At 37.3% G+C, this 72,089-nt stretch overlaps 3 protein-coding genes and 1 pseudogene across 3 annotated transcripts in view; 2 read left to right on the forward strand and 2 right to left on the reverse strand.

Annotated features, from left to right (window-relative positions):
- The first annotated feature begins 1,156 nt into the window (after positions 1–1,156).
- On the forward strand, positions 1,157–3,403 carry LOC139740032 (uncharacterized; annotated as a pseudogene).
- A 7,386-nt stretch (positions 3,404–10,789) lies between these two features.
- Positions 10,790–23,943, reverse strand: LOC139740036 (surfeit locus protein 1-like). The gene is made up of 8 exons (XM_071650628.1): positions 23,748–23,943; positions 20,920–21,182; positions 19,909–20,091; positions 19,414–19,486; positions 18,395–18,442; positions 16,880–16,994; positions 16,301–16,382; positions 10,790–10,865 (listed from the first exon to the last, which is right to left on the reverse strand). The coding sequence occupies exons 1-8, from the start codon at positions 23,811–23,813 to the stop codon at positions 10,790–10,792; spliced, it is 906 nt and encodes a 301-aa protein (XP_071506729.1). The 5' UTR covers positions 23,814–23,943.
- Positions 23,944–24,242: 299 nt separating this feature from the next.
- LOC139740037 (DNA polymerase epsilon subunit 3-like) lies at positions 24,243–32,383 on the forward strand. The gene is made up of 5 exons (XM_071650629.1): positions 24,243–24,338; positions 28,323–28,407; positions 29,354–29,439; positions 30,135–30,253; positions 31,835–32,383. Exons 2-5 carry the CDS (start codon positions 28,342–28,344, stop codon positions 32,146–32,148), a joined length of 585 nt encoding a protein of 194 aa, XP_071506730.1. The 5' UTR covers positions 24,243–24,338; positions 28,323–28,341; the 3' UTR covers positions 32,149–32,383.
- A 17,829-nt stretch (positions 32,384–50,212) lies between these two features.
- Positions 50,213–72,089, reverse strand: part of LOC139740029 (GTPase-activating Rap/Ran-GAP domain-like protein 3) — a 199,387-nt gene continuing 177,510 nt past the window's right edge. The window contains exons 11-27 of the mRNA XM_071650623.1: positions 71,841–71,955; positions 71,275–71,320; positions 70,749–70,855; positions 65,608–65,723; positions 64,929–65,039; positions 63,868–63,942; positions 63,042–63,105; positions 62,002–62,049; positions 61,142–61,240; positions 60,205–60,318; positions 59,471–59,634; positions 58,492–58,644; positions 56,590–56,656; positions 55,905–55,985; positions 55,023–55,141; positions 53,105–53,210; positions 50,213–52,160 (exon numbers count right to left, since the gene is read on the reverse strand). Of these exons, the coding sequence (XP_071506724.1) occupies positions 51,202–52,160; positions 53,105–53,210; positions 55,023–55,141; positions 55,905–55,985; positions 56,590–56,656; positions 58,492–58,644; positions 59,471–59,634; positions 60,205–60,318; positions 61,142–61,240; positions 62,002–62,049; positions 63,042–63,105; positions 63,868–63,942; positions 64,929–65,039; positions 65,608–65,723; positions 70,749–70,855; positions 71,275–71,320; positions 71,841–71,955 (2,544 nt within the window). The 3' untranslated portion in view covers positions 50,213–51,201. The remainder of the gene's footprint in view (positions 52,161–53,104; positions 53,211–55,022; positions 55,142–55,904; positions 55,986–56,589; positions 56,657–58,491; positions 58,645–59,470; positions 59,635–60,204; positions 60,319–61,141; positions 61,241–62,001; positions 62,050–63,041; positions 63,106–63,867; positions 63,943–64,928; positions 65,040–65,607; positions 65,724–70,748; positions 70,856–71,274; positions 71,321–71,840; positions 71,956–72,089) is intronic.

Below are 72,089 nucleotides of genomic sequence, written 5' to 3' on the forward strand. Positions count from 1 at the left end.
TGCCTCTCTCCATGTGAGAGAATATGCTGGAAATGAAAATACATATTTTTTGTTATTTCCAACAAAAGACACTACAATGGTTTCAAATATGGAAGTGAAGTGTACCTACAAAGATCAGAGATTTATCTACATTATTATTTTTTATTTCTTTCTTTTTTAGTTGCAAAGAACTTTGGTGCACAGGAAGCAAAAGTTCTGTTGAAAGGCAGTAAGTCAGAGCATTGTTGTAATGGCTCTGAGAGGATATAAGTTCATGCCAAGTTATGATCTCATCTTGTGCTTATACTGTGGTGACTGAAGTAGATGCTCGATACACAAGAGGCGACATTACCTAAATGGAATTTGCAAAAGTTGAATATTGCCTAATTAGGAATCTTTTCCGAAGGACAAAAGTATTGTCTTCCTTCAAGATACTGTAATTATGCAGCAAAATTAACTGTATAGTAACGGGTAACATACACTGGTTGTTCAATCATACAAAATGTATATGTCAGTACGGTGAATATTGTGTGTTATCGTGGTTCTTGACAGTCCTCTACTGTCAACCTGTGTTCTGCAGCCATATTGCTTGCAGAAAAGTGTATATTACTTTCCTAACATCAGATATTGGCTGTTTTTTATGCCATTGTGCTTCAACCACAACCCAAGATGTTATGGGATGGTCTTGTTTTTACATCATAAGTGATTGCTGTTTTGATATTGAGATAGAAGTTATGTGTTTGGGGGAAATGCACAATAAATTGTCAAAATACTTGAAAAAATTTGATTTTTGATTTTAAGTCCAATTGATTCTTTGATATTAAAAAAAAAAGAATATCTGAAATTGTACAGTTGTATCTCAACAATAAATGCCTCAAAATCAAGTTCAAATGGCATATCTACATAGGTATTTAATGACCTTGCATGCTATTTTCTAGCAAATAATTCATCATTTTTCAACATACCACAAAATCACCATTTTTTGAAAAAAAAAATAATGAAAGGAGGTATCATTTTGAAGGGCACAGTGAGCTCTACAAAATGAGCCCATGATCTTAAATGTGGCATGCTGCCCTCTAGTGTCAGAGCCTGAGACAGAAGAGAGGTCTCACATGGTTCTTGCCCTACTCAGCCTTTGTATTCTACAGCATCAGTACACGCAGTTTTCCTTAGCAAAATGGCCCGAAAACGACAGGGTTATGTGAAAAAAGGAAAGGATTTCATGGAGTGCCCTCCTGTGAGGTCAAAAAATGCAGGCTTGAGGAGGAGAAAGAAGAAGGAGCTCCAACAGCCTCCGAAAGGAATGGAGGCCAACAAGCCAGCACTGCCACATACAAGTGCCCGTAGTCCCACCCATAGCAATTCACGTCGTGAATTGGAGGGGTTTTACCTCATAAGTGGCCAGCAACTGAAGGATGCTCTTCAGGCAGCACATGTTTGCAATGGAGGTGAGATCTTTGTGAAATGACACTTTTATACAAGTAATGATGCATATTCTTATTCATATTTACAGTAGATTTGAGATGAATGCTTGTTTTATTTAATCTGGCTTTTCTATAAAGCGATATGTGACAGATGTACATGTGTAGATTCTAACTGTAAGTAAGTTCAACTTGAATTTGAAAGCATACAAGAATGATATGCTCAAATCTGTCTGAATTACGGGAGGCAGGTAATAATTATGAGTGTTTTTGACTTAGAATGAGAGTGTTATAGTGTTGAATTCCACCTGTGAGTGTCCTGGTGTCAAGTAGTATTTCACAGATGAATATGGTGAAGTAGGATTGTGTGACCACGAAATATGTCGTGAGTTAACATGTTGGTATACCACCATATTATGGGTAGTGTACGTTGTAAATTCTAAGTTAGTGTATTAGAAAAAAGATTATTAATGTTATTTACTGGTCAATAGAAGGAAGAACTGATATTTCTGTCACATAGTTCAGTGTTCCCTTGCATAAATTGATCAGGCATAATTTGAATTGTATAGAGGGTAACAAAATATTCTCTTATTTTCAGGACACCTCAATCCACTCGAGGATGCCAGCCAGCATGATGGCCTGAACTGCTCCCTCATCCTACAATGCTCTGTTTGTGGTGAGGAGCACCGATTCTGCTCTTCACACAATGCATGTGAGGGAGCAGGAAAGTCTGCTGAAATCAAGAAGAGGGCAACGCTGGCTGGCATGGAAGTGGGACTGGCAAGGGCTGGTCTGGAGGACATGATGGCTCTGCTGGGCACACCACCACCTGTCACCTGTAGGAGCTACACGCGACATGTGACCTCTTTGTCAACATCCATTCATGAGTTTTGTTAGAAGTGTTGTGAATTATAATTTTGGCAGTAATTGATATTAAAATTGATATCATGTACCCAATTAAACTCTGAAATAGTATAATTCATATTATCAGTATTGATTGGTTAACTTATTGACTCAAAGGGATAAAATATATTTTTCTCATTTTTTCATAATTTGTCACATTTTTCTCTTGTCATATGAAAACATCAATCTGTATGATAAATTGTATTTTGTTTTCATTTTCCCTATCACAGACCTGCGAGGACCAAATGTCCGAGGCTGCCCAGCGCCTGAGGGAGAAAGCTAGGGAGAGCAACCCTGGGCTGAGAGACGATGATGTGGCGGATGTGGCAGTGTCATATGATGGAACACGGCACAGAAGTGGGCACTTATCGAATCACGGGGTAGGGGCAGTAATTTCATTAGATACTGGGGAGGTAATAGATAGGGAAGTTCTGTCAAAGGTTTGTCAGGAGTGTGAAGTTAGGAAGGGGTGGGATAAGATGAAAAATTAGTACAAAACATGGTGGGCTGGGCATGAGGATAGGTGTTTGCGTAATCATAAGGGGAGTAGTGGTAAAATGGAAGTAGATGCGGCAGTAATAATGTGGAAAAGGTCAGTTAGTAAGTATAAGATAAGTTATAGGTATATGCTGTGTGGTGGGGACAGCAGTTCATTCAATGCTGTTAGGGATACATATGTATTGGGGAGGGTCATGAGGTTCATATTAGATAGACTGTGTAGGGCATGTAGGTAAGAGAATGTACAAGGCATTGGACACTGTAAGGAAACAGAACAAAGGCAAATTAGCAGATGGGAAGGGGGTAGGGTGCGCAGAGGGTAGGCTAGAAGGGATATCAGACAGGGGATCAATTGGTAGGCTATGTAAATTATATAGGAGTACAATACGCAAACATGCAGATAAGGGGGCTTTAGATAATAAGGAGGCTAGGGATAGGGCAGTAGCGAAGATGCGAAGGGCAATATTGGCCATCTTGTATCATTCAATCAAACTGCCTGATCCTGATGAACGTCATATTGTCCCAATGGCGAGAACACATGGTGTGAGTACAAGAAAACAGGCAAAGAGAAGGACAATGAGAATCACTTACACCCTGTATGAAGTGCAAGCCAAACAAGATTAATTCGTATTTGCAGTTGCCATACAAAAAAAAAAAATAGTTTATTTTCCTGTGTGTATATGTATGTATGGTTTGATAGAAAGTTTTTTTTTTTAATTCAATTGTTTCAATTTTTCCCTTCGTCTTTCATGTAATTACACTTGTACTACCCTTGTCTTTCAGGGACCGGCAGGCACTGCCACATCCCCACTCCCAGCAGCTATGTATTCATAGCAGGAAGGCCAGCCACCCATACAGACAATAACACTGATGGCTGGGTCTTCCAGCCCTTATTGTAGTTTCAGTGATTAATTATATCATATTCAGGGATGCCAGTGGCAAATTGCTCTTGGGCCGGAATTTTTTTTTTGTGAACGAAATTGATGTGCACAAAGCGCACATCACGAGCGCGAAGTCCCTTCGGCCGGGGTCCAGGGCCCGATCAAGGGCCCTGGAAGCTCTGGGGTTCTTAGATGCTCTCTGGTGCAATCTGAGCATTTCTGAGGGCTCTTCTTCCCTCAAATCTAATCCAGAGAAATGAATTTGTAGCAAAAATAAAGAAGTCCTCGTGCCGTAAACTCCGTAGTTTTGCTTCGTTCAGCTGACTCGATCGACTCACCATACTCTCTCGGCGCTGTAGGCAAATGTAGCTATAGCGAGAGCGCAGCATGATCCATGCACCGCACATATAGTACATCGCCTAGAAACACCACAGGTTGTTCGATCGCGATCGCACGTGCTGGTATAACGCTTTCCAGACAATAATGTGGTCGTATTCTAGAAAAAAAAGGAATTTGTAGCAAAAAAAAAGAAGTCCTAGTGCCGTAAAATCCGTAGTTTTGCTTCGTTCAGCTGACTCAATCGACTCACCACACCGTCTCAGCGCTGTAGCTATAGCGAGAGCGCAGTATGATTCATGCACCGCGACCGCACATAGTACATCGCATAGAAACACCACACACTGTTTGATCGCTATCATCGCACGTGTTGCATGTCCCAGCTAGCAGCAGCAACATCGCGCTAGTTTTGCATGACAGTCATTTTGTGATATTCTCATGCCCAAGTATATGCGAAACATACTACGGAAATCGTGAAAGTGAATGTCCCGTAAGTTTAGATGATCATATTTTTTCGTTTTTCTTTCTTTCTTTCTTTCTTTCTTTCTTTCTTTCTTTCTTTCTTTCTTTCTTTCTTTCTTTCTCGAGTTTTCCGGCTTTCCCACACAGACGGAAATAATACCACGAAGCCGGAAATTGGACACCAAAATATGAAAAAGCCGGAATTCCGGCTATTGCCGGAAAACTGGCATCCCTGCATATTAATGAATGAAATTCCAATTGAAAATTTGTCATTTGACATTGAAAATATTCAAATATATCTATCACAATCAGAAAATGCATTTCTGTCCTTTTTTGTGTTATCCAGGTGTTGGCATGTGTGTGCCTGCATTGGTGAAGTAATGCAAATTGCACAGCTGTTTATTTCCTTTGTTTTAACAAGGAGGTACTAGGCAAAGCTTTGCCTAGTACCTCCTTGGTTTTAACAAAAGTGTGATTTTATGTGAGGTGATGTATTTCAGTGAAAGATTTTGTGAGAATGAAAGCATAGATTAAGCCCAAACTTGGAGTAATGGTTTGTTGATGTGTAAGCTGTTGTTTGAATAGAAAATGATATCTCCTGGTTGTCTCTTTTATAGATCATGACTCTTTATAGAAACATGTGTACTGTCTATGGGCAATGCATGGCACTGTACATTGTCAATGGACAAGCTCTCGTTGTGTGCTGAGCATCTACCACAGTTGACTGAAATCAAACTACTAACTGTCATAGTGTTTTGGTAAGTGGCTTGATCATTCATTTCTATTGATATAGAAGAATAAAATAAACATGGGTGACAAGAAATGATCAATGAGAAGGAAAAGGAGAAAAACACAAGCTGTTGCAAGACATGGTCAGGCATGTCAGGGGACTCCTCAGTCCCACACATTACAAAATCAGAATGTGAGTCAGAAAGGTGAAAATGACAAAGGAACGCCAAAATCAAAAGAAAGTAGGCCTAAAAGCCCTGATAGTCCGTGTTCAGCTAGCAAAAGAAAAATGGAAGAAACACGAACTCATGCAACTGGAGACTTTAGTGCAGGATACAGGCTGATTGATGTGAAGATCTTGACCGAGAACATTCAACGTTCATGAGTTTGCAAGAAATGTCATGGAAGTATGACACTCAAAGATGACTTCAGTAGACAATTTGGATTTGCAAATACATTGATACTATCATGTTCAAAGTGTGATTTTGTGCATGAATTCCAGTCATCTTCAAAGATTATTAGTGGCAGAAGTGGTCGGCCAGCATATGAAGTCAATTGAAGAGCAGTTATGGCCTTGCGGGAAATTGGTTTCGGGATGCCTGATCTTACCAAATTTTCTATGATTATGAACATGCCAGATCCTATTGGAAATACTGCTTTCAAAGGCCATGTAACTGCTTTGCTTTCTGCCTATGAAGAGGCTGCAACAGCTAGTATGAATGCTGTTGGGAGAAACATCAGGGAAGAGGCAAAAGCTGACAAGGGGAGGATGGCTGAACGCGCTGTCTCTGTGGATGGAACATGGTAGAAGAGACTTGGACATAATTCCTTGAATGGTGTGGTTTCAGCCATTGATGTGAAGTCTGGGAAGGTGATAGACTATGAAATCATGACAAGCAAGTGTAGAGAATGCCAGCATTGGGCTAAGAAGGACAAGAGTTCCCAAGAATATGCTATCTGGCATGCAGTGCATATTCAAAGGGGGGATTGCCAGTCTAACCACGCCAGTTCTGCCCCTAGTATGGAGCCTTATGGGGCACTCAGGATCTTCAAGCGATCAGAAGAAAACAGGCATGTGTAATACACAACATATGTTGGGGATGGTGATACCAAATCCTTTTCTTTGGTAAAAGAAAGCAAGCCATATCACAGGAAGATCATTCAAAAGAAAGAATGTGTGGGCCATGTCCAGAAGATCAGAGGTGTGGGAGTCATTTACGCAAAGAAGGTATCATCATGGGCTAGTAAGAAGTTCCCAGATGGGAAGACGATTGGTGGCAAGGGCAGACTTTCTAAAGTAAACATAGACACACTACAGAACTACTTCGGGATTGCTGTACGTTCTAATAAAGGTAATGCAGACCAAATGAAACGTGACATCAAGGCATCCCTGTACCATGTTGCCTCCACCGATGAGCACCCGCAGCATCAACACTGCCCAGATGGAATTGAGAGCTGGTGTGGCTATAAACGTGATGCTGCTGGTGATAGAGCAAAGAAATCCTACAAGCACAAACATGGAATTGCTCCTGCAGTAGTTGATGTCATAAAGGATATATATGAGGATCTCACTGCTGGAGAGAAACTTGAACGAAGCATTGACTGTCTGACTCAAAATCCGAATGAGGCTCTCAACAATGTAATATGGTCAAGGGTGCCAAAGAAAGTCTATGTTGGGAGAAATGTCTTGTGTATTGGAGTGGCCAGTGCTGTTTGCAACTTTAATGATGGATACAAAAGCTTATTGAAGGTGTTAGAGACAATGAATATTCAACCAGGTGTTTTTTGTCAAGTGATGGCTCAGGAGTTGGATGCGAAGAGAATCAAAGTAACCGAACGGCAATTATCTGACCAGGGGAAGCGAGCACGGAAACATCGACATGCTGTGCGGAAAGGATTTGAAGATGAGGAGGAGGAAAAAGTGTGGAAAATGTATGGATCAGGAGAGTTTTATCTGTCTTTAGCATGGAAATTTAATCTACCAGCCACAGGAACAAAAAGGTAAGCATACAGTGTTAACATGCATCCTTTAGCTCATAAAACATTAATGTACATGCTCTCAAAATAATGCTGTTTCTTACGTTTAAAACTTTACATCCACTTTTTTCCGCTTTCAATTTTTGACATATATACCCTATTTTGAACACTTCTTGTTCATTCATTTTGAAAGATATGTCCATGAAACTGCACAGAGAAGTAGAGTACCCTACAAAGGAAGGGATGACAGTGAGAAAATTACATTAAAAAATAAAAAAATATGTTAATTACGCACCTTGAATACATAATTAGGTGACAGATTTGATTGAAAAATGCCTTTCTTCCAGGACAATGTTTCAAAGTCATTTCAGTGGAATTCTAAAAGTGTAGTCCAAATAAGGAGGTCCAAATAAAAAGTTTTCAAAAAATCACAAAAAAATCATGGCGGTCAAAACTTTTCTGCTCCTGTGGCCATTGATTAATGAAATTCGCTGAAAGTGTTCATGAATCTAGCCTATTAGGTCCTACAACACACCTTTGAATTTGAAATAATTATTCCAACAGGAATTTGTGACAGCACATTTTTTCTTCTCTTGGGCAAAAAACCAGTTAGACTGGGGTGAATAGGGACACCATGGTGTCGTTTGATTGGCCCTTTAAATTTTCTGTATAATTAACTATCATGTCATAAATTGCTCTGAAATGTTTGTTATGTCCAGCTATTTCCTTAAGTGTGAATTTTTATTCACACTCTTGGAAATAGCTGCACATAACAAACATTTCAGAGCAATTTATGACATTATAATAGTTAATCATACAGAAATTTTGCATTTTTAAAATAGGAAAACTGAATCAGTAACGTGTTTAACTTTGAATTTACAAATAGAAGGGAAACCAAGAAACTGAGAAAACAGAAAAACAGTTCGTTTCCTGATTTTTATTTTTTAAAGTTAATTCCCTTATATTATTAAAATACGACCGTTTCTCTGTTTAAAATGAAGACAATAGAAACAGTTTTCACTCAATATTCTGTTTTTCCTTTCCCCCTTTTGGAAACAGAAAAACGAATTATTTGAATGTACCTCAATTCCCTTGGTCTAAAGGTACAACATAATGTTCATTTGATGGTCAAAGTCCACTAGTCTTTTTTACAGGCATTGTTGAATTTTCTCTATGTAAGATACATGCAATTATTTGAAAGCGACTGAAAGAAAGACTAGTTTTCTCATAGAGTTTGCACACACCCGTGTAATTTCTATGTGTTCACTTGTATGCTGGACAACGTTCGAGCAGAGCAGAACTTGTTGCCCGGTTCTTACCTCTTGGACATGGAGTGGAAGCTATAGATGTGGATGGTGTGGTGGTGATTGGTGGGTTGGAGTTTAAGCAAAGTTAATGACCAACCAAAAGATTTCCATGATGAAGGTTAACATGAAAAATACCAGGCTCCATGGTCTTCCCGAGATCAACCACGATGACCATCTCATTCAGCCAGGCCTAGTGGGTGGATTGAAGGGGTATCTTTTTACTAATTTCACCCACAGGGAGATTTGTCGCCGTATCATGTTTGTCCTTATAATATTTATCAAATGTCTAAGAAGACACCTACATGCGCTTTTTGAATCCAGAGCTTTTTGTGAACACAGCCAATGTTTAAAACCACTGTTCTTTTTTTTCTTCTGGCCCAACATGTTATTAATTAATGAATAAATTAACACATATTAACTATCAAATGATTCATCTCAATTATTTTTCATATTTTAGGAACACTCAAGAGCTAAAGGTTTCATTATCAGATTTGTAGAAGATGACAGAAACTAACAAGATGACAGAGCGCCGCACTCTTGTCATCTTTGGTCTCAAGCCACATGGTCCTAGACATACACATGTTCTGCATATTTCCACTGTTTCATTACAGAAAGTCTTGATGAAATATGGGATATGATACAACACAGTTCGTTCCGCCTCAGGATTCCAAAAATCTATGACTCTTCTATCAGCTGAGAGGAGGATCTGGATGGTGGTGGAGAAGGAGGAGGAACAAAAAGGGATGTCGATGGCTCATCCAAGACGTTGGAATAGGAAACACTTGACTACTTGAGGATAAAGTTCACCTTTACATCCTTTATATTGGTCTAAGTGTGAAGTGAGTAATGCAGCAATATCAGTAAAAGACATCAGTGAAAGTATGAGGAAAATCAGACAATCCGATCGAAAGGTCTAAATACAGCTTCTCTTCTAAACACTTCGCTTTTGTTTCATTATAGAAATTCGCAATGAAATATCGGATATCCTGCAACATAGCTCCCAACGGCTACAAATACCAAAGATATACGACTCCAGCATCAGTTGGATATTGATCAGCAATATCAGTACAAGACATCAGTGAAAATTTGAGTTAAATCAGACAATCCGACCAAAAGGTCTAAATTTGTTAGATTTCAGTGCCCGTGGCTGGAGGATATGAGCACAGTAAGTAATGCATAGAACAATATAAACAAAATATTTAAAAAGGACTTTTACAAAATCTATTTTTATGAAAAGTACATATTCCCTCTGACTATACTGACATCCTGACTACTGTAGAAGTGGATATTTTCGCCTTCGGCCGGTACGAAGAGTTTCACATGTTTTTAATTCTGTAGAATCAAGACATCAACGACTCAAACATGTGGCAAGCAAAAATATTAGCATGCTTTTATTTTCGCGCTAGTTTTTGGTTGCGCAAAATGAGCGAAAATTTCAAATGCCACAGTTCAATGAAAACATTTCTTGTGATTCCGTTCCTCTCACATTATATAGCTTGTGTTTTATGTAGTGATTGACAGGCAAGCAGTGTCCCCCGCTGGGTTTGCATGTAAATGCTTAGTTTCTGTCACTGTTCTGTGTGCGAAAGTCATGCCTAGATAAAGTAATGTAGCTACTGGTCATTTGAAAGAAAAACAAACATAGATTTGTCATACAATTTACATCAAAGTAAAGCTCTTCATTTTCTCTCCAACTTTGCTCACTACATATCCAGCTGAACAGAAATCTATACAAAAGCTACATAGTCTGGAAAAAAGAATGTTTTTCTACAGCATGACTACATTGCTGTCCCATATGGCACACAGGGGGTTTCCACCACAGCACATAAAGAGTTAACAACATGAAGTAGCCCAATGATGGATCATGATAATTCTACACTCCCGTAGAAGGAACTTCTCTGATTCAAGAACCTTGTTTTCACTCTCACACTATTTGCAACATCATCCTTTTGTTCCAAACTGTGTATAAAAACACATGATGCCACTGCCTAATCACGGTTTCTGTATCAAAACATCATGAGCCAATGAGAAACAAACCGTAAGACTCACAATCACATTCTTTGGTACAACTCAAGGTGCTCAAGGCAACATGTCCGTCGCTTTTCACAACTTTCCCTGTGGCTGTGAGGTGGCGCTTTTAATAGTTTAACTGATACACAGCTTAACAATACGCTGGCCAGTCAAACCTGATCTGCTATGATGCACAGCCCAACAGCTTGAGGCTGATATATCCTTGGAACCTTGGTTTTCAAACCTGATGAGCTGCAATGATGCACGGTCCAACATCTTGTAGCTGCTATATCCTCGGCACCTTGCGTTTCTTGTAGACTCCGTAGTACCACATCAGAGTGGTGGCCAGTGACAAGCTGTACCTGTGTGACCAGAGGAACATAAAATTTCACCTTGAGTTTACCTTGAGTTTGGTAGCAGAACAGACTAATGAAGGACCAGAAACATTTGTGACATGACACTTTTGTCAATTAAAGCAGACAACCTTTTTTACCAAACGAAACTTTTGCAAATTGCCAATGGCATTCAATGCATTGTGTACAACAAACAAAAAAGAACAACAACAAAAAAACACTTTTGTGTGCATTATACTTTCAACAATCTTGGCTCCTTGCAAAATTTGTGAATGTTTCATGCACATGAAAATTTCTAGTTTTAAAGTACTAATATACAAGGAAAATTTGGGTCTGAACCAAAAAATAAGCTTCAGCAGTATACTTTACCCTTGAGAAAACAAACAAACAAACAAACAAACAAACAAATCTACAGGGGTTATCTTTTTATTATGTGTTTGGTGGTTACTTGTGAAGATCAAGTCACTTTTTATCTAGGATTTTTCTTTTCCTGAGATCATTTATTCATTTTGTCAATCTTACTCTGCCAAGATCAAACAAGAAATAAAATCTTTCCTTCTCTGTCTTAATAGTGTCCTCTTTTCTTGAAAGTTTGTCCCTCATTTATAGGGTTTTGATACTGGGACATCAGAACGTACTATGTGTAATGGTGAACATCAGCACACATATGCTAACTCTTGTACCACTGAATGAGCCTTCAACCATGTTTCTTTGAAATAAAGAATACTGTACAAACTAAAATGTTCACTTACAAACACTTTCCCAAAGGACCACTTGCTGGACATGTTCACATATTGTTGATTTTGAAATTACGCTAGGGTCTAGTAATCGTTACTTCACCTCTCACAAATATATAAGAATGACTCACAAGCGGCAATACTAGTAGTCCCTACATGTACTGAGTTTTTAGCGATTTCCCTGTACATAAATAAGTAATGTGTTCTGCATTTGAAGTACTGTTACTAGAGTATTGTCATTGCCCTAGATATCATTGTGTCATGACACATGTAGCATGTTAGACCTACTGTAGTTGCACGATCCAGTGCATGGCTTATTATTGTATTTTTTTCTGAAGAATTTAATTGTCTGGCATTCTTGTTCTCACATGTTTTTGTATTCACACTTTGCTTTCGTGGTTCAACGGTGCTTTGCGAACTTCAGCTAGCACATATTATCTCGCTGTCATATACACAGAATGAGAACCACTTCAATGATTTCTGTGCTGTGTTTTCTATGAGCTCTTTCAGATGAAATCATGACATCTTGTAAGCATTTCTGAAAATTATAGTAATCTTGATTTGGCTTTTGGCTGTACAAGCTACCTAACCTGTCAATCAAACTCACAAAGGGTGTGCTGGCTAGTGCAATGCAGGCAGGTTGCATTACATTTCATGCAGTCTGTAGGCAGAAGTAAATGTAGGGTTGAGCTTAGCTCCAGTTCCTTGATATCAAGCCTTTTAGAAGGGCAGCGTGCACCTCAAATTGAGCAAATCAAGATTAGAAATCACCTCTGGACCTTAATTTGCAACTACAGGATCTAGAATTGTGGTCACAATATTTTGTGACCAGACTCCAGATAAAAATATCTAAATAATGATCACAAATGATCTAGAAGAGGTTAAAATAATAATAATAATACATGTATATCAATTTATAAAGTGCAAAACCTATAGACATATATTCTTCTGCGCTGCAAAAGCTTCTGATGTGCTTGATAATAACGAACAGTTAAATGAAAAGATGTGTTTTGAGTCGTGATTTAAAGACTACTACTGTTGGGGATTTCCGGACTTCTAATGGTAGATCATTCCAGAGTTTGTGAGCTGCACAGGCAAATGCTCTGTCTCCCAATGTTACTTTTGTTTTACATGTTGGAATCTGTAAAAGAAGAGTGTCCTTAGAACAGCGCAAATTATGAGTATGTCGATGAGATTTAAACACTAATAATTCGGATATGGGTCATTCCATGGGGTTGGGTCTTCTCTAGATTTTCATGTTGTGTAGGGAATAAAAGTCATATTCTGAAAAATTTATCAAATAATTGTCCGTGGTTTGCAGTTATTCTTGGAGAGAAATGTGTGAAGAATTATTTGATGAAAAAAAAACAAGCCTGTGTACAAATGTATTTTGTCTATGACTGTTTCACTAATGATGTCCCATGGTTTTTTGCGGTTTATGTTGTGACATAAATATATGCCATTTTCATGGCAATGTAAAACAGGAATAAACAACCTTTCAGCATTATGCCTATCATCATTAAGAGAGGCAAGGTGACTTCTACAAAGACTGTAAGGCACATAAACATTTGTAACAAAATAAGAACACCAGAGCATCTTCAAGCAACCTCATACCTATGTTACAAACGATGTCCATGGCACTTTTTGTTGTAACATAGGTATAGCATGGTTTTACATACACTTCCAATCATAATATAATTAGAAACTTTATTTCTATAATGAGATTTATATTTCAGGAGTATTCTTATCCAAAAATTAGCATCAAAATCCTCCAAATAAACGAGAAAATACGGAACATATCACTGTACTTCAGTGCGATGTCCGGCCTCTTCGTGTAACGTAGGTAAGGAAAGACGCGTCTCGCGATAAAAAGAAGAGCTACTAACTTCAGCAATCGTATTTATGTCACTGGCAGTCCTCCCCCAATGGCAGAAAAACTACTCACAGCCAATATACACCTACCTGGACAGCGCAAGATCTGTTTTTCTGCCGTTGTCCAGGTAACATAGGTACAGGAGTTTTAATGTTTCTGATGTCAATTGGTAAGCTTTTACGCTATTTTACGAAAATAATAACATTTGTCATATTCTGTAACTCTATTAGAGGAAAAAAAATGACATCTTAACCTCTGAACTGGCCAAAAATACTGTGGACGATGATACTGTAGTCCCACATACTGAGATATTTGTTACAGGTTCATGTTCATAATTTTGATTGCCAAATTTTCTGTCCATGCCGGTCTCTGCAAAAGAGGCATATATTCCTCTCTTAGAAAACCATACAAAAGTATATCAGTGTATCTTCACTGCAATATAAAATTGTTTTACCTCCTGACTATTGTGAATTTTTGGACCCTTTTGTCATTAGGTATCTACCAAGGTAGACGTGCTAGAGTTAGTATTAATCACTATATACTAGTTAGAAAACGTAGATGTCCAGACTGCATCTGAACTAGAGAAATAGAGTTTGCCTTATTTTGCTGGTGATATTGAGGGAACTAGGAGCTGTGAAATTCTTTCTCTTTAACAGATTTACTTCGAAAATGTCAATGTTTTCCTTCCAAGATTTCACTGATCTGTTAGATGCTCTGATGAAGTTGCTAACATTTCACAAGGATTCACCATTTCCATTCCATGTTCACCCACTGTGAAGTCTCAAAGCTAAAATGCCAGTGTCCTATTCAGTTTGGGTAGGTAGTGGGTAGGAAAGGCTTCAATAAAATTATGAACCCCAATCAAAATTGGACTATTATTGCTCTACACTATCATTCAAAAAGAGGGCGACAATTTCGATGGGGGATGAATATAAAATAGGGCCTAGTATTATTTTGGGAGTCTATTAAGGACCATAACCGTAAACGTAACCCTGACCCTAGCCCTAACCTTAGCTAGGACACTCGGGGCAGCGACCTGCCCTTCCTACAGTGTAGCTTGCATCTGAAAACAAGTTTTTAGCATAGAGTATGAAAATGATATTTTCCTATGTTTTACATGCTATATTATTATTATTAATATTTACATCATTTTAAGCATAACCCATTTTTTTTTTTCAATTTTGGTGGGAGGTACACATGGAACTCTAGCTAATGGGTATGCCAAGAGGTAGAAATGTAAGCAAAATTGTTAAAATTATTTAATTCCATTCATAAACACACAGATACATCAACAGGAATATATAGTCAACCCCGACAAAAATTTTCTTTTAATTTTTTTATTCTATTTCTCTTTACACCTTTTGTTCAGTTTTTTTTAATGAATCTGCCATGGCTCCTCCTCTACCACCGCTACGTGTTAAACTACATGAAAGAGTGAAAAGGACACATCCACAGCACTCCGCAAACAGAGAGGAAGCCGACAAAGCAACACCCAAGAAGAGCGAATGTAACAAACTAGACAAGAAGAAAACTGCACAGAGGGAAAATGGACAGAAGAAAAACAAAAATCGAGGGCTAAATGGACATTGGACAAAAGAGCAGAAATTAATTTCAAACAAAGAACATGGAGAAGACAAGAAGACTTGTCTGATTTCTCTTTATTAGTTTTCTTAGTTAGTTGACAACTAGTTGATGATGTTGTTAGTGTATATTAGGTCAAATTGTGTAAAGCTTCACGTTCTTCTTCTTCTTCTGATTAAGTCTGCCTTCTTTCATATCAGAGTTACAAAGAATTGAAGTCTGTGTAACATAGGTATTGTTCCACAGGTGTGCAGTAGATATAATTCCAAAGAACTGTTACAATAGTGTTATTTGTGGGAACATACATAAAGTCTATATGTGTAGGTTTTAACATCTCACACCACAATAAAGGAAATCAGTTGATATGTCGTAGTGTACCTATGTTACAAAGACATACTGTCCTTGTAACATAGGTAGTACACCTTGGGCGAGGTTGTTGTCTGAAAACCCCTGATTATAACAATAAAATCATGTTTTCACTTGAATACCCATACAAATCACTTGCTTCAATTGTGGTGCTTTTAAGAATATTGTCATTGTATCACTCTTGATGAAAAAGTTAAACCTTTGATTGAAATTGTTAATGGTTTGTAGAAAAAAACATGTTAATAAAAGTGGCTTGCAGTTGACATCAGAACATACAATCTTACTAATAATGATCTCATGCGCCTGTTAAATAACATGTTGATGTGCTATGGACGAAAAAAACGTGGATGTGTTCATTGTTATCATTTCAGAACACAAAATGATGAAGGATGTCAACAAATGAAGTCCGTGTAACATAGGTATTTTGCCATACCTGTTTACCCATGCTGACTGAAAGTGTGCGAAGTAATAAACAGATTTCTAGTGGAATATGTTGAAGAATGGGAGTAACAAATCAGGGGGAAAAAGGAAATTTCAATTTACCCAACTTGAATTTTCAACTTGTATGTCACAATTTCAGTCCCAACCCCATGGAATTGCCCATATGTAACGGGGGGCTTGACCGATATCAGGATTACAGTGGACTCCCGTTATAACAAGGTCCTCAGGACCGGCAGTTTTTCTTTCATTATATCGAAATTTCGTTATAACCGAACAAATAAACAATGAAAATACATAGAGCTCATAATGCTGCCGCCTGAATTTTTATTTCGTGGTAACTGGAATTTCATTATAACCCTGTTCATTACAACAGGAGCGCAGCGTACTAAAGAATTCTTTTTTTTGAACGTCTGAAAGGGAGGTTAGACTAGCAGCACACTACTTACCAAGTCAGGATATACTGTAAATGTTCATTCCTGAGAGAGACTCTGGTCTGTCCTCCGATTGGGCCACCTGGCACTGTGCTTTCTGCATGGAAAGAACACAACAATGTTCAGAAGGACCTATCCCAAAGTGACCTCACTATTTCAACTCTAGAACTATTGAAGGCACATATGAATGTGCATTGGCAACAAAACAAAAGAAACGAACACAACTTTCAGTGAGAACATCTTACATAAAGATAAGTCATTAGAATTAGAAATAAAACAAAGTCATACGCAATATAATCTTTTCACTGGGGAATTACGTGGAGATGCACATAAAAAGTATGTGAGAAAAGATGTTACGATGCAAGCACTAATCTAAATCTCACAATCAAATGTCAAATGGCATCTACAATAATCCATTCCAAGCTCAAGCCTCTTTTGACTAAATTTCATACCACTAGCTTGCAATAATTAAATACACAGTTTTCAGCAGCTTTTCTTTTTTTTTCTGCATCTCTGTAATTTGCTGCAAGTTCTTGGAAATTTGTGGAACTCATTTTGCAGGAAGCCGGTGTCAAACAAAAAGAAGCTACATACCTGACACAGCATCCACCATGATGGCTTCAGTACTAGCTACTCTGGACATAGCGTCAAGATCACGATAGTGCCACACGTTCCTCACCTCATCATTGTTAGGCATGAATGGAGCTCGCTGGAAGAAAGTCAGTAGATTTGTCAGATTATTGTCAGAAACACCAGGTTATCAGCTGTGCTATGAATATGCATACATGCATACATGCAAATGTATGCATTCATAAATTGGAATGAGGAACCCCTTGTGAATGGAAAAGTTTGCTGGAGAGAAAGTTAAAGACACGGCACTCAAGAAATAGAGTTGGTTTATCAGCATTTTTTACACATTAGGTGGTGATGCAGCCTTATTATTGTTTGAGTTTCACATAAATGACATTTCTGCTGTTGATTACCACCAACACTTCCTTGACGGTAAAACGAAAGTCATGTACAAAGATCATACCAGGAATACAGTATAATCATTGCTTGGAATCAGTAGACACACACTAGGCTATGACGAAAGGAACAACTTGCTACTTGACTTCAGCTTCCAAACTTTATGAGGTAACCAGCAGACTTACGTTATTCAATTGGAAACAAAACAAACATCAACCCACATAAGAATAAATTTCAGGCTTTCAAGTGGGATAACGTAAAAAAGTAGGAATAAAGTAGGAACGAAGTCTCTAAAAAAGTAGGAAAAAGTAGGACTTAAAGAGGGAAAAAGTAGGGCATTAAAGAAAAAAAAGTAGGAATAAGTCAGGACATGTGCAGGCTTTTTGGAGTAGTTTTCGTCGACACTCACCAGAACTCTTGATGTTACATGTAAATCTTAATTTGTACTCACAACCCTGCTGCCTCAGCCTCACTTTTGCTCCTGGGAGAGCCTGGTAATTTTGAGCGATGATGAGAGCTGGTTGAGCACTGCTCCAAGTCCTAAGCTGCAATATCAGTGGGATCAATCACATCTGCACAGGAGCAAAAGCTGAGGCTGGCAGCAGTCTTGTGGTTGATTGGTGTGTGTTATCCCTCTTTCATGCTGAAGAGGCTCTCCCCACCAGTAAAAATCTGCAACTAGAGTCTACTCATCATTTCTGAATATAAATTATTCAAGTAGCCTTGCACATTTTTTTTTTTGCGGGGTTTTTCACCAAAAAAGTAGGAAAAAGTAGGAAAAAGTAGGATTTTGAGCAAAAAAGTAGGAAAAGTAGGGACAGCAGTAAAAAAGTAGGAAAAAGTTGGAAAAGTAGGGCCACTTGAAAGCCTGAAATTTGTTCTTCTTTAATTGATGTATTTCAGACAGTTTGTTGGTACCAAAATGCAAACACTGAATGTTATAAGCATGAATATCTTATAGGCACAATCAAACACTACCCAATCATACTGTAATACACAACATAGCCACAGACATATTGTATGGTACAAATGATAAGATATACTTCTGCAGACACAGATGACATTCACATTGTACAGATTGGAATATAGAGAAGGGAATGCAGAGGAAGAACTCTTGAAATGTCATGGTACATAAATACATACCTTTTCTGTAAGTCTCACAACTCCAACAAGGTCTATTTCACCTGGAATCTGAAATCAAGCATACAGGGATCCATAGCAATATTTTGATAACTATATATTCAATCACCAAAATCTAAGTGCATTTTTTGTGATATCAAATATGGTTATGACAATTTTTTTTTACCACAAAGTAAAAATCAAAGTCTGAAAATTACTATCAATATAACTGTATAGCCATTTTTGTTGGCTAAAAGGAAATTTTGATATAACAATTTAAAGGAAACTGAAGGTCACAAGGACTCTGTTACGACAGGAGTCACCCGAACTAAAATCCTGTTAGAAAGATACATGTAATGAATGAGAGAGTAGATTCATTGGTTTAATAGTCTACTGCTGATTGATGCTGAAGTCTTCTGGAAAACAAATAAAAAAAGCTTAAAGAACAGAGAGCATCTCTGAATGATATTGTTCATTGTTCAACCCTTCATTTAAAAACTATACACAGTGAATTAAAGGGAATGTACAGTACTGGTTGAGGTAGGGATTCATGTTTTGAACATTCCTAAGTGAGATAATGAAAAGCCTCATATTAAGTATGAAAGAGCATGTAATTTTCAGAAGGATTCAACGTTTATTTGATGAAAATTGGTTTTCAAATGGCTGAGATATCCAAAAAAGTGCTAATAATAAAAGGCGACATGCCCCAACTTTATTACTATCTCTTTGTTTCACCTTGTTTTTGGACATCTCAGCCATTTCAAAACCGATTTTCATCGAATAAACTTTTGATACCCCTTAGAACTGCATGCTCTTTGACATCTCATAGAGTGGTTTCTGAATATCTCACAAAACGTTAAAAGCTAAAATCTTCACCTCAACCAGAACTTTCCACACCCTTTAAATGAAAAGGAATTGATTCACTTTGAAATATGGCACAGAAAAACATCTAAGCAGAAGGTGCAACAGTTGTTTGGTGATTTGATTTTAGAGGCGTAAGACTTACTTTTGAGAAGATGAGTTCATGTTTGGTTAAATCTTACCTGCCCCTGAAGTCTTGTCTCTGGTTTCATCTTCTTCCTCGGTACCCAACCCCTATTCACAAGGATGTCGACCCTAAAAATAATAGAGGTGTGTAAACTTTAGGTAGCACAACTTCGCCATTTAGAGAAAACAATCACCTGAAATAAAATGTGGATAGTATAATTGCCAAACTGTACAACCTCCTGAATGAACAACTGAATACACATAGGTTACAGCATATTCAAAGATCTTGTTGCCTGAAAAAAAAACACAATCACCTCATTCACAGTATACTGACAAAGCAATCTACACAGTGGAGTGCTGAGTCCAGAAATATTCACAGCATGAAACTTTGACAATCACTACTGGCGTTCAATTCACCGAGTAGACAAACGCTTTCACAAGTATTGGCTCCTTGCAAATTTTGCAAAATTTTATGCACACAAAAATTATGGGTTTTACAGTATTCACCATAACGCAGGTGTGCTTTGAATGGCTGTCGAGTGTTAACTCACCCAAGATCTGTACAGTGGAACGGTGTGATGACATGAACACCTGAATCTCCGGTTGCCATCGGACTTTGGTTCGATCCCTCTATGTCCAGTCTACTACGTGGAAGGACATACATCTCTCTTGAGTGGTCAAACTGACCTCTTACACTGACCTTCCTGTACTGTAGTTCCTGCAACTCTGAAGGCCTGTAGTAGAATATACATGCAGTCAAAAGAACAAGGAAATATCAAATATGATTTCCTAATCACAATTTTTTACATTATCCATACACTTGTTATCAATATCAAAGATAAAATTCTAGTTTAAAAACTCTTGTAAGCATTGCTTAAATATTTACCAATAATGTTGTCTGCTGACAAAACAATGTAGTCAGTCCTGTCAAACAAACATTCGAATAGACACATTGTTGCCCCTACACAAATGGAGGTGTGAGGGGGAAGCATACACTGGCACAGAGTTACAGAGATGAAATCACTTCAAACATGAAGGTGTTTTTTTTTGGTAAAATGCAACATTCTTGAGTTGAAAAGATGTGATATTACCACTGGATTATATCATTTTTAGTGTATAAATTTGCTCTATATCACAAAACTGTAGTTGAAAAGTACACACACTAGTGAATTCATAACTATGGTACATAGGATTTCATTGGTGTCTACAATATGACCTGTTTAAAAATGTACATCAAATTATTTATAGACGAAAGACTTGAATAAGCAGTTGATCTTGGATGTTGCCTTCTCTCTTTATACAGAAAAAACAGATCACTTTCTTTGGAACCATGATGACATGTAGTTTGCAGGCACAAACCCATGTTGGTCGTATAGGAGTCTGCATGCGCCACGACTAATATACGCACCACTACATTGCAGCCTCTCCCAACAAGGGAGAAGCTTCAACATAGGGCTTATGGGACAGTGCCAAAGTGGTGCATGTAGTAGTCTTGGCGCAGACTCCTTTACGACCAACAAGGGTTTGTGCCTGCAAACTAGATGACATGAAATGAAACTCACTCTAATGGTAATGGGACGGGAGGAGCACTCGTCCTCTCCTCTAGCTCCCTAATGAGACCAAGTTTCCACTCGCGTCGTTTCACTTGCCACGTTCCTAGGCCAAAGGCAGCTACAGGTATGATGAGCAGGAGATTGCTAAACGCTGTGGAGCCGCTCTCGTCTCCCTGGCTGGCTTGGGTTGAACACAAACGCTGGGTGTTGCTTAATTGCACAGGTGAGGAAGGAAGGCCTGAATTCTGATGCTGATTCAGGAGTCTACATTGCTGTTCGCAGCGACAAATAGAGAAAGAAAGAGAATCTAAATACGTTTCAAGTCCTCTGAAATGTATGCACATACAAGTGTACTCATCAGTCACAAACCATTTTTGGTTACCATCATTGTAAAAAAAAACCAATTAAATTATGCATCTTTTCAAAAAACAGTGGCATTATTCATAAACTAGAAATTATAAAACAGAACAGTAGTCTACTGCAAAAACTGAGGAGGATGAGGAGGAGGAGAAAAAGAAGAAGAAGTTATCCCAGTCATTGTTCTCGCATTCAGATAATTCTGTCACACGGAATCAGCTTCCCATTGCATTGTGATGAGACAGGCTACGTACTAAAAATGGAAATGGGCAATTCCGCGGTTAGTAACGTTACATTTGAACAAATTTAGATATTTGTTTTTACTACTTAATTACCATTTATTCATTTCAAGCCAAAATTATGTCAAAAACATGTTCATCATTCCCAGGTTTATGATACAGAAAAGAATGAATACAATCCAAGAAATAATAGCATTGCTATGGCAACTTAAAGGGCTGGTTAGTAACGTTACGAAAAAAGGACATGACAAAAAAATCAATGTCTTGTAACAAAAAGTGTGCAAAAATTCAAGTTACTTCAAACAAAGTGTTGCATTAATTTCAATTATTGCATCATGACAAATGTTCACACAATGTTTTTTAGCAGTTCGACGAATAATTTCTTAGCTAGACCCCCAAAAGCATGGTTAGTAACGTTACGGTTAGTAACGTTACATTTGTCCGGAGTAATTCCGCAGGTCATTTCACCCTTTTGTAATTGACAAAATGTCACATGACTTCTGGAGTATTTAAATGTATTTATCTTTTACCCTGTAGCAAAACTTTGAGGAAAAAATTCCAAAGGAACCCACTGTAATTTGTATTTAAGTGAATTTCAGCATCCCCAGTCCCACATGTACATTTTAAATGATGGTTTTAGATCTCGCGAAATCAATCAATACGAAAGATAAAATCTACTGAATTTGAAAGACCTTAATGATTGGTGAACATCCATGGCATTAGTTGATACCTAGATTAAAGAGTAAGATAAAGAGGCACATTTCTTTTATCCATGTCATGTCCACCTAACTGCGGAATTGCCCAAATGTACGCTGTCACTGACTAGTGCCGACTAGATGTAATACTACCTAAATTACATCTACATCTACATGATTATAATGTATGCACAGTGCAGCTGCAGCTGCAGTGGACAGAAATATCCGTCTGTCCACTATTTAGAGCCCAGAGGAGTCTTTGACTTTGACTTTGGGCCGAATGCATAAAACAAGCAATCGCTTGTAAGCAATTGCTTCAAGCAAAAGCCAGAGACTCCAACTCTCCCGTTTTCGACGGGAGATCTCCCGCCGAAAACCCATTTTTGCAAAATCTCCCGTTCTCCCGCTTGAGACTTAATTTCTCCCGCCCTAGCTCTGTGTCTCCCGTTGGAAAGGATTTCTTACTTACTGCTATTGTATGTTGAAAATAAATAAACCTTAGATAGCACCAGAGAGCATCTAGAACCCTAGGAATTTCGCGCTTCGCACACATCAACTTGGAGTCTCCCGTTTGCTAGGGATTTCAGGCGGGAGAATCTCCAGATCAGAAGGTGCTTTGGGTTGGAGTCTCTGAAAAGCACAAGCTCGTCTAGCAAAAGGTCTAGCTCAAGCAATTGCTTAAATCCATATGCATAACCTTGTGCTTATGCTAATACCTTTTGCTTGTCCCGCACAAGCAATTGCTTGCGTTTTCAACAAAAGGGACGTCACGCCTGTGCGAACACAAGAACAAAGGCGAGTGTGGCAGCATGTATTTGAAGGGGCATGTCTGTGTGGAAACATTTCCTGACATAGCAGAAGAGCTATGAAATGCACACACAGACACATACACACACATCTATACACACACACACACACGTATTACTGCCACTGGCTGATTCCCATCACTACCCGGTACTCACAGCTTACGGTAGCCCGGATCTGCCAGATCGCACGCGGAGAGAGTTCTCCTTGCTCTCCACCGAAGTCAGACATCCTACCTGTTTTTCATCACATTTTGCGTGCTAACCACTGGAAATTCCTGTTATTGAAATGAAAAAGTTTCTTACACTACTTATGAGTAATTTCTTGTAGATTTATACCACTCCTTCACAAGTGTGGTCTTTCTTTCATAAATATGAAAAGGATACTTAAAAGGGTACATTCCGGTTAAGCAACAGCTCAAGCTCATTTCACAGAGCTTGGAAAATTGCAAGCAATTGCTAGCAAGAACTAGCAAAAGGTATGTTTTATGCATACGTTTTTAAGCAAATGCTTGGTCTCTAAGCAGTTGCTTGCGGGCAGCAAGCAATTGCTTGTGCTTGGTAGCAAAAGCTTCTGCTCGCAAGCAATTGCTTGTTTTTATACATACGGATTCGAGTAAAAGGCTAGCACAAGCAATTGCTAGCTTTTGTTTTATGCATTCGGCCCACTGTCTCACACACGATTCACCTGACTTGCACTTTCCGCTCTAAAATTTATGTCATACATTAATCATTATACATACCCGAGGTGAATTCCATCTCTTCCGAAGTGATCTTGCTATGAATCGAAACCCACATGCCGAAGACATTTTGGAATATATAAATTTGGGGGAAGTAGTGGTGTCGGATCAGTCTTAAAATTCTACTAGATTCTAGCAGTTACACCACAGTTTGCGCTATGTCGCGGATGTCAGCAATCCGATCCTGCTCACAAACGTGCAGGTCTTGTCAGGCCACCAGCTCAACAGGTTAGCGCGTGTTACGTGTGATCGAGAATTACAAAACCATAGCATTGCACGCTTGCCGTACCGTGTATGCGTAGTCCCCGTAGTCGCCTCGTTCTCAAATTGATTTTCTGCAGTCAGTATGATCATCTTTTCTACCGAATTAAGGCATTAAAAAATCCAAAGATAAATAGAAGAAATGTACTTATATAAATAAATCAAAATGAAGTCCATTTTAATGAGACTCTCTATGTAGATGTAAATTTATTATAGTTAGACAATTTCTGTGAACATCAACACGCGGGAATTGAAAAAATAACATACAGGTGGCTTATGCTGGAAACCGGTAGAACTCTACATAGAAATTCTAATTACCCAGTAAAAAGTAGGGTAAGTAATCTATGTTTATTGAGGTTTATGGATTATGTCAGGAATTCTTTACAAAATGTGATGATTCTGCGTGTAATATCACGGTTTTGTATTAGCGTTGTCTTCAAAGCTGATGAACACTAACATGGAAATTATAATGTGGGACTATTAATATTCGTAATGCATGCGCATATTACTGACACTTTGATATTGGATTGCGTTGTTGAGTACCTAGCATTTATATGTAGAATATTCATCCTAGGCAGTAAAAGAGGCGCTAATTGTCACTCATTAAATTCCACGTTTAAAGAGAAACATTTTGTGTGTGTGTGTGTGTGAATAGGATGATGTACCAGGGCACCAGGGCTTACTTCGTTCCTTCGGGTGTTCGCGTTCGCGTCGGGTGGTCGCGTTACCCGACATTTCGTAGATTAGGTGCCCTAATCTACGAAGGGTCGGGTAAGGATGGGCAAAATAATCACAATTTAATACAGATAATCCTTGACATAAGGCTGATCGTTTAACACGACTATACGTAAAAAAGTGTCATGCAAGTGACGAAGTATCGGGTGAATCAGGGACGGCGAAACCAGTGAATAAATCAAAGCAAAAGACATCACGTACAGGTCACAAAATAGCACAAAAATGGCAATAACAAATAAAAGTGTATAAAATATCCTCAGAAACATAATTTTATGGCTAAATAAAACAATAACAGTACAGGATGGAGAATATAAATACATTGTATTTAAACTTCCGAAAATATCCTCTATTAGGTCCTATGGAACAGTAAAACACGCAAAAACTTACAGACATGGTTGTCAGTGTACGCTCGCTATTGCAACCAGATACATGTGTATGGACATGGCTAAATTATGTTAAAATGTTTGCAACAAAATCACGACGGTACAGAATAGCTATCCTCATTCAATCCTAAAGTTTGCATTTTGCACAGTCTCTAGAACATAGAATTACATGGTGAAGCAGAGAACATGAACTGAACCAATTAATCAGAGTTCTGTGTGAGTCTACTCTGACCAACTAAACAAACTATAATCAGTTTATTGAATAATATTTCAGAAAGGGATTAAAAATGTTTCACAATCTTATCAGATTTTGAAGGGATTATTTCATGCACCCGGGTAACCAGACTCTGATGATAATCGATTGATATCTGAAAAGAATTCCATCTTTTCAGTCAAACAACACAAGTATTCGCAGTGATCTAAAAGAATGTCTCCATATCGATACTATAATGGTTTTGTACAATAAAGGACATTTATCCTGAAATAGGTCCCCACTCCATTCACCGCCATTCAGTACACGTACAAGTGTACATAATTTGTATTTCGTCATAGTGCAGCCGGTGACTGCTGTCAACCTCCATAGACTTTGCACATGGTAAAGACACACGCACCTAGAGGGGACCGATATCACGATTCAGCCCAATAAAGCCCATGGAGGTGGTATGAGCTAGCTGTCACCAGCAGTGAAGAAATGAGTGGAGACAGAAACCACGATAATGCCGATAACAATGTTGTCAAGATGTTCAGATAGAACAGAAAGGACCAGATTGTTGTGATCCACGAGTCGAGACGACTAAAACTTTCGCCGCACATACTGTACAATATGAATGGTCGTCCATTGAAACCTGCATTATCACTTTATCGCACGCGAGCGTATCGCTTTGTCATAGTTATGCACGGCGAGCATTATGTGCTGCTAGCCTTGTATACAAACGCTCGTGATCATTTTTTTCAGAGTAAAAACGTAGGAATACAATCGCGTATTTGGAGATAAAACACGCGATCGTTCGTAAATTTGCACTGGCTTTTTCTCGAAGATTCGGGTAAGCTGTACCCGATACTTCGTAAATAATAGGGGTCTAATTCTCAAATGCTCCACCCGACCCTTCGTATATTAGGGCATATAATCTACGAAAGGTCGTGTATCGCGACCACCCGACCCGAACGCGATCACCCGATGAAACGAAGTAAGCCGGGCACCAGTACAGTAGCAGTGCCCTAATCTAACAAGTTTGTTACACTACCCAGACCTTAGACCATAGGTCTACTTTGTTTAAATTTACACTGACTAATAAATTTAGTAGGGGTTCTAATAACGATGTTGATAATTTAAACAAGACAAGGTAGGGTCTAATTGATAAATTAATGTTACTCGTTAGGCCGTAGGCCCCTTAGCCTACCTAGATCTAAACTTATTAAGTTTGAATGAATTAACTTTTAACAAAAGTAGGCCCTACAGGTCTAGCTAGGCCCTATTAACTTGCAGTTACAGTGCATGTATTTGACCGTTGTGTCCACTTTCTTTGCTCATTGTTTATAGCCCTCTAATAAGCCAATCCTGAGGGGAAAAAGGAAGGATGTTTGAACCCTGTACATAATATTTATAGACTGGATATCAGACTACTGTATAGGGTACCGATTTTTGACACTTTAGCACATTTCCTTGTTTACCATCAATGCTGCACCGTTTTACCTCGGAATTTCGATATGAAGTTGAGCTACAAAGGCCAATAATAATATGCCTTGAACCATTTCGAATTTGAATGCACTCGTGTTCAATTTTAGCGATTTCCGTCACGCCGTCGCTGGCATCAGATTTCGACACCCAGCATCATTTTTCGACACAATCACAGCGCGCATCACGCACTAAATCACATGGCGCGTACAGTACGCGTACACTGCATTGTGGACGCAAACCAGCAAAGTACCGGCGCAAGAACTTGTTGTTTCCTCTATAACGTGTCCTGACATGGGAATGTCGAAATCTGGTGCCACATTCTCAAAGCCAACTCTTTCTACAAGTTTGCTCATTTATCACGAATTCAGCCATGAAATTGCTAAAGACAATTATGAAATCAAACATCAGGATTTGGCAAACAAACTGATACTAAAGTAAGATAACCGGCATGGGTGAATTTCATTTTACGGCGATGTTTACAAAATGCGTCATATTGTTTGAACCCCTAAGAATGGCCGACATCAAAATTTCTGCTGACACTGTGTTGCTTTTCTCCTAAATATTCTACCGTCGGATTATGATGACAAGTGACAAACGGTGTTTATATAAGACTAGAAATGTGATTGATAACTTGGTTGATTGTTGAAGTCAGATGTTTGTATTGAGTATAGAATTTAAAGGACAAGTTCACCTTCATAAACATAAGGATTGAGAGAATGCAACAATATTGTAGTAGAACACATCAGTGAAAGTTTGAGGAAAATTGGACAATCGATGCAAAAGTTATGAATTTTTAAAATTTTTGTGTTGGAACCGCTGGATGAGGAGACTACTACAGCTTGTGAGTCATATGCGTACAACAGTATAAAGAAAATGTAAAAGAAAATTCAACATATTTTCACTTTTTTCGCATAATAAAAGAGCTCTTGACTTGCCTCTTTCTAAAGGCAGGGCGAATAATATTGCCCATAACATTTGTCGGTAACGAGTCAGGGGAATGTGTACTTTTTTCAAAAGATGGCATTTTGTGAAATTCTCTTTATATTTTCCTTATATTGTTGTACGCATGTGACATCTAAGTTATTCATACACTGCAGTAGTCTTCTCATCCAGCGGTTACTGCACAAAAACTTCAAAAATTCATAACTTTTGAACGGATTGTCTGATTTTCCTCAAACTTTCAATGATGTGTTTTACTAATATTGCTACATTCTCTCAATCCTTATGTTTATGAAGGTGAACTTGTCCTTTAATAAGAATGATCTGCTCGGTGTCGAAATCTGGGACCCGTCGAAAACTGGTGCACCAACGGTACAATGCAATATTTCCAGATTTACTGCGCTCTTATGGGTCTTAGAGGGTTTTTCTTTTTTTTTCCCCCCCAAACAATTCTAGCAACTGTCAATACCAGTACTGTACTACTGACTTTGTCATCAGGTGATTTCTGCTGGCTTGAAATGACAGGTCAGTGCACTACTCTATGAACTTACAAGATCATTCATCCCTTTGTTCTGTTAACAGGATTTTATTTCTAGTGACAATGGCTGAGCGACCAGAGGACTTGAACCTCCCTCTCTCTGTCATCACGAGAATCATGAAAGATGCTGTAAGTCATCGCTTCATTGCAGTTTAGAGTTAGACAGTTCTTTAGGCATTTGTATGTTTGTTTTTTTATATGGATTTAAAGAAACTTAACATATTTTGTGTCCTCGTTTTCTCCCTCAAACTTGTTAACTCTACAATATGTGTATTATATGCCATATATTCAGCCAGTCTAATTTTTTTTTAGCAAATCTTGACTTCCCAACCTTTCATGAGTGGTAAAATGTGCAGTCATGGAGTACAGTAATGAAGGGACACATGTAAACGTGCATGTTGGATTCATGTCAAGGTCAAAGTTAATAACTTTGCATTTTTAATTCACGAATAGCATTTGACTCGCAGAATTCCTGAAAATCAAAACCTTGTAAAATGTTAAATGTATACAACATAAACAGTGTTAAAGAGAAGGGAGGGGGTATAGACTAAATAAGGAGTGGTATTGTGATCATGAAATAAAGGCAGAAATAAATGAGAGAACATCCCTCAAAACATGACACTCCAGCATATTATCGTGAAGTTACCAGCAGGCAGTATGTTTGAAGAATAGAAATATATTCTGACATTTATGAAATTTTCATATTTTCACAGTCAGGGGTTCCACTTCTGATGCAACATTTGAACAATTCATCTCATCTTTACTTGAAATTAAGAAAAAAAAATCCATTATTCAACTTTGTTTGACCATCAATCAGTTGGGCACTTGCTTTCGTGAAAATTACCAGGTAGAGGTACATGTATAAAGAAGACTGAGATCTACTGGGGAAACAGTACAGCATTTAGAACAGAACTTGTAATGAGAAGTTATCACAAACAAATGAGATTGAGGAAATACTGTAGATGTATGATTGCTTGTGTATAGAACAAAGGAGCTTTTAAAGATGTGTTCACGTATAAAAATTATTCATATTGGAAGTAATCATCATCATGATCAATCTATCCTCTTTCTGTAGATACCAGATGGAATAAGTGTGTCCAAGGAAGCCAGAAATGCAGTCTCCAAAGCTGCAAGTGTGTTTGTGCTCTATGCAACATCATGGTGAGTTTTTTACTTGTTATTTTCACATTGCACAATTAATACACATGCATGGAGTCATATGAGGACAGGTTTGTTAAGGGTTTGTTTTAAGGTTTTGTGTATGTGTGTGTGTGTGTGTCTGTGTCTGTGTCTTTATTTTTCATTGCAGCTCACTGCAATCTTTGCTAGACTTGACATACAAACTGTCTTGTCTTTCTGAATGTTTGAATTTAGCCTCAAATTTATATTCTTAGTACATGTATTTCTCTTTTTTTTCAGTCATTGTACTGTAGTTCAAAATGAATTTCATACTGGTACTAAGGTAAAATACTGTATATTCAACTGGATAAATTTTGATAAGAGTTTGGGATTGCACTAATGAGTAGAAACTCGAAATTTATTGCCGTATACATTTTACTTTTGTCATCAAATATGAGAAACTCTACCATGGTATTCTTTTTTTAATCATTATTTTATTACAAAGAGCTGATGTACAAGTTGTATTTGTGGAACTTTCATTAATGCCTTGTCTGAAGAAAATTCATTACTCGTATCTTACGTAGTGATCAAAATGAAATGACAATGCTTTGAAATGTAGTAGCTCATGCTGATAACTTATTTACCGCATTTTAAGTTGTGTGTGTTAATTTGAAAGAAATTATCCTCATTTCATGTTTTCTTTGCTTCTTTTCTCATTTTCAACTTCCCACGTCCAGTGCCAACACACATGCCATCAAGGGAAAACGAAAGACTTTGAATGCTACTGATGTATTTTCTGCCCTGGAGGACATGGAATTTGAGGAATTTATTGAACCTCTGAAGGCAAATCTTGAAGGTGAGAAAAGAGAAGCCATAATTGCTTGAAGACCCAGGGTTGTCAAGTGCAAAAAGTTCATGAACATGCTTTACCCATGAGATTAGAAAAAGAAGAAATACCACTTTCAGATTTATTTCACTGGTGTGTTTCAATTGTGCATTGCAAAAGTATAAAATGTGTTATTGAATGTCTGTGCTCAAACAAAGTCACTACATTTACACACTGGGATGTTAACTATGACCTAATGTGAATAGACTAGTGAGAAAATGATAAGACAAATGTAAATCAAATCTACCATGTCCATGAATATTCTGCGTCTGGATGGAAATTTAACCATCTTCCTCTCTTTTGCATCTGGTAGTCCCTAGGGCACAGCATTGTTGTGGGGTTTTTAATGGAATTATTTCCACATTAGATCAGTTTCAACATCCCACATTGCATTGTATTAAAGTTGCCTCCATGTGTAAAGTAATAAATCTCCTTATATCTCTAAATATGGTAATCATAACATCTTTCACATTTCAAAAAGAAAGTAGACCTGGGGGGCATTTCATGAAGGGACTTGTCGGATAAAATGTCCGACAAGTCAATTATATCCGACAAGTTCAGAGAAATCAGCCAATCAGACTAAAGAATTTCTCAAAACTTGTCGGATATAATTGACTTGTCAGATATTTTATCCGACAAGTTCCTTCATGAAATGCCCCCCTGGTTTCCCCAAATCCTGATGTAATGTGACTTTGTAAGTCTTCATCTTTGTTATAATTGAATAACTTTCAGCCCTGCTGTCAGGACATTTATGTGCGATCTCAAAAGCATTTTCAAATGGTAATCCTGAGAGGATTAAACAATCCACATATCTTTCTGGTAATGAGGGCATAATGGACATATCATAACAAACTTATTTGTCTCTTATAGCAACTGCATGACATTGTAGGTATTTGAATGAATATGATCAAAGGGACTTTGAAAGAATATTATAGTGGAGCCTCATTATAACAAAGTTTGGTGTAGCAAGATACATGTACCCAATCTAAAGAGGAAATTTTGCAGGTCCCATATGCCTTTCATTTTCTTATATTTTTATCCCTGTTGTAAATACAGTATCAATACTGTAATTAATACAGTACATCAAAATTCTAAAAAAAAATGTTCTTTAAAATATGAACAATTAAACCTTTGTATGGCTGGACCACCATTATTTTGACTGCTATGATGTCCTGTGCTCATAATAACAAAACTGGAGGAAAGCCATCCAAACACCAGTACCAAAAATGTTAGAGAATTGATTGTATTAATCACTCATTTCAAGAAGCATCACTCTTAAAGTAATCAGTATGCAGAACTTACAATACACTGCGTAGTTGAGGAAAGTGACTTTTAGTTTGGCAACTGTGTTGGTACTTCTTTTTTGTTCACTTTTTCTATTGAGTATGGTGTACTGTATGTACATTTTATTGTGTCTCATACCAGAATAAAAGTGATTTGCCCATCTGATTTGAGATGTGTAGACCAGATAGATTTTATTTGTGTTTGCATTCAACCGAATGTTATTTCTGATAAATCTGTGCATGTTTTTCTTTTCTGTATCTCCTCTAGCTTTCAGGGCCAGTCAGAAGGGCAAGAAAGAGGCATCGGAGCAGAGGAAGAGGAACAGAGAGGACCAAGACACCAGCAAGGAAGGTGACGAGGATGATGATGAAGAAGATGATGATGATGACGATGAAGAAGACGATGAGGATGATGAGGAGGAGATGGATGATGATGATAATGATGAAGAGGATGACGATGACGATGTAGAAGAGGTTGAAGAAGTGACGGATGGAAAGGAGAAAGACAAAGGAAAACTTTCTGCCGGTGGTGACGACCAGCAGGTAGACAGTCCAGATGTGGAGGAAATCGTGGATAAATGAGTGTCTGGTGGAGATGCAGGGATAAACCTCTGAACTGGAACACATTACAATGTACTTATCTCACCTCCTCTAATTCTGTGCGTAGAGACAGCATCCCAGAGTGTTGCCTGTAACATAAAGGATCGGCAGTCAGTTGAATTTGAACCATGGAGGTGGATATTCACTGGGATCAGACTTACATGCTATGATGACAGACCTCTTCACAGAATTCCAGAAGCTTGCTACATGTACATTTTTTTTTCTGTTGCCTCCATTTTTATAGTCTGGGAAGTGAGATTCTGAGCAGAAATATGGATCTCAAGGTTAGGACCCCTACTTGTCTGATAAAGCTGTAAATCATGAAGCTTACACATACGTTGGTGCCCAAAGCAAAAGTCATTTTCTAGCTTCAAAAAGTTACAAGCCTAGATGATGAAAAAAAAAAATTATGGTAGTTTCAGACACAAGTCTGCACTTCTACAATGCATACAAGGGTGTAGAATAAAGACATTTAGATGGGGCTCCAAAGACCCTCTTGTTTGGGCTAGCCTATCACTAGGGTCTCCCTGTCACCAGTGGCTTGTCTTTCCCAAGGGCTGGTCTATTACTGGGGCTTGCCTACCGCTGGAGCTTCAGCTTATTTCTCAGTAGTAGTTTGACTCCATCCTGCATGACGACCCTATGGAGCAGCAGCAATAACAACAACACTATGACATATCTTTGAGATTTATTTATAGTCCCACTTTGGGTCAGCATTTCTTGGTTTGTACTTTTTGTTTTTCCTACCAAAGAAGAAGGCTCTCCATGGCTCCTTGCTTACTGCAGGTATGTTCAGCCCTGCTGGAACTGGGTGGGAAATATTTCCAGTGTTTGGATTTTGCCAGTACCTGGCTGGGACATTTTTATACAACACTTTCAGTCAATGCTCACCCTGGTGCTAAGTCAGCCGTGGGCTAATGTCATTATACACGCATACATGTATTGCAATACAATGTACAGGGGACTCCTGTTATAACGAAGTCCTTGGAAACGCAGTTTTATTTTGTTATACGAAATTTCATCGTAGCCAAACAGTAAAGTATACCAAGATATAATCTAATGTACATGATAGTTTGGGAATCTGAATTTCTACTTTGTTGTAAATGAGCATTTCGGTATAACAGGAGTACGCTGAACTTGTTGAAAAAGTCATGCATGTATTTAAAAAAAAATACACATTGATGGTACATTCTTAATAATTGTGAGAGATGTTGTATGGCCTTGCCTTGAGAAGCTCTGAGGAAATCTGTATTCATAGATATATATAAATAAGAAGAATTTTTTTTTATTTGACAGTGATTTGGTCCTTACCCCCAGCTGATCTCTGAAATCAACCTTTCTTAATACGATAACACGGTGATAAAATCTGTATTCTTTCCTCCAAGATGAGTCCTACGAGTGAATAATGCAAAGTATTTATTTCAGTCCTACTTTTAGCAAAGTCAGTACATTTGTACATTACAGTGCTCATGTCACTGTCAATTTTAAATGAGAAAGTGGCTTCATACATCCTGCCTTTTCCCTTTTTCAGCAGCGAACCTGTCATTATTTGAACTTGGGTACCTTCCTTGAATATGCGTACCCTCCAGTACAGTAGATGTACAGTGTTCACATAAAATCTTACATGAAATAGGCTCCAGTTTAGGAATTTCTTGTGGGAAGGGTTGAAAAAGAATTACTGCTGTAGGAAAGATTACATGGGTACAAAACAGCTACAGTCAACCTTGCTTAAAGTCGATCTCACATGAGTTGAATAATCACCCAATTCGAAAGTCTTTTCCAGTCCTCTTGTTATATTCTTTTGATTTTAATCCCTCATAAGTTAAATTTTCTCAAAGTTGAAGCTATTTCTTCAGTTTAAATAGATTTGACTAAGGCGAGGTTGACTGTATGTCTACAAGCATTTCTTGGCAAGAATTTTGCTCGTTGTGAAAGTACAGTAGCACATTCATTTAGATACACGTTGTAGATGTTTTAGATCCCATGGTTTTGTTTACTGTCTCATACAGCTGTCCCTGAACATTGTTGATACAGGTATCAGAAAAAATCTGGAGACATTTGTGAAAGCTGACTTTGATTAAATTTGATGATGTACAGTAAACAGTACTGTGTTAATATTTGATTTTTTTTTTTTACAAGTGTAGATTAATTAATCTTGTGGAATACTTTGTATGCTGTATTCTGTGTTATTTTCTGTCGTCTGAGATGTCCCTATACATGGCTCGACACTAACTTTTTTGTTTGGTGGCCCGATGGGGCCACCAAAATCCTAAATTTCAAATTTTTGGTGGCCCGAGAGAAAAATTTGGTGTCCCGAAAAAAACCCCAATAAAAAACATTAAAAGTCCTTTTTCTTTAAAGAGTCAAATATTTAAGATTTATGATAGAAAGAATTAGAAGTTGGACATATCTACTCATAGATAAACTTCAACAAACTTGCAACACTCACTCTCAGGCATTCATTCAGTCCTTTTCATCCATCCTTTGAACAAATTTAACTGCTAATTTCCGGCGCAAAAAGTTACAAATTTATTGACATACTTTTCAAAATATTTTGGTGGCCCGAGGCGGGCCATTAAATTTGCCCTTTTTTGCAATTTGGTGGCCCGACTTTCATTTTTGGTGGCCCCGGGCCACCTGGCCACCGTTAGTGTCGAGCCCTGCCCTATATATCGGTCGCATCTCAAAGGAGAATCCCCCTCTCCCTAACAGTGACTCCTCTTTTAAACTACTGTAGTCCCGTAATCCCTCCTACAATTCTATTATCCAATCATCACAATTAATTTCTCCCACCTGAATTATTGACAACCCTCTTTCGACCAATCTGCTTACCTGTCCCCAACTTGAATCTTTCCTCTCACCTGTGTAACCTACCTGCGTCTCGAACCCAATCTGACACTCTCCATTCCTCCTATTATTAAAACAAAACCTGGCTTCACTACGAGCCCTTTAACTTTCTCATCCAGCAGGATTCCCGATTTAACTCACACTACCACAATATTCTCGTTAAACACCTCAACTCCTTGTCAAACACACTCTTATCCTCTCTGCTGTATCTACAATGTATTTCTCTATTCCTTTAAAGATCACCTGCTGTCTATCAAAAATGTCCTTCTTTATCCCCTTTGATTCCCTACGATGTCGTCCCATGCCCTTAAGCCCGCTACCTTAACCTTATTCTTCCCTTTTATTCCCTTTATTCATTCACCCCATGCTTTGCCCTATCTACTCCCTGACCCTCTATATTCTTATCATTCCCTTCATAGTGCCCAACCTAGTCGGACCCCCTTTTTTCCACCTTGCTACATCTTGATGCATGTACAGCTGTAGTTATATTATACACGTATATATATATATATATATATATATATATATACACTCAGCAAAAAAAGTAAGTTCCCCTCTAGCATTTGTGGATATATCTCAAAAAGTATTCAACCGATTTTCATAATTCAAACGGAAATGGATAGGGAATTCTATTACTCATAACATGAGTGGCAAATCATTGCCACCAGATATCATTATAGGTGTGAACTAGAAATGTCGCTATGGCGACTGGTATGCCCCCGCCATAATGCATGATTCTCCTAATAGGTCTAGATAGTACATGTGGACAATGTGTGATTACATTTTCACAAAACTGGCAAAATACTGAAATGACAAGTTTGTCACAAATGTGTTGAATGTTCTCCTTCCTTGACCTTGGTTTAATTGGATGAATAGGAGAGCATGTATTTGGGGATTTAAGGACTTTAACTTGACTTTGACCCATTCATACATTTATGCATTGAGTAATTTTCATGGTACCGGTATGGAGAAAAAGTGCAATTTCTGTACTGAATAGTAAATTGTTACCATGTTCATCTGGCCTTTGACCCTAAAATTCATAAGATAATCACTGTCAGGTAGAACATGCATAAATATGCAGTAAGTTTCACGATAAATTGAGCCACTTCCGAGATATGGAGGAAAAAGTTAGTTCAGCACTTTCACTTGATCTTTGACCTTTTGACCTTTGAGGCAAAAAAAAAAAGAAAAAAAAAAACTCTCCAGAGAATTTCTATTAGGTTACACATGCATACACCAAGTGTAAAAAAAATAAAAAATCCTGCTGGCATTGCATGAACATGAGGGAAATAGTAAAATTTTGAAGTGTTGCACTTGACCTTTGACCCCTGACCTTTGACCCCATGAACCCTACATTCTCTAGATAATCACTGCCAGTCAGTACATGTATATACTATGTTCCATGAAGATACCTTGAACAATTTTCCAATTTACAGAGAAAAAAAAGAAGTTTTAATACTTTTACTCGACCTTTTGACCTTTGACCTTTGACCTTTGACCTCATGACCCAAACTTTCACCAGAGAATCTAAATTGGGTAATACATGTATGCACTAAGTTTCAAGAAAATATCTTCAGGCATTGCATAGATATGATGGAAATAGTGAAATTTTATGTATTTGACCTTGACCTTTTGACCTTTGACCTTGAGCACGTGCACCCAAAAGTTGATAGGCACAACTTCACCCCCTAATACACATACATGCCAAGTTTCATTAGGATACCTCAACAGCTTTTGATAGTTACCTTGTCCACAAAATTCATTACGGACGGACGGAAAGACGGACGGACGGACGGACGGAAGGACGGACGGACGGACAACCCGAAAACATAATGCCTCCGGCACCACTTCGTGGCGGAGGCATAAAAAATGCACTTTATGTCAAAATGCACGGAAACAAAAGTTGCACTTTAGTGATTTGCAATGACTTTTACACAAATAATCAAACAATCACTCATGATTCTGAACATTTAAGCATGGGTTATTGCATATTTCTCTGTCTCTTTCTTTTCATAAGCATAATATAGTGAAGCATTTGATAATTGATATGTCCACGGTTCCACCACCCGCAATGACCAGCCGCCATCTCCTCCTCATACTGTTAACTAAAGTTTGTACTTGGCGCTGCTCAATGTTGGCCCATGCTCTCCGCAAGATTCGCTGAAATTCTTGCAGTTAAGTGTCATCTTTCAACTTCTTGCTCGCTTTCCACTTAATGATATCCCAAAGATTCTCTACTGGATTACAGTCAGGGGCTCTTGCAGGCCACTCCATACGTTCGATGCCATTTCCCTCAGCAAACTGATCTACAACTTGAGGGCATGATGCAAAATGCCCACAGGCACATTAATGTGATCAACCTAAATTGGAATTACAAATCACATGGCTTCTACCAATATTTTCATATTGAGAAGGCCTATTGTTCAAAAAGTATGCATAACATCTGTTTAATAGGGAAGCACATTGTACCTGAAGAAATTCCTGAGAATTACACAATTCAAAAAGATCATTTGATAACTTACATAGGAAATGTATACAATATGCTTCCTATGGCCTAAAGTGCAACTGTTTTTCCCATGCATTTTGACATAAAATGTGATTTTTTACACAAATAATGATATCTGGTGGCAATGATATGCCATTCATGTTATGAGTAATGAAATTCCCTATCCATTCCCGTTCGAATTATGAACATCCGTAAAATACTTTTTGAGATATATCAAAAAATGTTAGGGGGGAACTTACTTTTTTTTTGCTGAGTGTATATAGTCTATATATACAATATACATTTGTATATACATTGTATATATATGTGGGTCAATCCATGTCAAATCATCCAGTGCTTGTCACCCGACCCCCTCAGATTTCTTTAAAATCACACCAAATGTTCCCTAAAGTGTCTGACGGAAAACCAAAATATTTTGCCCCAAGGTCAGTTGGTTGCTAAGATACAGCCTCACATAGCTTGCAAGCACGTATAGATTAATTCCAGTATATAACATTTACACCATAAAAACTTTTGTGTTTGTGAAAGAATCACTAGTATGTTATGCCATAAAACACCTGTCGCGTGTGTATTTTGTAGTTAACAAATTTACAGCTATTTTTAGAAGCACTTCAAGGTCAAGGGTATAACATTCATGATCAAATTGACACTAAATCTGAAAGAAGAACACAAATGGGTTAGAACCTTAATATGGTGGGCTGTCAGCTTTCATAATCCTTGAAATATAGCTCTGTGAAAAGTCTTTCAAAACATATTATTACATGCAGTGCAATGAGGAAAATGGAATTATTTATTGTTTTTATCAAATTTTGGATTAACTTTGAAGGTCATTATTATATAATAAAAGTGTTTTGTGGTATATACACTATTACTAAAATATGTATAACAGACTATCCCTACTGCAAATATCACAGGGCTAGGGCTTTTCATCTTGAAAGCGTGGACATTTGAAATGTCCTCTAAACCCAATATGTGATATTACATGGGAATTTGGCCGTTTGTGACCATTTTCAGTGGGGTAAATTTGCCATTGAACATTTCGGGAGCAACATTTCTTTGGTAACCCAAGATAATATAGGTAAATGTCGATCAATACACAAAAATTGATGCCATTCCTAGGTGGGACGAAGGGTGATCTGTGACCTTGAATTTGGCACATTTTTCATTTTTGTCAACTTTGAGGGCGCTCTTTGTAAAAATGGTGGGCACGAATCCGCTGATTTTTTTCAAAATTACTGAGCAAGTCAAAGCTTTCAACAACATAATATTTTAAAACCCAAAGTGATGAAATGTGGAAGATATCAGCCTCTAAAAGATTTTCGAAATTAACATTTAAAACTATTTTCCTGACCTCGTGCACGTTAACGAAAAGTCAATTTTGCGTCACGGTCAGTTTTTCTGGCAAAGACTATAAAGTTCTCTCAATTTCCAGATAATGAACACTTTTGCATAAACATCCATGCTAAAACTGTCAATCAAAAATGCCTAATTTTCTTTTAACTAATTTTTTGGAATGTGCACCGGTTGCTATGTGAGGCTGTATCTTAGCAACCAATTGACCTTGGAACAAAATATTTTCAGAATTTCCGTCAGACACTCTAGGAACCATTTGGTGCGATTTTTAAGAAAATCGGAGGGGGTCGGGTGACAACTTTTCTGAAAATTGGATGATTTGACGTGGATTGACCCATATACACATGTATGTATATTTGTATATAGTATATACATAATATACAGACAGTGAGTCGATTTTATGTACTAGTATCACTTCACAGCACTGATGAAGATCTTAAAGAGACTGAGAGCTTGGAAATAAGCTACATACGTGTATACGTTGAAGTAGCTACGTCCGTGAATGCCTTTATCTTCCCGCATTATATATATATATATGTATATATATATATATATATATATGTATATATATATATATACACATATATATATGGGTGAGAATTTTGAACGATGTACAATTGCCCATTTTCGCACCTCATGACATTCTTTCCCTTAGAACACGCCAGGATGATCTAAGAAACCAGATTTTTTCATGTCATCTCAAAGATTGGTAAATTTCCTTTCAGGAAATATATGGTTTGGTTGACTTTTGCCTGATATTTTCATTTGACAAGGACTTAAAGCGTAAAAATACGGTAAAACGCTATTTTCACAATAATTTTTGTTTTTCAAAGTAATGATGTGCATATTTAAGCATACGTGGCATCTAATATCTGACCATGTTCTGGATCTGACATATCATGGGTATGAACCACAACATTATAAGAACTATATGAGCACGTATAAAATCACAGAGAACAATTGAAATATCAAAGTCCTAAACAGGCGAACGTCCGTGGTGCTTTTATTTCTATCGCTGCTGCAAATTCTACTTTGTTGTCCCAACTGTAATGTATACGAAAATTTGGTGTTCCACCTAATGAACATATCCTGCAAAAATTGTACGTCTGCTGGCTGTACATGGGACGCAATATTCTTTTATGCAAAATTATACTCAGTTTTCGTCACGGACGTGCTTCCGCTATTTTCGAACAAAGATCGTATCCCATTAAACGCTATTGGTGATATTGTTCTGAGTCGTAATCAACTAAGATCTAGCCACACGATAATATGTTTGTTTTGAGTTTCTGTCCATCCTTTGTCAAATAGGAACCGAAATTATATTTTTAGACGAACCTCCGAGAAAAAAAGAACGTCCGTAATGATTAAAACGTTTTCGAGTGGGACACCATCTTGCTTTGATGACGAAGGTGCATTTTACCTTTGGCTCTCTAGCCGAGGAGCTGTATGTTATTTTTGGAGCGGACTGAGGCTTGTCCGCAGTTTTTGGACCATGCAATTCACGGAAAACCAAGCAAATAATTAATATTTTCTCTGAAAATTCACCTCCTGATCCCCCTCTGAGCAATAAATATGTTGTAAGGATGTCAAATGTCTTATAATTTGCATTGACAATACCTTTTCAAATTTTTGACAGAGTTAGGAAGGCTAGGTACTCTCTGCCGATTAGTTATCCTTCCGGGAACATGACCTTATCAGTAGAACGAACGTCCGTGACAATTCCAGCGAACGTCCGTGACGTATGCAATTCCTTCGATAGGGATAACTTGTCCCAAAAGTGTCCTGTATTCTTTAAAACTGTTAGCTCCAATAGTCACAAATAAAGTTTTACAAAGTAAACAATGAGTTTAGGGCAGTAGTTTCAGAATTTTTAAGGCGTTATGTGATCATGATGAAGAAACAGTTGAAAATTTACTCACAATTTTACGCTTGTTTTCCCTCTAATTATACAAAAACAGCTAAAAACTGAAAACAAAGTTATAGGAAAATGGAATTTTGCGTTATCTGTAATTTCTGTGCATTTAAATTTCTTTGTAATGAGGATCTGGAGACAATTTGTAGTGTTACAGGTTCTGAAAATTTCGCTCACGGACGTTCTGTCCGAGAAAGGAAATTGCTGATAATTACAAATATATCACTGCACATAAAGTTAATGTTAGTTGAAAATATTACCAAATCACCTAGCCGCTCATACCCAAAAGTAAATAATGTTCAGCACTCAATTTACTTGTAATAACAAAAGGAAAACGTTTTGGTCACGGATGTTCGTTGGTAGAATAAGTCAATGGATTACATAGTAGGAGAAAGAGGATCAGTGCCACTTTTTAGTGACAGGTGCGCCAAGTGTTTATCTTTTGAGTATGGTAGCTGCCGTCTCAAACAGAACACATCCAGTTTTGGCCCCCCATAACGGACGTTCGCTGTAATTGTCATGATATTAAATGCCTTAATTCATTCTTATTTTTCTCTTCATGACGATTTTTCTCTCATTCCCTCAATAGCCTGGACATGCTGCGACCAAACAGAAAACAGAAACAAAACAAAACAAAATAAAATAAATCCGAAAAGTGCTACGTAATCACATGCAGGATAATGACGGAAGAAGTCTGTAATGGGCATGTGTTGAATGAAAAATAGAAAAGTTTCAAAAGGACGTGTAAGCAGTTGAATAAAAATGACTGAGAAACAGAGAAGGGATCGAGCTGCTCCAACACACAGAGAAAAGAATTGCTAGTGCACTCCCGTCGTACCAAATTCCTCTGGAGAAGTTTTTGTTTGTTTGTTACGTTTTTTATTCATCGAAATGCCGTCACAAGAGAACAAAAATAATGCAGTTTACAATTGTCGGATGAAAACAAACAAATCATCCGCTTATCATCACATGGTGTTGTTTTATACTCATCAATGAAAAGCAATGACCATTTGTAATTCTTTCCAAGATTTTTTTTTTTCATTTTACATTTAAGAGACAGAGAGATCGTCAATTTGTTTGTGTTTTTGTGCTTACTTTGAAAACACATGTTAAAAAAGTAATGATCAAGAATAGGTTTAAGGTTACACTTTGATACGTTCGCTCTTCCTAAGATTCGTTACTCCGATGTCCAAAGGTTTGTTATTCCGAAAATGAAAAAAAAAAGAAGTTTGTAGTTAATTAAGGAGGTTTGTTATTAAAAATTTTCTTATTCCGAAAGTTTGTTAGTTCGAAAAATAAATATTAATGATCATTATCTTTAGGTCCGTTCTTCTAAAAGTGGAAAGGGCCTGATATTCGTTTAGGTGAAAACGGTTATTATGAGGTTTTGAAATTTGAAGGATTGTAGTTGTTAACTTGTTTCTCCACATTTGGATAAGCGAACATGATTTTTCATGTTCCGATTAATAAACCTTTCGATTAACCTTCGGAGATTCCTATCATTTACCGAATAAAAAAGCTTCATAATAATACGAACTCTATCAATTTTCTTATTGACAAACTGTATGAATAACGAGCCTCCGAAATGACGCGCTACAACATGTTTGTTATAACGAACCATATTGTATAATATCGAAGTCACAAACATCCATCCATGTAATTTGGACTTTACTGTGTCTTGTTATGACGAAACTTCGCAGTATCGAACCTATTATCATTTCTGACTAATATAATAATAAAATTTCTCCTCGGTAACTGTGTGTAACACAAGGAGCAAACATAGAGGGATTTCTTCCCAACATATTCGTTTGTCCTCCCCAGCTAAACAACGTATTTCTATAACGGAGCACATTTCTGTTGTCTTTCTATGTTAATTCTTTGTCATAATTTTAGCTGTGACCATGTTCGTTATAAGCAAATTTTGCATTGTAGACTTTAGATAACAAATTTAGGACCTGAATCTTTACTTCATGATAAACAAATTTTGATAAATATATTCGTTCTCAAGGATGGACTACGTCACTGAGATTACACGTACGTTTTTACGTTCATTTACGAGAGATGGAAAAATTATTTTCTTTGATTCCTCAGCATGAGAAGATAAACAAGCTTATGTAATTGAGAATTGGTAATATCTGTTCAGGATTTTGCAGAGGAGTTTGTTCTCGACATGAAATTGTTGTTTGTTGTGAGTAGAATGCGTTTCCAACTCAAGAGAGCTGCATCTTGTTTGTTCCGAACGTCCGTTAGCTACATGCGAACCTCCGTGATGAAAACTATGCTATGTTCGTTGGGTTATAGAGACTGCCTAGATCAGATACATCTTAAAAAGGTATGTTATTATTCGGGAGTGGGGATTGAAGTATGGGATAGTAAAATAAGAGGTCAAAATATTGAGTTTCTGTAAAATGCGCGTAAAGTGGAGAAAGTGTTTAGCGGAAGAGCAATATTTCAACAGAAACGACGAATTTAGTTAAATCATCAGTTGTCTACCATTACGTACAGGTTAAGAGTACAAGCTTAATATTCTGCAAGCACGTACACATGTCCCTTAAGATATTTTGTTAGGATTTTGAACTGAATCAGATCTTTGCAAACTATGTTAAATGGTATTCAAATGTATGTGTTGTACTATTCCTCACGGACGTTCGCTGCTCCGGACATGGTAAACTTCAGCGGTGAATAAAAACTTGTTCCTCTGGGCAAATCCTAGTATAATTGGGTTCATATTAAAGCTTGAGTTATACTCTTTCAGGTAAGATGAATAATTTGGAGAATTTCCTACTTTTTAAATTTTGCCTTGTTTTGGCTCAATTGTACATCGTTCAAAATTCTGACCCATATACATATATATACAGCTTGTATATATATATATATATATATATATATATATATATATATATTACATATGATTACCAAAGGAAACACACTTTTGCGTGACATTCCACATCATGTTCAATTGGCTTTAAAGAGATGATTATAGATAGTATTGGTTGAGATGAGAAATCAGCTTTAAAGGCATCGTATAGTTTTGATTGAGACCTAACTTGAGGTTTCTAACATTTTTGTTGAGATAATGAAAAATCTTTTATGAAATATAAAAAAACCATGTAATTCTAAGAGGAATTTAACGTTTATTTGATGAAAATTGGTTTTGAAATGGCTCCGATATCCAAAGCAGAGCAATCCTAATAAAAGGTGGGACCCACCTTTTATTACGATCGCTTTGTTTTACTTTGTTTTTGGATGTCTCAGCCATTACAAAACCAATTTTTCATCAAATAAACTTTGAATTCCTCTAAGAATGGTATGGTCAGTACTATTTCATAAGTGGTTTCTTGGTATCTCACAAAAATTTAAAAACCTAATTCTCATCTCCACCAATACTGTACTATCCCTTTAAACCGTTTTTTTTTTGCGAGATACAGTACTTAGACACTTTATGAAAAGTTAAAAAACACAATTCTTAGATGAACACAAATTTAAATTGAAGAAAATTGGCAATAGCTAAGATATCCAAAAACAAAGTAAAACAAGCTGATCCTAATGTAAAAGGTGAGTCCCGCCTTTTACATTGTATCACTACTTTTTGGATATCTCGGCCATGTCAATACCTCGCCAAACCTCAGCCATTTCAAAACCATTTGTCATCAAATATACTTTGAATTCCTCTGAATTATATATGCTCTTTTACATTTCATAAGAGAATTTCTCATCTCAAAAATTATCATTAAAGAAAAAAAACATTGGAAACCTGAAGCCCCATCTAAACCGAAATTATACCAACCCTTTAATGATTAAGGTAAAATCGGACGATCAGAATGGTATAGAGGATTCATCTAAATTGGACAATTTCACCTTACAAAAAGCATGGATTGAGTGAAAGCAGCAATTTTAGAAGAACACATCAGTGAAAGTTTGAGGAATACTGAACAATCCATTCAAAAGCTTTGAATTTTTGAAGTTTCAGTGCTGTCATTGCTAGATGAGAAGACCATTACAGTTTGTAATGTCACTTGCATAGAATGATTCTAAACAAAATAAAAAAAAAGAAAACTCAACATAATTTTCTCTCTTCTTACATTATAAAAGATCACTTACCTTGCCTCTCTTATAATTGTAGAAGGCAGGCGGAATATGAATAACCAGGGAGGTGAGAGGAACCTCCCTGGAATGACATTACCCTTACCATATGTCAGTAACAAGTCGAGGGAATGTGTACTTCTCAAAATAAATAAATAAATAAATAAATAAATAAATAAATAAATAAATAAATAAATAAATAAATGAATAAATAAATAAATAAATAAATAAATGAATAAATAAATAAATGAATGAATAGATAAATAAATAAATAAATAAATAAATAAACAAAGAAATAACATCTTTACATATTCCTTATTGTTCTACGCATGTGACATCACAAACTACAGCACATGTATAATCATTAGTGGAACTACTGTAGTTGCAACCATGTACTCAAGTTGGCAAAAGTGATGATGTTTTTATCTCACGGGTGTCCCAAAGAACTGCACACTTGACACAAGCGTAATACTACGGACACCAACACTGTATACCTTTACACTATAGGCACTACACCAACAATAAAAAACAGGCAGACTTTGAATAACCACACATAATAAAATAATGTATATATAATCTTATGATAACAGCAACGATGACGTGTTTTTTTTTTTTTTTTTTGGGGGGGGGGGGCTGCAGTTACAAAGTAACAGACGGGGGCTATGATTTAAGGTGATGACGTCACCTGTCTCACTTTGAATTAAAGGGGAAGTCCAGACGATTTTCATAATTTCACATCATGTACAACGTAGTACATAAATCGACAACTCCATGAACAGATTTTTGGAATTTTATTGTGGTCCTTGAGCAGAGAAACCCATATTCTTACTTTAAAAACCCAAAACAAATTACACTGAACAAGGATGATGACATGAGAGGCTCACATATGTATTTCAGAAACGTAGCAATGTAATTCATTACGATTATACCTCTTGCTTAACAAGTTCACATGTAGAATTAGTGCATGCTTTCTTTTGTTCTGCTTCCTTCAGCCCCCACTTATGCATTCTTATGGTAAGGGTGCCATGTCATCATCCTTCTTTTTGTGATTTGTTATGAATTTTTGAAACATTCTTATTCCTCATCCCAGTCACTATCAATTCTGAAACTCTTTACCCAATTTATAGTTGTTCAAAATAAAAATGTAAGTCTAAAAACCATGCGGATGTCTCCGAGAATCTGTGAAACGTGAGATTTCCATAACTTTCGTTGTTTTTGTCTGATGTCATAAACATTCTTCTCGTTTGATATAATTCTATCAAATTCAATATGAATAGACACACTGTACAATCACGCACCTGAACAAGGGCGCACGCAGATGACCGCGCGCGCACACACACTCACACACACACACACACACACACACACACCCTCACGCACTCGGATAACTACAATGTACCTCGTGCTTCCGTACGACTTCTGCTTTAATACCAACGAAACAAACGCGTGACGCAAAGAAATGAAGCGGAGACATCGTTATTTTGATTTGGAACATTGATTCAGTACTTCTTAGTACAAACTGCTGAGTTGTAATGCGACCATAGAATATACTTTAGCACAAGATCATAGTGCGATGCAAATATACAATCACGTGACTTACATTACAGAGTTAGGAAACCTCGACCGTGAAAAACTCGCATTTTACAAGTGTATCAATGTGTTTTTGAACAAGGCATGCGCATATCTGCGATACATATTTCGTTGTACATTTTTGTGTGTCTGTTTTTACAAATAAAAATATGATATCTCTATATTCAATCTCAAATATTTCATGCAAAGACCATGTCATGGACTTTTCACTGAGCAAATGTATACCAAATACATATCATACGTCGAAGATTTAAATACCTGTACAAATGACTCAAGTACTAAATGCATTTTTATTTTTAAAATCTGTAATTGCAATATAATAAAATCCATGAGAATTTCATAAATAAAGTACAGATAAAAAGTACCTCTCTATACTATATATTTATCTACAAATACGCAATTATAACATTTTCGACAAACCACAGACGTAGTACGAAAAATACCCAAAATACATATAATAGTCAAAATGCGAGTACAAAAACTTAACTAACATTCAAATTTGCGTCTAAATCTCGAAAGAGCTACACACATTTTAAATGCTACCACGTTGCTCTTTGAAAGTTGTGCGAACAAGGATTGTCTGTGAATCTACAAATACCTGCTGGAGCTAAGTTTCATCCTTCCGTCAGCACGATCGAGAATTTTTCAAAATGCTGACTTCCCAGTACAATGTACTATGATTAGAAGGAGCCATATTAAGTAATGTAAATATACACAGCGCAAATTTCAATAATTTCCTACTTGTGAACATATGTTAGGCAGCATACCAAACTAGAATCCATCTTGTAAAAAGTCGAGTAAACTGAAGACGAGATGCCATGTCTTCGAAGTACGATGTATTTGCATTTGGACTTATATACCTGTTTGCTGTGAGTCCGTTTAAATCTAAACGAATAATTGCACCTTGGACTTTTCTCTTATCTTTCTCTCTTTTTTTTTTTTACATTAGTCACAGCTACACCTTTGTTACGCAGTCATGTCTGGCAAACATCATTCGCAGCGGTAGACGATACTTCATCCGACATGCATTATTGTTACTATATTTCCTTTATTTTTTCGACGGAAATAAAGACAAATAATTTTGCGTACGTTTAGAACAAAATTTGTCAAAATAATTAATAATTAGTCAACTGGTTACAGCTTTATCATGTCATGCCCATCACAAATCACGAGACCCACAAAGAAACATACAATTACCATTCTGAAATGAATTCATGTTTTAACACAAACTTCTCACACCGCGACGTGTAGCATGGAATAAATAAATTGAGGTAGCTCATAAACACTGCTTTCTTGGCATACACTGTGTCAGTGATTCTTACATCGAAGCTGTGCATGGTATGCAAGACAATGCTCCGATCAAAGCATCGATATCTAAAATCAATGAAAACACCCCTTTTATTCTGTTCAATCGTTTAAAATGATATTACGCAACAAACTGAACATAGAAATTTCGTTCAGTATGCATATTGCAAGAATCAAACCTAATAGTAGGCTAAAAATAGTTGTTTGTCTGTGCGATCTTCTTTCGTACAGATGATGTGTTCAGTACTAATAGGAAATAGCACCATCTGCTATCACTCCAAGATGACTTGTCAAAGTTATATTACACTATATCTTAATCTATGGCCCCGATCAGTGTAGATACGAGTGTCTTTTAGGAACGAAAATTACAATTAACAATAGAAATGAGAAATTCAAAATACATGCTCTGCCCTGACAGGGCTTGGGCACCACTGAACAGATAAATCACTCGGCTCCTGATACTTTCTTCACTTTTTTATTTGTTTCATTGTTTGTTTGTTTGTTTGTTTGTTTATCTGCCATCGGACAGTGATAAATTTGCAACTTATTGTCGACTGTAAACCCGGCCCATATCTTAATACAGGGACTATATAACTCGGGTAGGAAGTGTAACAAACTTATCTTCCGGTTGCTTTGAAAAAATCTGTAAAACTTTTATATCCGAAGAAAACTAAAAACAACTTCAAAACCATCCTCATCGCCTTCTAAGACTGTGGACTGCGTTGAGCTTCAGTTCCTGAAATATAACATCAAAGACCTATGTACGATAATGGAATCTTGGTCATGTTAGTGGAAATTTCTGGTTTGCAATGATATGACGAAATTAATGAAGAAAATTCGGCAGATTATGGTACAAAACAGACAAACAATTAACCAATCCCGTCAGTGCAATACCATTTAGATATAATTGTCATTGAAAGTCACCGTAAGAGCAAAAGAGTAGTAACTCCTAACACTGCACAGAGTTAATAATTAGCTCCTCTTTCTTTTTTTCCTGTTATATTTAGTCTTCTTCAGTATAGTATCGATATGCAACGCCAATGTTTAACACTCGGAATGACAGTTGCGCGCATGCTCACGATACGATTTCAGGATATTGTTAGTCTATTGCACAGTTGTTTGGACCGTCTATATGACCCCATGTGGTGTATGGTTGATAGGAGGATGTTGTTGCACTGCAATAATGACATTAACAAAACTTTACGGTCATATCTCTCAAAATAACGTGTATCTGCTCTTATGAAGACTTCTAGGCAAGTAAACGCATTTATAAAGTAAAAAGAATTCCAACAACAAAGTATGTTGTAAAAGATATTCAATAGAAGAATCTCCCTGAAAGCCCGCCGTGGCTGAACCTCTTGGGTAGGCCTACTCGAACTTGACACATTTTGAATAAACGAACGTACATCGTTAACGCGATTGATTTTGTAATTAGCCAATTATCATTGATGCCCATTAGTGCGTGTTGATTGTCTCTTAACAGTTATTCAAAACGCGCAGTTATACTTAATACAATTACAAACTAATATGAAACAAATAGATAATTTTAGCTAGTGTAAATATTTCTCTTCATACCTGTGTTATATCGTTCAATGACGTATGATATTTCGCTCTATCACGACCCTTTTAAATCCAGACATGATACCATTCTCATATCAGCAAGTTATATACGTCAGCCAAACAATACTGTTCAAACCAATGCATGTTGTGTTCCTTCCAATCCACAGCCAACCTGCGTTTAGCATGTACAATAAAATCTTCTTAAGGCACAACGGATGTTAAAGCTGCACCACATACAATACCTACCTTCTCTTTACACTAATTAATATAATATATCATTTTGCTTTCTCTTTTTTTTTGTTCTTCTACTCTATCATTGTCTTGATCCCTTTTCAACCAGCTCATGCAAATTGGCAACGGCTTGGACTAAAATGCGTATTCCCTTCATGGAGAAAAGATTGACACATTTTAGACGCCATGCCATGCCCTGTGTTGTTTTTGTGAACACATTTACCATGACGACCTCTTGAACAACAAAAAAACGCACCACACAAAATACCAGTCACCTGTAAGAACTTCATACAAATAGACATCTCCAGACCGTATACTAGCGAGAAAAAAAAATCCGCCCTAGATGAGAAAACATAGAGCGAATCATTATTTTGGCTTCACGGACTTTTCATGTCAATGGAAGGCTCAACAATTGAGACTTTCACCATGAGCAGATAATCCACTGAAGAACAATCTCATTATAACTCACAGTCCTTTGGAAAAATCAAGAAGGTAATGCCTTATCTTGAGAGAGGAAATGTCAAAAATTCATCAAATACACGGAGGAGAAATGAGAAGACATATTTGGACAAATAAAGCAATAGGGAGAGAAAGGTCATATCAAAAGGGAAAAAATGATGGGTAGATAGATAATTGGATAGATACATGTAGATTGGTAGATTATGAACACAGTGGGAAAGAGAAAACAACATAAATCAAATATGAAATCATTATTTCAAGTAAACTGAGCAAGCTTCTCCTCGTTCTGGCTAATAGCTACATTTTACTAGACGTTATATCACCTGACGTATGTTTCTGTCACGTGGTAAACCTACTTCTGAAGAAATGATTATAATCGACAAATCCCGCAACCCGTATACAGCTGTAGTTCATATCACATGTGCGACCAAGTCGTAAGACTTTCGCGGTGTGACTTTAGGCTATGACAAGAATAAAGAAACTAATCTTCAATGCTTCACTTTACATGTTCTGCCTTTATTTTTCTCTGGCAGTTTAAATAAACTCAAAAGCAGTGTAGGCCTACTGTTAATCGCGCACAATTATTTTTTCCACATCACATACAAAAACTGTCATAATGTCATGCCACGAGCTTTCAAAGGCATACACATGAAAAACTTGTGATTGTGAAATCTTACCAATTTATGTACCAACCTTTCCTCACATGCAAAACTGCAAATGGTTCGTATCACATTGATAAAAGTCCGTTTAAGCTGCCGGATTGTATTCTTAAAAATGACTTTGTTTCCATCATCGATTGCACCGTCTAAACAAGATATTAACTTGGCAAAGAATGGAATTAAGCAGTTTTCTTATACAATACATGTTATGTCAAAATGCTCTTACATGAAGATATTAATAGGTATTCGTTGTTGACAATGAGTATCGAAAATTATCAGCATTTAGAAAAATGTTCCACGTCCAAGATAAAATTACTCAAACACAAATAGCACGATCATTGCCATAATAGTGTCAATGCTAGACAATCAAATGTACACTGCACATACTTGAGCAGAAGTAGACTCCAGTAATTCGGCAGGTCACTGACCTGGGCTTTTCAAGACTAACAGGAACACAACTAAGATTTTACGATCAACGTAGAAAAAAAGAAAGGTATCAATACAAATAATTGATTCGTTTTCCAGTACAGCTACTTTAAATCGATGTCGTCATCATCCACGGACGTTGACAAGGCAAATGGGCTCGGGCTCGGTGGGTGACCGTTCGTGGTCTTATCAACGCTAGGCTGGTCCAGAAAGACTGAGCCCCCATCCTCTGACTGTAGGGAAGAGGTGTTGGAGGGTCTCTCGAGCCGTGGAGAATGAATCAACCTCCCCAGTAGTTCGGCTCGCATCTCAGCTTCCGACTGTTGCGATATCGAGCTGCTAGTGCTGCTCAGACGATCCGCTAGCGGGCTTCGTGGGGGAGGGATGAAATCCATCCCGACGTCGCTGTCGCCGACCTTGTTGTTATTGTTGTTGGTCTCGATGCGCGGTGGCAGTGGGTAGAACACAGAGTCCGACTGTGTGCTTGACGTACTGGATGTGAAACGCGTACGCGTGCCCACTCTTTTGCCGGGCGTGCCCAACAACTCTGCTCGCGCATCTGGGTCTGCCTGCGTGGAGTTTTGCTGCCGTCTGCCAAGCCGCGGAGAACGCAGACAACCAAATTTATGTCTTCGCGTTTCCGCCGTCTCCAATCCTTTACATGGCGACGACGGATACCTTCCTGGGAGAGAGTCTGTAGACTCAAACGAGAAGTCCGACTCGGAGTAACCAGAGTCCGAATACTCTTGTGAAGGTCTGGGACCAGCCTTGACCTTTGACACTGTCTGTGAAGGTAATGGCGCCACGGGAATGGATACTATATGCACGGGTTCGGACGACGCGTCCGTTTGTTCCTCCGTGGTTGTCGGCGATCCGGAAGAGAGACGGAAGCGGCGAGCAGGGGTCGGTGGTGATTCGGCGATGTTGACGAGGGGCGAGATGAAGGAGCGAGGTCGACAGTTGTTGTTAGGGTTCGGTACAGGTCTCTCGCTCATCTGACCCACCAGACTTATGAGTGGAATCTTGAAGATTCTGACCGCCGCGCTCGAGAATGGACCGTATGCTGCGGGCAACGACAAGCAAGGGGAAACGAACAGACAAATTTTCAGATCTAGTGAGAATAAATACACAAGTGCGACGAGTTTAATGTCTAATTTTCGGATTGTAGTGCTTGTGTTTTTCCTAGTTATCGGCAATGAAAGTAAAATATGCAGAAGGGATCTACTTGTTACTAATCAAATGCGTAAACGCTTTCCAATATCTTCAGGATCTGACAAGTTATTAGAAAGAGTTGGTGGATGAAGGTCAAGACATCGTAATCGTGTTGAAGATGTGTACATTCGGTACGTAATTTTTTTTACCATGTTGTAGACCACATGAAACCACCTTTACTTGCAAAGAGCGACAAAATGTTCATCAGCCAAGTGAAATATTTACTTTGGGGGCCATTGGCCTTCGAAAATTACTGTATGACGCCAAGGCCACATAGACCAACAAAAATTTAAGGTGGTTTCTCATTTTCTTTAAGTACTATTCAGCAACAGCTCTACTTCTAATGATGGCAGTGGATTGCGATAGAGACAAGTATATGGCAGTGGAAAGGAAATTATGGATTATAGGCGTGCCCAAATTGGTCATTATGATCTCTCCGACAATGTTAAATATCTTTAAATATCTTAACGATACGGATCTCAAATGTACTAATTATTGATAATGATGATGACTGAAAATGACCGGAGGCACTGCTGAGGGTCATGGGAAGACATCATCTCTTCGTCTAATTTGCATATCACATGACTGACCAATAGGCCTATCAAACTTTCATTAATTCAATTCCTTCATTAAAACATGTGAATGAGTTATTTTATTCTGATACTCGGTCCAGTATGTGGAGAATGTTACCCGTTGTTTTACTCTATCTGTAAACGACCACATTGATTTTGGAGTTGTAGGTCACTCGTTAAGTCGCCGGTTTGATTCCATGTTGCCGGTAAGCGGTTAACTTACTCTGCGGAGGTGAGGTCGGACTTGGGAGCGGGCTGAAAGTCCGTACTGGCTCCTTTGGACTGGGCTGCAGAATGTCCATTCCCGTGGAGGTGAAGTACATGTCACACTACATCATTCCAAGAAGATAAGAAACACCATAGAGTGCATGATTACATAGGGAAAATTATGGCCATCTTAGCAAGCCCTTCAACTCTGAAACTCTGTCCAGTTATTAATGACCGGTATCATAATGAGTGTATGAAATATCGGTTTGAATAACCAGGCTAGGGAGGAGGAAATTGGATCTGGTCAATGAATTTCTACCATATCATAATTACTATATACAACAAGTATGCAGAAACGGTGTCTTACAAAGTAATATTATACTACTAGAACGAATGAACGAATCTACAAGGTGTTTACTCTGTTTTTGAAGACGTTAATTTCAGTTTCCTATGTCGACATGGAATATGAAACAACTGAACCTTCATATAGCAAATGAAGAGTTTGTTCGCAAAAACCGGTAAGTCCATTTTTGAAGATTTTGAAGTACGATCTCTGTCATAGAGTACGAAATAACACCTTTAAATTATATATTGGTCACTACATATAAAAGTGCATTTTTGAAGTTATGGTCAAAAGAAGCAAAAATTTTCTTATTATTCTCTTTATTTTTCTTGACCTTTAATCGCAAATAATCTCCATTTGGCAAATATGGACTTATCGGTTTTTGCGAACAAACTCCTCAAACAATTTCGATATCGGGGCCTTGCATATCGTGCAATGTACGGTATACAAGCCCATAAAGTTCATAACATATGTACATGTTCATATCTGACCTTGACGTAAATAAGCTTTGGGCATTACGAAATACCTTAGAACAAAGGAAAAATATATATAATTTTATTTTGTGTGAGAGGTGTTAAAGGGATGTTGTGGGACAGCCCTGACTTATTATAAGAGTTTTCCTTCTATCAACCACAGTGTACGCTCTCCTAGAACAAATATTTCTCTAATGCACAAAAAGATGTAGGGTGTAAGGTGAATAAATGAATGAATGAATGGTTCATTGATCATCAAAATTCGCAGCCGAATGGCTGAATTGCGTCTGATTTACATCGATAAAAATACAGTGAGACACAATAAGTTACATATACAAAATACGAACAACATACAATCATTACGACGACAACAACAACAACAAATCATCAGTACATCAATAGTGGCAATACATTCAGTATATAAATCATATTACAACAAAAGCAGAGTTGAGTGAAAAAAAAATCAAACCCGGTTTACATATATGTACCTTATATCCTCCATTATTGACATATCACAACCCTTTCAGCTATCAAAGAGGGTATAGAAGAAGAGAGGAGGCGTGGAATGAGGAATGTTGAGAGATAGAGAATATGCTACATAAAGTGTGAGGCTGAAACAGGAACAGAGTGAAGGGGAGAGGAGAACAAAGAAACAAAGGCTAGGGGAGAAGAAAAGGGAGGCACAAAGCGAGAGCAGGACAAATGTGAGGATAAAGGAGAAGAAGAAGAGGAGTGAGTAGAGGGGAAAAGGAAGGAAAGAAAGGGACAGAAGCGGTATGTGTCTTGATAAATATAAACACAGACAATTCAAACATAATGAACATACAGATGTAAGCACATTATTGCACTTCAGTTGAAATAAGGACAAAAGTTAATAGATGTGCTAACATAAACATAAAAATATATCTATATAAGCTTCAGCATATACTTCAAGGGTTTTCTTCCTTTAGTCATTATCATTGTTATCAGGTTTCACCAATCTATACTCGTGTCGTTGAATTCGTTATTAGAGGTTCTAATTGATTAGAAATAGGAGAAACCATATACGAGTTTTTGTTTGTTTGTTTGTTTGTTTGTTTGCTTGCTTGCTTGCTTGTTTGTTAGGAAAAGGCGAATACCTTTGACGTGATGAGATTAATTCTGGGCATCGTCATGGTGTGGACAAGGTTTCCATTCACGACGAGTCGAATCTCCACGGAGTCTGGAGTGAAGGCTAGTATGTACGGGAAGGCGCACACTGTTTGGAGTATAAAGATGGAATAGTTAAATTTGAATAAACATCTTAAGTGGAAGGCTATTATGTACAGAAATTATCTACAACGTTTGGTTCAATTCAGTTGAATTTGTTTTCATATTTCCATTTTTTTCTCCAAGAAATAACAAACTTCGTTACAGCAAATAAGAATACAAAATGTATACAACCATGTCTTTTGAAGGCACCAAATAAAGAACACAAAAGTTAATGGTCATTATATGGTATAAAGGTGTCTCAAAGAAGTTACTTTATGATTGAGTCTACATAAAAGCTAACTTGTTTTGGGGAAGGATTGTAAATGCTTAAATTCTATGGTATTCAACGTTTATCCCATTACACTAAGTAAAACCAGAGACAGGATGATATACGTACATGATTTATAAACATCAGATATGAATCTGGAAATATGAGGTTCTAATGTGTCACATAACGTGAAATAGAAGAGATGATGACGTCATTCTGTTGACTTGCCTATAGACAGAAAAAAATATTAATGAGAATCTTATCTTATTTCCCTTAACTCGTCCCCTCCGATCCCCTATTTTGTCAATTAAAGACAATAAAAATTTATGATATTCATATACTTTTCAGACGGCAAATACCAATGAGAATGATTTTCTTTTTCAGCTGAAATCATTCTGAAACAGGAATAACTTCACGGAGAGGAATTTACAGGTGGCAGTCATTGACCAAAGTGTACAGGTCAAAGGTCAAAGGTCAAAGACACTTGATGATGTAGACTTACCGATGGCTCTCGGGGCAGAGTTCCAGTACATGTCAAAATCTGACGAGGCCTCACCGTTCAATCGCCGAAATTGTGACACGTCTGTGATACACAGCAAAATGACAAAACAGTTAATGATTCATGATGATGAAGATCATAATGATTATGATAGTAAATTAATAATAACTAGAAAAATGGTACTAATGATAATAATAGTAGTAGTAGTAATAACAATAATGATAACAACAACAATAAAAGTAGCAGTAGTATGATAATAATAATAACGATAATAATGATAATAATAATAATAACAATAATAACAATAATGGTAATAATAACAATAATAACATGAATAGCAATCTTTATAATTAATGATAAACGTGTAATCCAAAAATTGATAATCATAACAATGGTCCAATAATTATCCTCAATTCATCTTTCTTGGAATGTATTAATCAGTCGATTACAAGGTAAGCAGGGTTACATTGTTGATAGCTAGGTCACCTTCGAGAAACTTCCACATATCCTATATATGATTGAAGAATTACATGTCAAGGGTAGATTTAATTGTTATATGACATGTGTTGTTAACAATTGAAGCTGAATCCTACTTCATTTGAATTCTTCTTTGTTTGCTTGTTGTTTCTTGGAAAATGACCACTGCAATCAACGAAAAATCAAAATGTTCACAAAATATAAAACTCACGGTTGTAAGAAAGGAGTACTTCCGGTTCATCGTCCTCATAAATGTCAACAGCTGATACGAGATTGACCTGAACACGGACAGACGTTTTGAAATATTAGATTCGAATCACGTGGTGTTAAATAAACAAATACAGAAGTATAATATTTCCAAACGACACTGCATTGATTTAGTATAATCATGGTATTATATGCAAATGTTATGCTTTAATTCTTATTGGAAATGAAAAATAAATGAAATGAAATACCTAAAATGAAATTCCCTGTTCTGAGGAAACAGTGACATCGACCTCGCAATCACTCCCTCTCTCTCTCTCTCTCTTTCTCTAATATGTATATAATATATATATATGCACTTTTATACGCATACATGTATTTGACATGATATCTTAAAATCCTACTTCCTTTAGTCAGTGGCGTAAGAATACATCTTTTAAAATCAATCCTACAGTACGATGATAATATTCATGTAAGTCCCTATATTACATGCGGACATTCCGTTCTTTCGGTGGAATGCCCTCCTTGGTATTTGCTATAAATAGTGTCTATGAGGAGGAAAATGTTTACTCGGCGGACCCGTTGAGAATTTGCACTTATAAACTGATCGAGTGAAAGTATAAAGATATTCGATCCGTCACAAACAGGCCAAAAATTAATAATATTCCAGACATAACGTAACCTGATACTGTGACATGCTGATAATTTGATGAGCCACCCGTATATTGAATTGATTACATTGGCACTGCTGTTGTTATTATCACTGATATGTGTATTCGTGAAGTTCATAATTGGTAAATTTGATTATCATGCCTTTTCAGCACATCTATTTTCTGCAAAAAGGGTGAATTTACAGGGAATGCTCTGGTAGCCAGATTGGGTTCTGGTCCCATGTTTTTCAGTGTATATATGCTTACAGTCAACTTCATCGGGCGTTGTCTTTAATTTTATCGGAAACTGAATTTGGTTGGGTAATTTCATCAAGGCTCTCTGCACGCAGCTTGAATTCCGTGCATATTGAAGATGAATAATGCGGTGTATACAAATCAAAATTAAATTCCGCAGTCGTTACTCTCCAAGATGAAAACTTTGCGTTATCACTGAACAACCCTTGTGTTTATTTGTGTGTTCCTCAAATTACAAAGTATTTTTCCAGGAAGATACTACGCTTCAGGGCACTTTTTGCTAGTTAGATCAAGTGTCTATGACTACATCCATATTTACTTTTACAAAAATGATTGAATAAATAAATAAATAAATAAATAAATAAACAAATAAATAAATAAATAGATAAAAACTTCTATAAAAGATTGCGTAATTGGTAAATCTCACAGGTCAAAAAAAGCCCGAATTTTGGCTCTTTCCCAAGAACCTTCCAAATTTTATCCACTACCTCACATATAATACTTATTTTTACTAATATTTCTACTAATACCTTTCTTCACGACTGATACAGTATACTCCATACTTCCAAAATTGTTGCTCTTGTGTGGGGCTACATTCCATGTCTCTATTGTGGTACTGGGTACTTATTACCTGACGTATGACACACCCGCAGGTTCCGAGTTTGTGTCATTATGTACGTGAAATGTGGAAAGGAATCTGAATAAAATTATTTCATTCCATAACCCATTCAAGAGCATCAATTTAAATGGAAAATGAATGGCACACACTGATGTTGTGAGAAAAAGACGGACTGAGGAAGAGAAAGAGAGAGGGAGAGAGGAGTGGAGTGAAAGAGAAAAAAAGAAAGAGAAATATAAAAGAGAAATATATCATATTTCACTGTGTGTGTGAGAGAGGGAAAGGGGTATATAAAGAGAGAGAGATAGGAAGATATAATATATCTTTCTATATATTTCTATTATATTGATTTTTTTGTGGTTGAGATAAACAGAGATATTCTCACCTTGTTTGCATCTACCATGTGTAACCTGAAGGTATCCCCGTTCTTCTCATTGATGAGATCAAACTGATGTCGATAGCCGACCACGATGTGGTTATCGCCGTGCCCGCCGTCGATCAGACACATCAGGTTGGGCACGTCACCAGCTGACAGCTCCTGCAAGTAGACAAATATGATATTCCTATATGAATACACATACTTACAGACATATACACACATACATACATTCATATATATATATTTATACATGAAGGTAATGTGTATATCATATTCATATAGGAATAAGAATTAGGAAGTTATGAGTTATTACAGATTAGCTAGTTTTCACCCAAAAAAAAGTTCTTGCAAAACAGTTCTCACAACTTGCTACATTATAGTTTGTACACAAAATCTTGACATTTCCTTTTTGCTTTTGTTGTTGTTGTTGTTTGTTGTTGTTGTTGTTGTTGTTGTTCAAACGCAATTACGACCCAGCCTCAAATCTTGATCTGTCTTACTGATAGTTTATTTAGCCAAGAATGATAAAATAACACGTTTTACCCCTCTATAGCAAAAAATGAAATTTTGATTTTTTTTTCAGAACGATCAATGATGAATTGTGAGATAATGACAGTGTCAGATCATTCACTTAAATAATCATATAAACTGTCCGAGAACTGTTGTACAAATCATGCAAATAATAGCTAATCTTTAACAATTCATAACATCCATATTTTTTATCCGATTTTGATAAACTTTTCACGGTCGGACTCATAAATTGTTCGTCATTTTTAAGTCAAGTTATTACTGGTTCAGAATTGTCCTTTAACATAAACGTTGATGCGTCTATCGAAGAAGAATTATCTTTGCTCAACCTCGTCATATATATTAAAAGTGATTTTAATGCTGGTAGGGGGAGATGGTGGGGACTTTCCCCTTCGTGAACGTTATAACAGGGGAAAATCCCTTGTGGTCGGGACTCCCCCATAGACCACAAACTTACTCTGGTGAACTGAAAGCCTTCTACTGTGTCCGTGTCCGCCGCCTTGCACCACGCAGACCAGGCCGCGTTGTGTTTCCACGTCATCAGCACCAGCTTCTTCCCTACGGCGATCACCATCCGAAGGTGGCTTCCGCCCGGCCGGCTGACGGCGAAGAGATGGCAGCCTACCGGCATTGTCATGATGGAGGAAAAATAACGTCATCATATCAGGTCGGGGTAGACAAAATCTGGGTTATGGACTGTGTTTTCAGCATCATTCCATAGTGGGTATAGAAATTCTATTCTCCGACTTAACCGTCAAAAAATGAATAATGATACATGTACTAAAATGATTAATATTGCTTATATGATCGCGATGGTCGAATATCATCCTGAACGAAAGATCTTGAGCTGGAAAGTTATTCCTACGATGAGGTCCCATCTGCTGGTCCATTAAGGAATATCATGAGCGTGGAAATATTAGATCTTTGTTTCCAGTGGTGTCTATAGCCTTAGATCTAGTGGTTTGTGCACCATGTAATCAAAAACAGAATCCTGGATTCAAGACCTACCATGACACTCATGTCAAGGAACAAATGAAATACTCGATTGCACTGCCCCTTTTCAGGATATCACGTAATACCTTTGGTCTTTCATGTATCATGACCGTGCATCGGCACCTGTACAATCCTCGTGATTATGTCATTTGACTGGGTTGGAAGCCCCTTTACACTAAATGGAATAGCCCAACTTACCCTTTGACCTCTCAATCTTGTGGTTCCTACAGTCATTTTTCGTCCTCACCATCCCCTCGTTCTCTTCGCCCTCAAAGTCTGACAGCCGGAACACGTAGATGCGGCCGTCTTTGCCTGTAATAGCGTGGAGAATAAGACGATTTTACCAACCAAGTGTGAGTTTAACAACGTTTGGTATTTTGCATTCAGTGTCAAATGTGGATAGAATATTACGATAAACTCGATCAAGGCGATATGTTTTGTGCTCGTATGAAGCCCTTCATGAAGCCTATATGCACTAAAAGAGACAAAGTAACCTTTAAAATATTGAACTCACAGATCTCTTCAGCTGAGATGTTTATTTCTTAAAAGGATGAAATAAACGAATATTACCCCACTACAGTGATGGTAAAATCAAGTCCATAAGAAACTATTATTAATGATCAACTTGTATACCTATGAGCGTTTGACCACAAATTGCTAAGGCACAGTCATACATTGCAACAGACTGGAATGTGTGAGAATTTGACTGCACTGTCGTGATGAAACCATCTTCAGCAATGTTTAATAAGATTGTACATTAGCAACCCATTATCATTAGTAGTGGTGTTTTAAAGGAATGACGTTGGTGGTAGAAATGTTGAAAAAAAAAAACAACAACCTAAGCAGCCACTGGCTCTTCCCCCACATCTATTGAAAATCAGCTCTAGCTGTGGTTAGAGGGAAAATCCTTCCCATGAATGGAAATTGAATAAATACAACGAAATAAATAAAATCACGACTGCGGAAAACCTGATGGCAAATAACCCTTTCGAGAACAGAGAGACAGCTTCCAATAAGCCTGGATCTAGCATAAACAAGAACAGTCTACAATGACACAGCACAATGACAAAAATATTGATGATGAGTCAAGCCAAAGAGACGAGGTCCCGAATGAAGCATCTTGGTATCAAGTTACCTTTGTCTGCTCGGGCGAGAAGCAGCCCGTGGGCCTCCACCACACTGAGCTGCTTGAAGGACACTGTCTTGTCAAAGATCATCCGCGGACTCAGCCCCTCTGGATTCAAACAACAAGACATCATATCTTTTCAATTTTCAATTCAATTCAATCCATTTATTTTCATCTTCTTTTCCACCAAAACATAACACATAATAAAACAGGAATTATATCATAAACATATACATTCGACTTTGCAAAGGATAAATGATACAGATAAACATATGCATGCATAATAGCAAAAATACAAAGTTATGCTTCAGTTGAGAAATAAAATATTCAAAAACTCATTTTACGGAATGAGGAAATACCATCAAATTTGCAAAGAAAAAAAATAACGGCAATTATTTACTGTACATAAAGAGTGTGTACTAAGAATCGTTTATCATACAAACAAAATAGTCATCTCTACTCCGCAGCTGGGATATCAGTGTGAAAGTTCAACAATATACTTCAAAATCAGTCGCTCAGTGCGTACGTTGTATTTGAAGGTTAACAGCTGGTTATGTTTTCTCATCAATGAATCGATCCTTAAAAAAGCGAGATGATGAAATCATGTTGCCTGTATAGAACTATTATCTTTCTAGAATTGGCATCAATGATTAATTTCAATTGGTTTAAACCGACTTACGTCTATGGCGTGGAATCGTTATGGAGGTTCTACGGCATAAAGAATACATATCGTGTTGACAAAACAACCACTGTACAAAAGACGACAGCAGACCAGACCAAACCAAAAACAACAACGACAAACACAGCACAAGTATCCAATACTAAGATAAAGAATAAAGAAAAGATATTTCTTCGTTTTACAGCCTTACCTTCGATGATGAAGACTCCCGACTCTGTACCGACAATGAGCTTATCACCTGTTTAGAGGAATTGGAATAATTGGAGTTAGAGGAAAGAGGACATCTATTAACATACTCTCGAGAGAGCGAGGGTCTGTACAGATATCAAACATTAATCCCTGAAGATAATAGATTTATATACCATGGAAAGAATTCGAGTTGACTATAGGGAGTAAGGATACGATATATGGTGCTTCATAGTAACATGATTTAAAGGGATCGTACAGTTTTGGTTGAGACCTAATTTCAGGTTTCTAACATTTTTTAGTGAGATAATCAGAAACCTCTTATGAAATATGAAAGAGCATGTAATTCTATGAGGAATTCAACGTTTATTTGATGAAAATTGGTTTTGAAATGGCTGAGATAGCTAAAAAGAGCGATTCTACTAAAGTGTGGGACCCACACTTTATCACGATTGCTTTGTTTTACTTTGTTTTTGGATGTTTCAGTCATTCCAGACCCGATTTTCATCAAATAAACTTTGAATTCCTCTTAAAATGGTATGCTCTGTACTATATAATAAGTGTTTTCTTGGTATCTCGCAAAAAGTTAAAAGCCCAATTCTCATCTCCACCAGTACTGTACTATCCCTTTAATATATAAAGACGACTGAGAGGTTAACACTGACAGGACCACCACCTGTGACCACCCTATACACCTTATGTAGTTCAGTTATCAATGTTAAGGAAAGGGTTAAGTTCACAATCGACGTCATTAACAAAACCGTGGTACTATTTCTAAAATAGATATGAGGTGCACGATTTGTCTGTAACTCCTTGAAGATGAAAACGAAATGAATACAACTTGCGTCATTTTGTCTAAATTAGCACTGAATCGATTGATTATAAATAATATAACTCATTATGTTCAAGAAGATAAGATACACACATACACATCCACACGCACACCCACACGCAAACACACACAAACATACACATACATGTCAAAGTGTAAGCGTACTAGCTGTGTGACAGAATGACATGATGACATGGCAGTTTCTGACTTACCCCATGAATCACCGCACACAATCTCGAATAAGAAGTCGTTTTGAATGCACTGTGGCTCCCACGGCTGTGTGTCAGGGAGAAAAAGAGTGAAGCAAAGATAAGTTTCACGATGGTGATGGAAATTCTTTTCCCAAGGCCTCATACTTTTTGGAACCATCTTTGAGAAATTCAAGCTCATTGGTCATATGGAGAGCTGACTTTTGTGTGAGATTATGTTTCAGCTCAGCTCACAACACTTGCATGATTAATCATTTGCATCATAAAGTGTTATATAGATGTTGATAATAGTGATAAATGCACATACATTCATAAAGAATTAAAACACATATATTTTTCTCCTACCTTCTATATGTAAGTTGGATATTGTGTGTGAAGCGCTGTCATACGTGTTCACTCATTGTAAGAGCGCTATATAAGTATGCATATTGTATTGTATTTATATGCACATGACATAAATACATGAAACTTGAATGTAATATCTGCATACAACTTGTATGTTAAGTAACACATTGGTGACAACTTTAGCCTTAAATTTTGTTCTCTCGTTCGAGTATAGTTGTCATACCGTGAGAAATACGCAATTCATGTTCTCCAAAAAAAATTGTCGAATAAAAAACCATAGAAATGACCAGCAAACACCTGGGAAATGTATGTCGAAGAGGCTTGACGTATTCGGCAAGCAATGATTACTTTGTTGGCACTATTCTGCGCCATCGAAGATTACACCATCGTTATCCTTGTATAAACTTACCCATACTATAATACTGGAGACAAAGGGGGAGAATAGAAAGGAACAAGCTCATGCATGATAATACTTCCACCATACCTCTCGTTTGAGCAGACTAGTCGTTGCGAGACTCGTGGGGGCGTCTCCTTTGACGATAGTCTTGAGTTTAAGCACCTATAACCACAAAGAAAATGATTAAAAACCAATCAGAGGTAAAGCAAACGTTTGCCGAGTGGTTGAGTGATAAATCAGCAGAAAAACCGCAGCGTCGGGGAGAAAAACAATCGATTGATATCCCTTTCCATGTCAGTAAGCTAGAATGCAATGACCGCGAGACAGATGGCTGAAATTGGGCATTTTTATTATTTCATTCCGTTTTTGCGTTTATCGTCTTTCAATCAAAACAGCCGTCTTCAGTCCCACTAATCTGAAGGAAGTTTTTCCTCACCGGTGTCATCAACCTCTTCCCTATGCTGTTCAACTGTAAGGATGTATAACTGAAGGCGATTTTGATAATAAGTCACGTGACCAGTGGAACTTCGTCTCCACGCAACGGCCTCGACTGGAGAGCAATTAAAAATCAGCGAGTGTCGTCTGCAAACACCAGCTGCGCAATGCGCCATTTGAGCCTCAAACCTTTTTCTGTGCCCTTGAGTCTAATGTGCACAAATTTTACACACACTCCTACGGGGAGAAAAATAAACGTGGTACACGGAGGGTTAAACCCCATATCGAAAGAACTCAAGGCAGTCTTGTTTCACATTATCTTCACATTCTAAGACCTTTCCAAGAGTGACGTTCTCAGTTGCCTTGCGCGTCTGTCACACAGCGTGAGAGGATGTGAAGCGACATGTACAGTCTTGAAAAGTCGCTTTCATGTAACGAATAAAAAAAAAAAAGTTTGTTTTCGACAAGATATCCTACATCCCGACAGCAATGTGCAAACTACATTTCTTTCAGCACGTTCAGGAGAATAAAAAGTTAGTTCCATGCCCTGGATCTTTGGGATCGATTTTCTTTTTAAACGTTCTACTTTTGGCGATGTGCATGGGGTTGATCGATGGCGAGCATAAGGAATAGAAATGTTCAGCTTCATACTCCCCTTAAACATGAAACAATTTTCCTTTATTTTTGGACACAATTATACTAATTGTCTTTACCTGTCCTATTCTGACAAATTCAGCCTGTCTTGCTTCTTCCTTCTTACTCCGCCAGCCCCAGACGGGGTCAGGGATGACGTCACTGAATGACCTCTTGTTCAGCATGTTTTGCTGCAAAACAACATCGAGACAGCACGGAGAAAAAGAAATCACGGTGATTTATTTTAAGATCATTATTTTCAGAACATTGGACAAAAATAACATTTGAAGGACATGTTAGAAACTTTTATAGACAAATATAGACGCACAACAAATAACAAGTTCAGCAACGCTCACCTATTATCATAACACTCAAAGTCACAGGTGCGCCACACAACCAAATAAAAAAAAGATGTAACGATCATTGCTTTGAAGAGTTTGAGAATAACAACTTCTCTTCTCGACTTCGGTAAGTAAAATCAATCAACCCTTTATGAAGCCATGAATCAAATGTGTACAAATTTCACGCAAACCTATGGACAGCCAATAAAAATACATGTTCTATGCTGAGGGTTAAGCAATGAACTCTGATGATCTGAGTCTGAAATGCCGCTCCACAAGAAATGTGTTTCAAACCAAACTTTAGCAGACGACAGAAAGGGGAAATTGGCGGGAAGAGACGAGACGAGAAGACGACATGGCGTGAGAAGACAGGAGGTGGACTGAAGTAATCACCATGGTGATCTGCCTCTATAATTACCTTGTTTGTTTCTTGCATCATGTCCTGTTGCAGGTTCTTAATTAACATTTCCAGAGTACGTTGACGCTTGTTGGCAAAGATAGGCGTGTTGAAGGCAGCTTTCTCCCCGTTGATGACTAAAGAAAAAGAATGATTGTAATTTAAATCTTTTCGTTGCATTCTTATTTTCCTTGGGACCTACCCCCACAAGCATAATTCTGCTTATGCGACTTTATGTGTGGGTTCCCCAACACATAATCTTAAAGGACAAGTTCACCTTCATAGACATGTGGGTTGAGTGAATGCAGCAATATTAGTAGAACACATCAGTGAGAGTTTGAGCAAAATCGGACAATCCGTTCAAAAGTTATGAATTTTTAAAGTTTCTGCTCACTCACGGCTGGATGAAAAGACTACTATAGCTTGTGATTTCACATGAGTACAACGATATAAAGAAAGAATAAAAGAAAAATCAACATAATATTTCCATTTTTCTCGCATAACAAAAGAACACTCGACTTCTCTCTTTCAGAAGGCAGGGGGAATAATATTACCCTTAACATACGTCAGTAGCAAGTCGAAAAAATGTGCACTTTATTCAAAAAGTACAGTTTTGTGAAATTCTCTTTTTATTTTCCTTATATAGTTGTACGCATGTGACATCATACACTGTAGTAGTCTTCTCTTTCAGCAGTGACTGCATGTGCAGGTACCTAAAATATTCGTAACTTTTGAACGGATTGTCCAATTTTCCTTAAAATTTCACTGATATGTTCTGCTAATATTGCTGCATTCTCTCAATCCTTATGTATATGAAGGTGGATTTGTCCTTTAATCCACCAATATGATTGTAACGAACTTTAGACTGATTTAAGTTCATATGTATATTTGGTCGTGAAATATCATTTCAAGTCTCTATATACTGAATTTACAAAATTAATATACTTTACTTTTCATTGATTTCTGGATGTATGTTCCAAATACAACACCGTATAATTGGTGTGGAAACTTAATAAATGAAATGAAATATAACAATATTTCCATACGATTTATTTGTGCCAAGCTTCGTTCCCGTGAGCATCAAATGTTTTTTGATGTCGTTATAGCATTGTTCTTCATCGTATCATATTGCAAAGCCAAGTGTCGAATTGCTAACATCATACAAAAGGGACTTTATCAGATGCAAATCATTGATATTAGATTTAAGTATCGAATATACGCTTGTCAGGACAGAAATATAACCTCAGGCATCGCATAGCACTGCAAAGAGAAAGGTTGTTTGTACGTGGGGGAGAGGGCTCTATACGTGCTAAGGAAGAAAATTGTATGATAAATATCACACATACAGTATGTCGAGACTAAAATGCGTGTAAGTGTATGATACGTGTATGTGTGTGTGGGTATATATGAAGTGTGTTCATCCAATATCACTGTTTCCTTCTTGTAACTATTGGTTGCTTTGTAATGAACGTTTTTGGTATCTCTTTGCCCAAGTAAAAAGTAAATAACATAATTTTACTTCAATAAAAAAAAAACCACCTTCACTTTATTGGGATAATATTTGTGAAACTCAGTACGATATGCATATTGGGTGAGTGAAATTCAGGTATTAAAAGATAATAATGGGTTATTGGAAGAATACAAACATCAATTTAAGACAAAACATTTCATAAAACCATTCGGCAAATTGATGTTTCATCTTAAGCAGAGAAAAGGAGAAAGACGAGAGGAGAACACCCTTAATGCCATAAAACATTACTATCCCGTCAGCTTTGGATTCAGGTCTTCGATCAGAAAGGTAAAGCACTTTAAACCTCTGTACGCTTTCCAATCGCTATAATATGATAATCGCTTACGTAATTGTTTTGTTCCTGTGATGATACGCTACGTGAGAGAACAGAATCAGCACGTCCCAACAGTTCACGGCAATTCAGCGATTCAATTCAACGACTTGTGCACTATAACGTTGATTTAAATAGGACGTAATACCTGTAGAGAGTGTGTGTGTGTGTTTTTCTTTAAATCGAGTAAAATCTAAAAATACACCAGACAGCCCCAGATTATGAGCTTACATCATGCTTTCGTATCCTATACTGCTAATAATAGAAATATCCAAATGAAGGACTGTGCAGAGGCGCGTGGGCAAAAATAACAAATACATGTACTTTTGACAATAATACTGACGTAAGCTGATAATAGAGTCAAATAATCCCATAGAATATGGTCGATTTTATGTGTTACAAGACTCCTGGAAAATCCTACAAATAAGACAGTTCCCGATAATCTAAGATCTTTATCAAATATTCTTCTCAGTCTCACAGTACTTTCAACAGCTCCTCCAGCAAGGACGAAATTTATCTACAACCACTATCTGACTAGCGTCCCCATTTTTGTGTCTGTGTCTCCTTTTGTTTCTGCCTCTTACCATCTATACACTTTTGCTAATTCAACCCGTTTCTCTTGGTGGAGTATTATTCTTTTGCAACTTTCTTTTGAAAGGATAGGAGTCCTCTTTAACAAGCTCTCATTATATCCGGAAGATAATCTGTTGACTGCTGTTCGAAGTTCCAAAAAAACCCACAAGTGTGGTAGCAAATCCCTCTTAATCTCTTCCCCCCCCCCCGCTATATTAAGCGCATTACAAATGTACTGTATTATTATTATTATTATTATTATTAAACAGGTTTCATTTTAGAGTTCTCTTTTTATTCAATTTGATTGCCTGCAGGTTGCATGTCGTAAGTCTTTACTTGAAAACAACAACAACGAAACAGTACCTTACTAAACAAAAACAACTGCAAAAGGGTCGTTTAGACGCCGAGGAAAAGAAAACAAGGTGAACATGTTTTTCACTCTTGTTTTTTTTTTACGTTTATCAAGTTGAACTTGTCAATTTTTTGATTACCATGAAGTATGGCTTTGACGTCAGAACAACTATAGTTATATAATTTCTTCCTTTGGCGCGACTTGATGAAGAAGCACTGAAGAAAAGGAAGCCAATGAATAATAAATAATTAGTGCAAATCCGAAAAATCGACGCATATGGGAACAGCTACGGGTGTGAGCTGATGATTTCATAAATAATCTTCTGATACAAAACATTTTGAAGTATATCTTCACATCATCTGATTTGTATGTGCAAGTGTAACCAATATCATCGTTTCGTGACAAAAATGTCAAACTTCCGAACTTCATGACTTTAATGTTCGATAACACTGAGACCTTCTGCTTGTTTGCTTTTGCTATATTGAAGTCAATGTAATATAACGTGACTTTTTATTTAAAGCTCTTTTGCAGTATAGACTTATCGAACAAGAAGTAACATAAATCACATCCCAAACGTTAGCTGCTTTGGTTATGACTATAGAGCAGTAATGGAAAATCCAACATGGCATAGCATTTCAAGCTAATACATACATAATGAGATCCGATGAAGTTCTTAATGGGCGGAATGACTTCGGCTGTTTTCACATCAACGTAAAATCACTTAAATCCTCTAGCGACTAAGAGATAACGTAAGCCTATTTACATTTTTCTTAATGCCTCAACGGGTCTCTTACCAAAGCATCATTTTTTCATTTATTCATTTATTTATTTTGTTCAATGTCATCAGACTACAAGAAATGTCAGATTTGATGATGGTAATTCACTCTTAATACTTAACTTCCATTTACCAACCGACTGGATCACCCAGCAGAGCGTATTCAAAAAGTGTATTTTTCCTTTGGCAAAATCTTGGCAAGGCAATTCAGCAGGAAGCAATGGTAAAAATGAGAACACTAAAATGCTGCTGATCAAGCGAAAAAAAAATCCTGTCACTTTTTGAGCTGATTTCTTCCGCTGCTGACATACAGTTCAGATAGAGGGGAAAAAAGAAAAGAAATAGCCTTGAGTAAAATTCCCGATGCTTACTGCCCACCGGCGTCGCCCTAACTTTGCGAGAGAGAGAAGGCACGTTTAATGCAGTGGAAAACCCACTTTCTGCTTGGCAGAGAACTGATCGAAACGCTTGGCGACCCGGTCAGCGGAAGACTCGACAGGCAGGGGATATTTTCCTTCGAATCTACCCATTTTCTGGCTCTTTAGCTCGATTGTTATAAAAACAGAGAAGACGAGGATAAAAAAGGGACAAACAGAGACGACAGTTGTTAAAAAGCGAGGGAAAAGTTGTGAAAATACAGCGCACTTCGACTGACTCGCCATCAAGCATGAAGACAAGCAAGCCAGTGCAGGGCTACAGACTTTACATCACGCCAGATAATTGCTGACATTCCTCTCTCTTGGAAGGAATGAGGAGGTATAGTACCTGAGTGACTGTCGTATTAGTGTGATTTTAGACGTAAGGGGCGCGCCTCGATCTCCTTTTTTTGTTTGTTTTTCACCATAGTTATTCTCACATGATGTCAAACTAGAAATGAAGTCTTTTACTTTAGATGTTCTAATTCACGAGCCCTCTACAATTCTCCAAATTTCATATCTTAATTTGACGTTCTCTCTCAGGGAAATGTAATTTTGATTTCACATTTAGGTAACATTTTTACTACGCAACAACAAATTACAGTCATTTGAGGCATGGGAAAGACCACAAAAAAAAAACAACAACAACCCACAAACAAACAAACAAACAAACAAACAAACAAACAAACAAAAACGCATCTTACAAAACATCTATGATCTGTTGTGGCTTGTGAGTGTGTGATGTACTTATTTTGTATTGTAGCAGAAATGCATGTTGTACTTGCAAGTAATTTTACTTCGCTTACAGTTGCTCTGAATTAAGAGTATCATATCCTATTTTGTATCATATCAATTATCATATCCTATTTTCACTAATGCTGATGATGACTTCTTCATTTTCTCATTGGATTTTGTAGTGGCTTTTACATGAAACACCGGCGACAACATAGGCCAAAATTTTCAGGTGAAGCAATACATCTGATATTCTTCGCTTTCATTTCGCGATATTTATCCCTCAATCTTAAGAACTTACCTTTGATGATATTTCTTCTTTATTCATGCTTTCCTTGCATGCATTGTTTGATTCTCATTGGCAAATTTGTTACAATAATACTCTTTCATGCACACCATTTATACACTTTTGAAATGGATACAAGCAATAAAGTAAACAAGTGAAACAAAAGTTTTTGGGCGAGGCAACTCACGTTTGACTAGCAGAAAATCTCTGAATGCTTGATGGTCGTCGAACACGGCGGGGGCAGGCAGGGGTGGACCAAATAAAGGCACTGATTCTTCAGAATACACTCGTAACCTTCACGAAAGAACAGAAAGAGGAATTAGATTGACCGATCTCAGGAGAAAGAGAGACGAGGGTGGGGCATGGAAGAAGTTAAAATATTCCACTAACAGGTGTATGTTGATGGACTTCTAGAAAGGCAATTCAATGACAATGTTGTGCAACTCAAGTTCCTCCGCCCTGTCGAGAACACGACAGATCTGGACATGTTTTGCGAAAAAATGAAGACATTTCGTCAACAGAATTTAGGAAATTTCATCGATATTTAGAGATAACAAACTGAATCAAACTTTAGTTCAGCTCCTTAAGGCCTCTCCTACCAATATTCATACATTAAAAGAGCTCGAAAATTGTAATTGTTTCTTTAGAGTACAATAATTCAACAGGGTTGATTAAATGTTGTCGATGGTAGCACACACATCACACCAACTTACCTGTAAGTATCATTGTTCTTGTTGTACGTCACCAAAGCAAATATGTCTGGATTAAACAAAAGAGTCAAGAATGATTTGTCCAATCGTTGTGCGGGAGAATGGTTCTTTATCAGAACATTATTGATTGATCTTCGAAACAAAAAGATATGTCTATCAAAGAAATGAATAAAGATCACTTTTATCATAAACCAAATGTCATTTTTGTAAGCAAATGTACATGCCACCTTATCAACTGTTCCATCTCGAGTCGGATAAGGCGACCTTTTTTGCAGCTTCTGTTCATAATAATTTGATGAATATCTAAAAGTTCTTTCTGCTGTCATACACGCATATCTTGCTACTTCTACTGATCAGATGTCCAGATCTTAAAGAAATATTTTCCAAGCTTATACTTTAGTTTTTAAAGTGTCCTATATGTCATTATGCTTCAGCATTCGATTTTACACTGCTTATGACACTATCCGTGGTCTCTTGAGTAAATTCCATAATAGATGCACGGTAATGCGATTAGCCAATATACGTGCAAGCAACAAGACTTCCGTCGACATGGAGTATGTTAAGGATACGGGTAAAGTGTGACCTAATCATGGAAGGCTTGAAGAACATTTCCTCTTCCGCGTCATCGGTCTCCATGTACACGATAGTCACAATGTCATTTCCAACGTGTCGCTTTCTCTCGACCTAGTATGGGAAAGAAATATGGATTCTTATACCAGATTGCCAAATCTCTTGAAACAGTTTCATAGAGAGTTGTAGTCATTGGAATCTGTCATGATAAGGAAAATCAAAATGTGTTTATTTGTTATGAAAATGAG

The sequence above is a fragment of the Diadema antillarum genome, unplaced genomic scaffold (assembly GCF_040938485.1).
Source record: "Diadema antillarum isolate AM-2024a unplaced genomic scaffold, OU_Dant_1.0 seq00000827_RagTag, whole genome shotgun sequence".
Taxonomy (NCBI): Eukaryota; Metazoa; Echinodermata; class Echinoidea; order Diadematoida; family Diadematidae; genus Diadema; species Diadema antillarum.

What these genes read in the sequence shown, in the direction of transcription:
- LOC139740036 (XM_071650628.1), bottom strand. Translation starts at nt 23,813, where the DNA reads ATGTCTTCGGCATGTGGGTTTCGATTCATAGCAAGATCACTTCGGAAG. An exon ending in TTGTGAGACTTACAGAAAAG is followed by an intron (nt 16,995 to 18,394) that starts GTATGTATTTAT and finishes ACTTTCTTCCAG; the next exon opens with CGAGCTCCATTCATGCCTAA. An exon ending in TTACAGTATATCCTGACTTG is followed by an intron (nt 10,866 to 16,300) that starts GTAAGTAGTGTG and finishes CTGGTCACACAG; the next exon opens with GTACAGCTTGTCACTGGCCA.
- LOC139740037 (XM_071650629.1), top strand. Translation starts at nt 28,342, where the DNA reads ATGGCTGAGCGACCAGAGGACTTGAACCTCCCTCTCTCTGTCATCACG. An exon ending in CGAGAATCATGAAAGATGCT is followed by an intron (nt 28,408 to 29,353) that starts GTAAGTCATCGC and finishes CTCTTTCTGTAG; the next exon opens with ATACCAGATGGAATAAGTGT. An exon ending in GTGCTCTATGCAACATCATG is followed by an intron (nt 29,440 to 30,134) that starts GTGAGTTTTTTA and finishes TCCCACGTCCAG; the next exon opens with TGCCAACACACATGCCATCA.